Below are 60,948 nucleotides of genomic sequence, written 5' to 3' on the forward strand. Positions count from 1 at the left end.
AGGGGCTCCCGGTGTCCTGTGCTGCAGAAGCCGACCTCGCCAGGTCAGCTTCCAGGTCAGCTTCTTGTGTGCTCCACGGCGCGGGTCACGTGGTCCGGCCGACGTCATTGGGTCTGCGCAGTACAAAAGTGATGACGTCAGCCGGACCACGTGACCCGCGCACAAGAAGCCGCACAAGACGCTGACCCGGAAGCCGACCTGGCGAGGCGGCTTCTACAGCGGAGGACACCGGGAGCCCCTTGAGCCGCAGCGAGGGCACAGGACGGCAACCGGGGGCTGGCGGAAGCCCCAGGTAAGTGGATTTTATTTTTTTTTCTAGCTTGGATTTTCCCTTTGACTACATAAGTGTAACTCTTATTTTTCTGGCTGCATAACAAGTATAGCATAAAAGTAAACATAGTTGGATAGGATGATACAGAACGTCAAGTTCTGCCGCACCACTCCCTTCGCCTCCTCTGGCTGTCTGTCTGTCTGCTGCTCTGCACAGGGCAGCAGAGCAGCACAATTAGATCAGTCAGCGCCTGCGCACTTTTTTAAAAAGCCCTTCATGATCTACCCAGCCGTTCTTCGTGATCTACTGGTAGATTGCGATCAACGCAATGGGCACCCCGATGCAAAACAACCCTTCTCTTATATGTACAGATTACTTGGGCACAAGCTTCCCTTTTCCAAATGCAAGATCCATGTGTGGCAGCCCCCTCCAATTCCATGTGCAACCCCCACTTCCATCTGTTAAATCCATGTACAACAGACTCTTTCATTCATCATGTACAGCTCATCTATGTATTGCTCCCCATTTGCAGTCTCCCTATGCCATTTTCAGCATCCTTGTTCAATGGATCAACCCACTTTTCCATGTCCATTTGCTTCTCGGGCAGTAGTTACACTAACCCATGGTCTTTGTGGCCATTCCAGAAAATACGGTTTTACTGTTTCAATGATCACTGACTAGTTTAAGTGGAATGCCAGTACCTAACATAACAACAGAAAGGAAACTCAACAGAAAAGGATAGCTGAAAATCTTATCTTGGAGGATAGCTCTTACAATGTGACAAAGTTGAAAACAGAATAGCGGATCCGAGATGAAAACTATAACAAGTAACTTGTATATATATCTTATCTAAAGTTTAGATAGTTTACACAGCATATCTAGCTACAAACAGCTTCAACGGTATACAATTATTTCTTCCTGTGATAAGACAGCAGCCATGTTCTGTTTGTGATCATTACACTGGAAAGCTGCTCTGCATCTCCAGCCCTCAGCCTGTGAAAACTTCTCTCCCCTCTCCTCCTCCCTCCTCCCCTCTGCCTCTGCCTCTGAAATCTCTGGCTAGTAACACCTCCTCCTGCCCAGACTGAGCTCCCATAAGCCCTTGCTACTCAGAGTGCCAAGGCACTGGAGAAGCTGTGGGCGAGGCTTGTTTAGTTAATAGGGAATTAGAGTATTAAAACAAAAAAAAAAAGGATTGGACTTGAAGAATGCCCTATAAACTATACAAAAGGAACACAATTATGCAATTAGTAAAAGTTTATCTCGGATCCACTTTACCAATGCAAAGAGAGTGTAAGAGAGAGAGAGAGAGAGAGAGAGAGAGAGAGAGAGAGAGAGAGATGCAGTACATGGTTACAAGCAGAAGTGAGCCAAGGTCCTCCAGTACCAGAAGCTGAGACACCAAGGTATGTTTCCTCCCCAACCCCAAACCATTACAAATAGATGGGTTATGACTTAGAGGTGCCCTCTAGTGCAATCCACCCACTAGTCTCCATAATCACCAAGGTATTTCACTCTGCAGACTCCACAGCTGCTGTGTCACTACTATCAGACCCAAGGTGGTGCTCCTGATTTAAGCTCCCCACTCACCATTTATTTTCCTCTACAAAGAGTGCAGGCCATGGCGGTTTTCCAGCCCCTATGGTCAGGCTGGGGTAGCTCAATGACAGTAAAGGGACCCAGAAAACAGTGGTTCTGCAGTGTGAGCCCAGTGTTGCCCTAGTAGGCTTTATTGAATGATCACCTGAGGTGACGAAAGGTTTTGCCAAAATGTATGCAGCCAATCAATCAAATTTGGTCTGTCCACAATGAAGCAACAACCTTTTCCTCATGGGTGTGTCCCCAACACACTCATATAGGTCATTGCCCTGGAGCAGTAGTGGAAAAACTGTGCTTGTGCTTTTATGTGGCACACAATTTGATATCACTATAAGTGGGCACAGGTGTGGCTCAGTGCCGGTGTGCCCTGGCTGTGCACTATCAGACAGACACTGAGAATGCTGCAACAGTTCAAACACAATTTAGTTATATTAACACAGGCCCTGGAGCACTATTGTGCTTGTAGTGGGCACTGGGCACAATGGTGGGTGCCTGTGGGCTGTGGAGTGTCGCACACACAAAAAACAGCAGAAGGATGGAGTAGCCCTCAGAAGGGCTGTTTGGGTGATTAAACTGCTATCAGCCAGCAAGGATCAAAATAAACAAGTCTAGCTAACGCTTCCCCTGTATCCAGCAAGCTCTATCCCTTCCTCTCTCTATTCCAGCCAAAGACAGACTGGAACATGGCGGGTGCTGCAGCGTTTTTATAGGGGGCATGAGGGAGTATAGACTGATTGGCTGCCATGTGCCTGCTGACTGTGATGTAAGGGTAAAATAGCGCCATGTGCTCATTGCTTGCGGCAAGCACGAATACCTGATCTTCTCCGAATAGTGTCGAATGGCGAATCATTCGGGCCATCTCTAATCTCTAGCATCTTGCATGTCCACCAGGGAACATACTGCTAAGTTTATTGGGCGTGTACTACCACCTACTCCCCAGCTTGACCCCGGATTCTTGAATTCTAGTGGAGATTGAGGCTTTATGCATGAAGAGCAAAAAGGTTTTCCACTTTTGGTCTGTGAATTCCCTCTACAGGCCTCCCTGCCACTTTGCTTTTAAAGAGAACCTGAGGTGCGCTAGTAAATTAACTAAAGATTAATGCTACCTGATCCGGGGGGCTGGGCGGGTTAGGTAGCTGCCATCTCCGCCGCTCTTGGCCGCTCCATTCGCCTGCAGACAGCCTTTTCCTTTCACTTTTGTGACCCCTGGAAGACCCTGAAAGAGCTGCTTTCATAGAGCAGCACACAGGCAGATGGCAGAGCTGCAGGGGGCGGGGCCGGGGAGAGAGAGAGCTGCCCAATGGCAGTTTTGGAAAGCCTGCAGGATCGCCCCTAGTGGGCATTTTGAGCAGGGAATCCCTCTCCTCTTACTACCCTCCGGAATAGCAACAATCATTGTCACAAATTTTGGGGGGCTGTAGTGTGACGGGGCAGAGAGCAGCATGGGGGGGCACAGAGGCATGTCCTGTAGCTGGGAACATGCCTCTGTGTCCCCTCTGCAACCCCCCTGACTTTGCATTTTCTTCATAACTCGTTGATTCATCTTGTAATTTAATCAGAAATGCTTTCTGAGTATCTGACTGTGTTCAGGAGAGTCTGCAGTGTCAGAGAACTGTTTACTTAATTGTATCAAGTGAGGAATGTAAACACAAGATAACATTATCTCCAGTTCAGATGCGTCCCCTTTGAATGCTTCTCTAGTAAAAAAAAATGGTGGTAGTATATAATATGCTGTATATAATCTTTTAGAGTAAAAAAGAAATGCTGGGTTTCATTCCGCGTTAAAGTACTCCTGTACTGTGTAATTTTAGACCAAAACACAGCATAACTCACCTACTCCTGGTTCCCGTCACTGTCTTTTCTGACTTGTCAGCTCTCCCATTCCCCCACCACTTCCTCTCATATCTGCTGACATCTTCACTGCTATGGTGCTGACCCGGAAGTAACCGAAAGTACTTCCGTGTCAGTGCTATAGAGGTGAAGATGTCAGCAGATTCTAGTGGACACGAAGGAAGAGGTGACGGCAGAAAAGACAGCGAAGGGAGCCAAGAGTAGGTGAGCTATACAGTGTTTTTTTGGGTTTTTTTTGACAGGTCTAAATTATGGTGGTACAAGCATGGCAGCGCAAGAGGGCAGTCCTAGGGAGGATAACTGCCATATACTCCTCGCCCATATTCGATGTTCTAGTCTGTCAAAAATTTCGTCTGACTTTAACTGGGGACACAGGGAGCACTGGAAGGTGTGGATGGTGCTGAGACACATTAATCATGCCCCCTCTCAATTCAGGGGTACTCTAAGAAGCTGTCACCATAGGCATCTGCCCTGTTTGTCTATGCCTAAAACGGCCTTGGCCTAAAATATCGGGGGCGAGCAGCTGCATAATTTCTTGTGCCATTGTTTTGCAATTTATATGAGAGGAGCTTTCTTAAAGGGGAACTGAAGTAAGAGGTATGCGGAGGCTGCCATATTTATTTCCTTTTAATCTATACCAGTTGCCTGGCAGCCCTGCTGGTCTATTTCTCTGCAGTAGTATCTGAATAACACCAGAAACAAGCATGCAGCTAGTCTTGTCAGATCTGACTTTAAAGTCTGAAACACCTGATCTGCTGCATGCTTGTTCAGGGGCTATGGCTAATAGTATTAGAGGCAGAGGATCAGCAGGGCTGCCAGGCAACTGGTATTGCTTAAAAGGAAATAAACATGGCAGCCTCCATATACCTCTCTCTTCAGTTCCCCTTTAACTTCCTCAGAAGGTGCATCAGAGTAATAAAGGGCTGCTTATCCATTAACATCCAGCCTGGCAGTCCTATTGAGCTATTCGGCTGAAAAGGTTAGTGGGTGTGTTATACATATTGTTGTAGTGTTGACCTGGGCTCTAAGCAAATGCCCACATAATGAGTCTTTACAAATCAAAAGCACGTACAATAAACTGAAACTATAAACACTGTAAAAAGAACAACATAATTGTCTTTATTCCCAAACCACACATAACCACCAAACAAACGCATCACACCCTTACACGCATGACATGTTCAAGATTCAAAACCAGTTGATCTACGCGGAACAACAACACACCCATCCATTATTTGGGTGAAAAAAAGTATTAGTTTAAGAAAAGGTCAAGATATTCAAAATACTAACAATGACATTCAGGTATGCAGCAAAGTCCCAGTTATCCGATATCAGGCAACTGTAAGTCTCAACTGGCATGCCTGAGGGGATAACCGGGATTGCGTTTAGGGGGTTTTGCGGTGGTTAAAATACTCAACGAGTGTACAGCGCCGTCTTCTAGCCTTCCTGTCTCTCCTAGCAGTTTTCCAGTGTCTGTGCACAGCTCCTGGACAGAGGACCTCGGAAAGCCAATACAAGGCACAGAAAGGTTAGAAGACTGCGCTGGACACTTGGTATTTCATTTAGCATGGGGGGTGGGGGTAGGAGGTTTGTGCATTTTCGAGCCGGTTGCTCAAGCAACCGACAAGCACATGTATCCGACTCTAGGCGATCTCTGCCGGTGCCGGATACTGGGGACTTTTCTGTACATTGTTATTCATTATTTCTATACATAATACATTTCTTTACTTGCTGTACTAGCAATATCAACACAAATATAGCAGTTAAAAAATCCCTGGCAAAAACCTCTAGGTTTTTGCATAAAAATAATAAACCAAAATGCTATTGTTACAAAACTGTACATACCGTATTTTTTGGAACTATAAGATGCACTTTTTCTTGCCGAAAACTAGGGGGAAAAGTGGGTGCATCTTATAAACTGATTAGTGTAATTGAAGTTGAGTTTTCAGGGAACAATATATCTATAAGCATTCCCCCAGCAGCTTTCAGTTTTACTATTTATTAACAAAATTCTGATGGAAAATATTTTCATGTCACATGAATTCTTTTTTTCTCATTTTAATGCGGGGAATTATAGTAACAACAGTGGTAGGCAGCACCAATGCGTAGTGTTAATGTCATAGCTGTATGTTAATCATATATATATGTTTCATATATATGCACTTAATAGATATAAGGTGACACCAATGTTTAATAAGGCCAATGTAACACAGATGATTCAGATGAATAGAGTTACCCTTTAAAGTTAGTCTTAGATTCTTTCATTACAGACATGCTCTAGCCAAGACCTGGTACTGTGTAAGTTTTTTGTCTTCTCAGGAATTTCTAAACTGATATGGCGTGCCTGGTACTGCAACCTCCCATCGGGGGATGGTTCAAGACACACAAGTAAAGGCCTTGAAAATAACTATGGGAACAGGATGCCGGAGAGATTGTGTGCTGTAGTCCAGACCAGGTGCAAGGCTGTGAGAATTCTCCGCCCTCTTGGAGTGAAAGAAGAAGACCCTCGGAGACACACATTATTATTGGACAAGTAAATTACATCATGACCACTTAATTTGGAGTATAAGAACTGGTGCACAGCGGAAGTTGAATCAGAAACCTTAAACTGCCTTGACCCTTTTGCTAGGCTTATCTGGGTTTCCCTCATGTATACATGTGCCATTTTTGAATAAAACGAATAAGTTGTTTTTCTTTTCATCTCTTGACTTATTTTTGAAATCTTGGTGTATTGGTAAGTAAGTGACTTCCACATTTTGGTCCTTCGAAGCGGGATCGATTCTGTTTCGCCTGGGGTACATCTCTGAAATATGGGGGTGATGATCCCAGTCATCCCAACAAAATAAGTCCTCCAGGGTGAAAATTCCCTGTAAAAAAGGGCAAATTCTCGGAGTGGTATACCCAGACGGGACGGAGCTCGAATCCAAGAACCAGGATTTCAGGAGATGCTTTGAAGAGCGGCGGGCTTTACCTTTTTTTGGTGTGTTTGTGTGTGAATGTGTGGCCGGCCACGGATTGAGCAGATTAAATTGATTGTCAACGCTGAGAGCTATCAAGCTGCATCAAAAAAGTAAGTAGATATTTGATTTTATTCGAGTACTGTATGACAATTGAGTTAGCCGGGGTATACCTGTGATCTGTAAAAAAGCTGGCAATTTTACAAATTGTCAGTCGTGGTATCTGCGAGGTGGAATAGATCCTCATTGACCGGATGAGGCGAAACAGCGGATACCACGCAAAAGCCACAGGGCAAAAGTAATCCAGGGCGAAAGTGCAAGCCGGATTTAATTCAGGGCTACAACAGCCGGGTTGAATTCAGGGCTCAAGTGCAAGCCGGATTTAATCCAGGGCTACAACAGCCGGGTTGAATTCAGGGCTTAAGTGCAAGCCGGATAATAGCCGTGGTTATCATCACTGAATTGCTAGGCTGGGTAGTAATTCTCGCAAAGCGCGCCCGAGTTACAGCGGCATTCAGTGAAGCGTACTATTCAGCAAGTCGGCCCCAGCACAGTATCGGTCCACTGGGGGGCAGCGGCGGCTGAGCAGTCATATCATAGGAAACAGGTCACAGGTACCCCGAAGTAGAGTTGTCAGGCAGGATGAGGCAGCATGCAACTAAAGCTCAACTTCTCCGTGCAACGGATGATGAACTTCTCATGCACCGTAAAGACCCCCGCCTGACGGAGAAATGCGAGGTCTGGCATGAGATGTTCAAATTCCCGGGCCACTTACACCCGAAACAATGCAGGGCATTGACAAAGGCTATAGAGGAGAGAAGTAAAGGGAAATTGATTTTGCAGAATAAATATGGTTTGCAATTGGCGAGAGAATGGCGAGATGAAGCTGACAAGCGTAAGAGGGAACTGTGCTCCTTTTATTTTGGGAAGAAAGCGAGTGATTTGGAGGGTGAATATGGTCACAGTGCGACTGCGCAGGATGTTGAGAGCGAGAGTGAAAGTGAAAGTGGAGATGTGCCTGGAGCTGAGGCTGGAGAAGCACAAAGGCTGAGGCAGAGATCCCAATCCCCTCGACGGGGTCCAGACCATAAGTCAGGCCATCCAGCCCTCTCCTCAAGTACAGGAAACATCAGTGAGCCCACTAAGTCCAAACCTGTTAATAGACAAACTGAGGTGACAACGTCTGATAGACAGTTGCGGGGACGAGGAACCTCAGGAACCCGAGGCAGAGCATCCTCAGCCTCGGGCATCAAACAGGAGGTTGATCAGTTAGCCGTGACAACGGGAGATCTGAGAGTAAGTGCAAATAGTGAAGAACAGCCATCTCAGACCCCGCCGAAATATACCAACATTTACCCACCGCTTCCACACCCTCAACTTCCTTCCTATAATCCAGGTGCCATCTTTATGCACCCGATGGCAGCCATGTCACAGCTCCCGGGTTCCGCCATGTTACCATACCCATCTTCCACCACATTGCGACAGCCAGCGGTGGCCATTTCAATGCCTACTGAAAAGTGCAACCCTGAACCCGCAATGCAAATGCCTATGATAGAGCTCCCAAACGGACCTGGGCAAACCATACATGTTTACAGACCCTGGACAGAGGACGACATGTTGAATGCAATTAAGACTATACCAAGCCCGAGAGAGGATGTGGTTGAATGCGTTAAACAACTGACTGAGTTGAGACGGAGTTTTAAGCTGACTGCCACTGAATGTGAGAGAGTTGTGAGAAGAGTCTGTGGAACTGGATGGGTGAATGTCGAGGGTAATTGGAGTGCATGGGGGCCTGGACGACTTGTGACTGACCCGCCAGTGGAGTTGGATTGGGATAGCACAACCTTAACCACCAGGTGGGATGCATTGATCCAACGAATGATAACATTTTATAAGATCACCCCAGATTTTACCAAGCTTTCTATGATTTCCCAGAAAGCAAACGAAAGCGTGGATGATCTGGTAGCATGAGTCATGGATGCTTTTGAAAAATACAGTGGGTTGCAGAAACCTGCAGTGCTTGATGGCACTACACCATGGGAACAACAGCTCAAAGCACAGATTGATAGGGCTTTAAAGGAAGAATTACAGTGGACAATCCATAAACATTTGATTACATGGCGTACGTGCAGTGTGACGGAGTTTTTGAAGTATGCCAGGCATGCGGAGAAAATTCTGATAGAAAAAAAGAAGCGGGGACAGAAGAGACATCCTGCTGCGGCAGCCTCCTATTCCTTGTCCACCTGCAACCAGGGCGCGGGTGAGGAGGGTGCATACAGCGGAGATGTCTCACGTCCCCGTCCCCGTCCACGTAGATTTGTGCGTGACTATGCTGGAAAACGAGAAAGAGGGGAATGTTTTATTTGTGGAAAGCGGGATCACATTGCACGAGACTGCCCAGAGAAAACGGCCAATCAAACCAAGCAACAAACCCAGTCTGCATGACTAGGCAGGGAAGAGTTGAGCCGTGACACTATTGTGATTGAGATTGATTATGCTGACACAAAAAGCCTGAAATCCTTTTGTCTGTATCGAGTGTTAGAATCAAGTTTTTGGTTGACACTGGTGCATGTAGGTCTGTCCTTGGGACTGGTTTAAATATCCCGTGGGAAAAGCTGGGTACAGTTGTTACATGCAATGCCGGTGGTGGGTTTGAAGTGTCCCCAACCACTAAACCGTTGCAGGTTTTAGATGAAAAGTCAGGCAGAGCTGTGTTTTGCAGTTTCATAATCTCTGCAAGGTGCCCAATTAATCTGTGTGGCAGAGACTTGATTGGTGATTTGAAGTTGACTATTGCTCCCGGTCCAGAGTCACTGCAGATCCATCGTGCTCCTATGGCAGAAGCACCTGACGTGCATTGGTACGGTATTATTCTGCCAAATTCACTCCTGAACTGGATGGAGCAGGATGCCAGTCCAGCTGATACACTTCAGGAGGTAGTATGTGTGTCACGCGTCACCACACATTATATAGCAAATGGACGCAGGGATTTGGACTATGAGCAAAAGTACCCGATGAGGAGAAAAGTCTGTGTAGAGATTACCGGACTATGGGAAAATGCAGAAGGTTATGTTCTGTATGAGGTTTCAATCCCAGGCTGGGACAGTGTTGAGACAGACGGCATCCTGCAGGATGAGCTGTTTGCTGTCCCGAACTCCGCCCCTCATGCTTCACTGTACAAACCGCAGTGGGGACGTTGGGACACGGCCGGGATTCTATTGAACAAGTGGAAAGAAGGGAGTGGTGAGGGCATTTACTGCCCACGCCACCTTCAGACCACGGGAATGCTGGTACACCTGACTAAACGACCTGAAGAAGCTGACAATGTTGACTTTGCGGATGCGTCCTGACATGAGTTGTCCGGTGTCCCAGACAAGCTGTGGGCACAATCTGACACTGACGTGGGCCTGATACAAAATTCAGAAGAGGTGTCTGCAACTCACAGTGCAACTGCTCTGTTTCTTAGCAGAACAGGGCCACAAGGCCTCACGTAAGAAACTACAGTTCTGTCAGCCCACTGTTAAATATTTAGGACAACTCATTTCAGGTGCAGGACGTACTTTTGAGGATACGCGGGTACGAGCTATCCAAGATATACCAAAACCTGTGACAAAGAAAGACATGATGACGTTCCTTGGGACCCTTAACTACTGCAGGGCCTGGATTATCCATTGCTCAGCACTGGTTAAGCCTTTGTTCAATGCCATCCACACTGACCCAATGGCAATGACTGACAAAGTCACCTGGACAGATGACTTGACTATGGCATTTGAGAGGTGTAAGTCTGCGCTGCAAGATCCCCTGGTTTTAGCCTTCCCTGATTACACGAAGGTTTTTAAACTGTATGTTGATTGCAAAGATAAATGCATGACAGCTGTGATGACACAAACTTGGGGAGACAAACAGAGGCCGCTAGGTTTTTATTCTAAGCCTTTGGATCAGGTTGCATGTGCCTTGCCGTCTTGTGTACAAGCTGTTATTGCTGCTGCGATGGCTGTTGACATAACGGCCACCCTGGTCCTCTACCATCCACTAGAGGTTCTTGTTCCCCACGCAGTGCATGCTCTGTTGTTGCAGGATAAAATGACTTTACTAACTCCTGCCCGTCACTTGTATTGCACTGCCACTTTGGTGGGTCAGCCTCACCTTACAGTGAAACGCTGTACCACACTCAACCCAGCAACTTTACTCCCGACCCCCGCTGCAGAGGGTGTTGAGCCTCAGCATGATTGTGTCACAGAGTCACAAAAGGTCTTTCTGCCCAGAGAAGACCTGAAGTCCGAACCAATACCCGGAAGTACGCTCAGCTTTGTCGATGGCTCTGCCTCCAAAGATGCCTTAGGAGTGAATAGAGTGGGATATGCTGTTGTTACCCTGGATGCTGTTCTGGAGTCTGGTCCCTTACCAATCTCCTACTCCGCACAGGCTGCAGAGATTCATGCACTCACTCGAGCCTGTGCGTTGCACGAGGGTAAAGTTCTCACTGTTTACACTGACAGCCAGTATGCGTTCTCTGTTTGCCATACCTACGCTGTACAGTGGCAGAACCGTGGCATGTTAACTGCGGCTGGGAAACCAGTCCGCCATAAAGACTTATTGCAACAGCTCCTTGATAGTGTACTGCTGCCCTCGCAGGTAGCTGTGGTAAAATGCATGGCACACATGCGTGATGACTCTGACGTTACCCGTGGCAACAATCTTGCAGATGCTGAGGCGAAAGTGGCGGCGCTGCGCCCTCTCCCAACTTCTGAGCCATCCCATCCCTTCTGCCCACCACAGCTGCCGCCTCCCCTTCACTCCCTGCCACTGATCCCTCTCTGCCATCAGCCCCCTCCCCTCTCATCATTCCATCCTCTGCAGCGATCACCACTGATCTCTTAGTGAAATTCCAGAACAATGCACCAGCAGCTGAAAAGGCTCAGTGGGGAAGGGCACATGCAACAGTTAATGATAGCGGCCTCCTCTGTGTCAATGATGCCTTATGCCTTCCCAGACTTTTGTACAGATTATTGGCTCTTGTGTTACATGGGGTCACCCATGTCTCAACGGGTGGTATGATGGCTATAGCCACCAAATATTTTTACTGTCCGGGCATAAGCACCTTTTTTTAAAAAAGTTTGTCTCACAATGCACTGTATGTGCCCAGCACAACACAGGAAAGGGATTAAAGCCACCTATTGGTAAAACACCTACACCACATTACCCCTTTCATACCATTGCACTGGATTACATTGAACTCACTGCAAAAGGGCACCCATTCCCGGTTCAGGGACAGAATAGACAGCATCCTGTGACGGGAGGTGTTGGCTCCTGGGCCCTGGAGTGTGAGGAACATTTGCCTGAGCTCCAGTCAAGACAACGTCACAGCGGGTGGAGGGAATATTAGAGATTTTCCTCCATTCAAAGCGGGCACAAGCCCTGAACAGGATGATTGAGGAGCTAGATTAGGGAGAGTTGGGGCCCGCTTAATTCCCAGAGTTCTTTAAAAAAAAATATATATATATATAAAAGAGAGAGAAGAAATGGGAATCTTGGATACCGGATACTTTAAGACTCCAAGTGGAAAGGGAGTCATTATTTCTATGCTTTTCATTGAAACATTGTGGATAGTGTTAGAAGCCCTAGAGCATTTCCAAACACCTCCTTCAGCCTTTCCACAAACTGATAATGTAACTCACATCCGACCAAGGGTTAAACGGGATGCCATAAATATAGGACTGATGCGAAGAGGCCAGGTTGCTGTAACAAGAGAACACCAGAGCTTAGTGTTCTGGTATAATTCTTCACAAATACAAGTGGCGACTTACACCTTTGACTACTGCCAGGTTGTGCAACATTGTAATTGGCACTGCAGCCTTTATGAAAATGGACAATTTTTCATTTGTGTGACTGATGACCATTGGGGGTATGAATGTAGTTCTTGGAAAGCAGCTGCCTGGAACACAGGTACTGACTGGGGATACAGACCTGATCCTGCCATGACACGGATTGACAGAAATGGGGTGCCCCTACGCTCAAGGATGACCTTAACAACAGCTGGGGGAGCCTGTATGCCTGGAAAACTAATAGATAGTTCCCAGCGCCTGACCCTGAATATAGAAAACCCGAGCCCTGGAGATGCAGGAACGTATGTGATAGGCATGCATGTCCCAGGGTATACAGGGGGGCCTCTGGGGAAGTTTTCGCTCAGGGACATGTACAAAAACCCTGAGTTTAAAGTCATGGAGCATGAGGATCAGGAACCATGGGTACAGGCCCTGGCTAACCCTACATTTGAGGAGACCATTGCCATGGAGACAGGATATTCAGATACTTACATGTGGCCTGAATGGATGAGGTACACAGCCAAGCAACACAATATGTCGGATTGTTATGTATGTGCAGGAGCAAGGCCACACCTTGGCACTGTACCACTTCCCCTTCCAGAAGGGGGTGAGAAATGTTTTCTGTCACTCTATAGGAGTAAGGGTCAAACCCCAGCCACAACAGATCCACTCTGTAAAATGTGGATAGACCGATACCCATTGAAGGAAGGTACCCCTGATCAAATTGACCACTCAGCAACTGTGTACAAGGGTAACTATACCTGTCATAACAGTACGAATTCAGGTGGAGTAGATGTGGGTGAATTTCCCCCTGGTTACTGTGCTGTAATGAAGCAAGCAGACCCTTTCCTACTATTTCATCAGACACACTCCCTTGGTGATATCTACTGGTTGCAGAGCCGGATTAAGGCTAAATGGGGCCCTAAGCAAAGTAACTGATTTGGGCCCCCCCATCATGTCATAATAGAATCAGAAGATGCAGCTGCACAGCAACATGTCGCACACTGGGGCAGCCGAGCTACTGGTTGCTATGGGCAACAGCCCACTTTCCTCTGTGGGTGCACAATACAGGGAATAGTAGCGGCAAAATGCATAGTGAGAGATGAATGGCTGGGACATTTGCACTCAGGGGCTGGGGCACCCCTGTGAAGACGATTTTTTTGTGTGTTATTCCGGAAAATTCCGCGGAAATAATACAATTTCCGCGGAATTCCGTTTGAGAGGTTTAACGTTCCGACTATCGGAATTAATCTAATTCCGGCCGGAATCACGGAATTAACAATTCCGCGGAATTTACCGAGCATCCCTAGATCCAAGCAATAGAGGTCCCGTCATCCGGAGCCCATCTGTCTCCTCTAGAGTGCTGCCGCTCTGTTGTTACTACTTCCTTCTGATCTGAGAATCAGGAAGTTCAGAGCGAGCGGCTGCACTGTAGAAGAGACAGATGGGTTTCAGATGACGGGATCTCTATCGCTTGGATCATGGATAGGTGAGTGAGCGTTTGCCATCAGCTGCTATCATTCTTGCTGCAGCTGCGGTTCTCTTTGGGAAGGGAGGGAGGAGTGGGCAGCGGCAGAGCGCACAGTAGCAGGAGAGGGACCTAGGAGGAGAGCCTGGCTCTGAAGACAATCAGCAGCGCACGGCATCATTTGACAAGACAAATAACATTTATATCGAGCTTTTCTCCTGGCGGACTCAAAGCGCCAGAGCTGCAGCCACTAGGATGCGCCCTATAGGCAGAAGCAGTGTTAGAGAGACTTGCCTAAGGTCTCCTACTGAATAGGTGCTGGCTTACTGAACAGGCAGAGCGGAGATTCGACCCCTGTTTTCCTGTGTCAGAGGCAGATCCCTTAAAGGGACTCCAAGCAGTGCCTGTGGGTATGCCTTTAAGCATACCCACAACTAATTAATTACATCCTCACACCTACCAGCATGATGTTTGTAATTATATCCCCCTGAGTTCCTTATATTTCATTGCATTGTGCTGAATCGAGCTGCCGACTTTGGGGAAAAGTCGTCCTGTGTAATACAATGTAACTATGGAAAGATGCATATCATTTTGAAGCTCTCTTTCTCCTCTTTCCAATGATAGATAAACTGCCACCCTACGCCTTTTAGTTTTCACTATTTTCACAATCGAAATTGCCATGGCCGCGATTTCGATTGCGAAAATAGCGAAAACTAAAAGGCATAGGGCAGCCGTTTATATATCATTGGAAAGAGGAGAAAGAGAGCTTTAAAATGATATGCATCTTTCCATAGTTACTGCACTGCTCAGAGTCCCTTTAACCATTATACCATCAAGCCACCACTGACAGGATGGCGAGGGCTGGTTTATGTGCTGATGGGGCCCCTTTGACTCTGAATGGGGGCCCCAAGCGACTGCTTTTGTTGCCTGGTTGGTAATCCGGCCCTGACTGGTTGTGCGGTGATCTTAAATTACGCCCTAGATTGCCACCAGTGTGGAAAGGTCACTGTGCACTGGCCAAACTCATTATGCCCATACATATGTTTAGAGAGAGTGACCAGGATTTTGAAAAAGAAGCCCACAAGATCTTTAAGAGAGAACTTAAAGGTAACCTGGACCCACATGTCTTTTTGGATGCAATAGGTGTCCCCAGAGGGGTTCCAGATGAATTTAAGGCCAGAAACCCGGTGTGGGCAGGGTTTGAGTCTTTGATTCCACAGATCACCATTAACAAAAACGTGGAGTGGATAAACTACATATATTACAATCAGCAAAGATTTGTGAATTTAACGCGTGATGCTCTGCAGGGCATAGTTAATGAGTTAGGCCCAAACTCCAAAATGACATTTCAGAACAGAATGAGTCTGGACATGATGCTTGCCGAAAAAGGAGGAGTTTGCAAATTTCTGGGACTGGGCGGGGCCTGCTGTACCTACATTCCCAGTGAAACTGGCCCTGATGGACGGGTGACAGAAGCTTTGAGGAAACTGACTGACCTTTCAGACGAGTTAAAAAGAAACTCTGGTGTATCAGATTCCTTTACAAAATGGTTCAATGACTGGTTTGGAGACTGGAAGGGTTTCCTAAAAAATGTTGGTACCATGATACTTATTGTAATACTCATGTTCAGTTTTTTGGCTTGTTGTGTCATACCCCTGGCCAGGAAATACTTGGGCAGTTTCATAAAGCAGAAAACTGATGCAGCCATGTTTTCACTCCAACATGAGGAATACAATGACAGTGAGGAGGAGGACAGCCAGGGCCGGCCCGCTCATGAGGCGGGGTGAAACTTTTGCCTCAGGCGGCAAAGTTCTAGGGGCGGCATCCGCCCGTCCGTGGGTGCGGGGGTGCCGGCCGCCGAGCTGGAGGGGTAGCTGGCAGGACGGGGGTATTGGGTCTAGCGGTGGGGAGGGGGGTCGGACCCCCCCCTCCCTCGCCTGGGTCCCCCGATCTGCGCTCCCCTCCAGCTTTAAATGTAGCGTAAGCAGCCGACAGACAGTAAGAGGCACGGGCGGGGGATCACTCACCTTCCTCGTTCCAACGTGCGCTCCACTGACATCACTTCCTGCAACGCCGCCCACTGTATTGTACCCCCCTCCCCACCGCTAGGCCCAATACCCCCGTCCTGGCAGCTACCCCTCCAGCTAGGCGGCCCCCCACGGGGGGTGGGGGGGTGGCGGCCGGCGGCAATTTTTTCAAAACTTGCCTCAGGCGGCAAAAAGTCTAGGGCCGGCCCTGAGGACAGCTTTATGGGGAAGCACAAATTCCCAAAGATTGACTTCTCAGTTGTGTAGATTGTTTGATATCTGATAAGATAGTACACTAGAAGCAGTAGGCGTTAAATAAATATATATATATTTTGCAATGCTACAAGGCTACGATGAAAGCAACTGCTAGCTTCCATTATTTAAGAAGTGTTTCAAGTCTATGTAGTTGAACCCCTTGCCACCTTATACATATATATGTGCAACAGGGGGGTATGTTAATGTCATAGCTGTATGTTAATCCAAGTTTCATATATATGCACTTAATAGATATAAGGTGACACCAATGTTTAATAAGGCCAATGTAACACAGATGATTCAGATGAATAGAGTTACCCTTTAAAGTTAGTCTTAGATTCTTTCATTACAGACATGCTCTAGCCAAGACCTGGTACTGTGTGAGTTTTTTGTCTTCTCAGGAATTTCTAAACTGATATGGCGTGCCTGGTACTGCAACCTCCCATCGGGGGATGGTTCAAGACACACAAGTAAAAGCCTTGAAAATAACTATGGGAACAGGATGCCGGAGAGATTGTGTGCTGTAGTCCAGACCAGGTGCAAGGCTGTGAGAATTCTCCGCCCTCTTGGAGTGAAAGAAGAAGACCCTCAGAGACACACATTATTATTGGACAAGTAAATTACATCATGACCACGTAATTTGGAGTATAAGAACTGGTGCACAGCGGAAGTTGAATCAGAAACCTTAAACTGCTTTGACCCTTTTGCTAGGCTTATCTGGGTTTCCCTCATGTATACATGTGCCATTTTTGAATAAAGCCATAAGTTGTTTTTCTTTTCATCTCCTGACTTATTTTTGAAATCTTGGTGTATTGGTAAGTAAGTGACTTCCACAGTAGTAGCAGGGGCGTAACTAGAAATCCATGGCCTCCGTGCAAAATTTTGGATGGCTCAGCGCTGTACACAAAAGCCTGCTGCACACTGAAGAGGGACTGTCTACAAATCTTTGCCTACAAAATTTTGAATGATTCCTTATCAGTGGCTGAGCAGATGCAGTCATTAGATCAATTGTGCAGAGAACAGCAAGCTTTTTCTCTCTGTGCCCGGGCTCCTCAAGCATCACTACAGTACACAGCACTTGGTGAGGGGTAGAGAGCCTGTGGGTAGAGCAGCGCTGTACACAAGACCCTGCTGAACACTGAATAGGGACTGCAAAACTTTGTATGATTCCTTATCAGTGGCTGAGCAGATGCAGTCATTAGAACAAACAATTGTGCAGAGAGCAGAAAGTTTCTCCTCTTTGTGCCCCTAGTTGTCAGTCTCTCAAAACAGGCAAAAGAAACTTCTCTCACCACAGGGCCTCCTGTGGCTTCTACCCCCCCCCCCCCTCTGCAGCTGCATCCCTTGCAGGGTCTATTGTTACGCCCCTGCATAGTAGATAGTATGCGAAGACCCCAGTTCCACTGTCGTATGGAACAGTTCAAAGAATGCGTATGGATCGGCACCACTGAAAGTAAATATAGCTTTTTTATCTCATAAAAGAAATGGCGGTAGTTACAGAGCGCTGTTTCAAACTTACAAGGCCTTTATCAAACTGCTTCAGCCTTAATAACAACGTGAATAATGACACCTTTCAATACCCACACCCATTTCAGTAGGCGGAGCCAGTGGCGGACCTGACAGAGCACCGCACTGCTTATATATAAATGAGTCCATGGCCAGAACAAGTAAAAAATAGCTACTCACCCTGTGATGTAATATGCATGTGCATAGCAAAGCAGCCTCTTCAAAGCGTGTATGCAGATGCCAAACAGCCCCCTTCCCCCGCCATGCAGATGAATAATCCCCACGTGAGTGACGAATAATCCCCACGTGAGTGGGGAGTGTCATCAGGGCCAGGGCTGAACCAATGCGTACAATTGTGGGTGGAACCAACAGTCCCATGTGGTAGCGGTTGAAAAGGGCGCCTGAGCTGCCTGTATGAAAAGGGCGCCGCCATAGACATCAATGTTATTTCTGGAAATATGGGTTACAAGGTGTAGAAAAGGGCGCCCGAGTTTTGATATGGGCTACACCAGGCGCCTTTTTTTTGTAGCCGAAGTTTATATGGGCTACACCAGGCGCCTTTTTTGTAGCCGAAGTTTATATGGGCTACACCAGGCGCCTTTTTTTGTAGCCGAAGTTTTTATATGGGCTACAAGCGCTGGAAGCCGAATTATTTCATTCCCCCACTATCCATGGCGGCATGGAGGGGGAATAGTAATTAACACATCCCGGAGTTTTTTTGTAGCCGAAGTTTTTATATGGGCTACACCAGGCGCCTTTTTTGTAGCCGAAGCTTATATGGGCTACACCAGGCGCCTTTTTTGTAGAAGAAGTTTATATGGGCTACACCAGGCGCCTTTTTTGTAACCGAAGTTTATATGGGCTACACCAGGCGCCTTTTTTGTAGCCGAAGTTTATATGGGCTACACCAGGCGCCTTTTTTGTAGCCGAAATTGGTATATAAGGGCTCCACCAGGCGCCCTTTTTTACAGGAGCCCTTTTCATATAAACCCGTCCCATACAGAGGGAGTGGACAACACTTGCACTACAATGGCAATGTCCGTCAAGTGAAAAACAGGCATGACAATAATGCCACACTAGATAGGCAATCAGGCCAGCCAATGATCAATGTAAACCTCTCATGTGGGGGGAGGAACCAACTGACACACCATGGGACATTACCCTGGAAGCTGGTATAACCATAAGCCAGAAAGTAAACAGTCATTTGCAGCTGTAAGGATCTGCGCATGCAGATCGGTATCAACACAAGACAGAAACAGGAGATCACTTGCAAGGAAATACTGAGGTCTGCACAGGCTGGATTTGATGGTGAAAATGTGTTTATTTTACAAGAGTACAATTTACATTTGGACAAACTAACACCATCAATATGCATACGATTGCACAATCAGAAAAACACTGCACCAACTAATAACCCTGACTAACTAACTAACTAACTAACTAACTAACATTTAAAACAACAAATATGCAAGAACACGGATCACACAAGTTATACAATAGCAACACACAGGAACACGGCTCACACAATATATACACACTGGCAATTATGCAGCAGCAATGATCATACAAGAGAGAAACGTATCAACAAAATCAGCACACGGAAGACTTGTCAGACAGGCCAAGATCAATAATCAGAAAATCAAGAGTAAGGCCTCGTTCATATCATGACGCGCTTCCATGCACATTTGGAAGCATGTATGATGTGCGGCATGCAAGAATGGCAGAGGGGCATAGACAGCCCTTCTGCCATTCACATCATAGGCGCTGTGCAGCAGTACGATGCGCTATGATGTGCTTGTACTGCTGAATATGTTCTGTCCGTAAGCGCAGCAGTGACCCATTCACAGTAATGGATGCAGGGGCGTATCTGGTTAATATAGAGCCTATGGCAAATACTGAAATTGCGCCCCTTCCCCCCCATCAGAGCTCCCTTCCCCTCTAAAAACAGCATCTTTCTCTCATGCCTGTGTTTTTTGGCTTGGGATATTGCTGAAGTTACTTCTTTGGAACTATCTCTTCTTATTCCCTATCTGTCCTCTTTTCTAACACAAAGCCAAGTGCACCCTACATACATAAGTTAAGTAACCATGTCCCCAAGATAGCAGCATTAATCGGACATGAGGTCTGAGTGATGGGGAGGCATGGGGGCAGGCATAGCGGTGCAGCACAGGGGCAAGCATGGGGCCCTTGGTGCTGTGGCGCCCATGGCATGAGCCATGCTTGCACCCCTTTAGATACGCCTTTGCATGGATGGGACCAGCAGCGCAGCGCGTTGTGTTCCGACCGCATGGCCATCTGCGTGTCATAATGTAACGTAGCCTAATATAGGCAGTGAACAAGAGAGTAGTCAGACAAAGCAGGAAAAGGATACTAGGAGATCAATGCAAAGAACAGGCAAGGAAAGAGGTACAAAAGCAGGCGACCAGAACACAAGGCCTACTAGGACAAAATGGTCTAGCAATGTTCCTTTGCCAGAAGCAGCTTTAAATACTGCACAAGGATCAGGTCATAGTTCAGAAAAGTCTTCAGAGCTACATCTTCAGTTCATCTGCTGCACTGCAGAGTGTCAGTACAAGTGGAGACACCTGCTGGTGGACAGCAGATGTCCATATAAAGTCCACAATGCTGCCACCAGCTGGAATTCAAAGGCAGGAATCCTGACAGCACAGCAGCAGCACTGATCACAGCAGATAGCATGACCAGGACCAAAATATTGGCTCACCAGATCCTCTGCAGGTTCCAATTTCAAAGCAAATCTGAAATGTAGAGTGGGGTGTTTGGGGGTTCAATTTCAGTGTTTGTCATAGGTGCTATATTACTCAGATACACCCGAGTACATATACCAACCTGGAGTCTCCAAATATTCTTGCTGTCTTTGGCTATGTCGCCCACAGTCTCTGACATCAGTGCAATTAGCATGTTTAATAGAAGGACAAATGTTAGGATGACGTAAGTGATGAGCAATCCCAGCAACAGCAATGGGTATTTGGACTCTTATTGTATCTCCAGGGCTCCTAATACTATGATGAGTTTAAACAGTTCTACGATGGCCATTCTAAAGCTGATATACATTGAGCATTTATCATCCTCATGGCAGCGTGTAACTAATAAAGCAAGTGCTACGTAATGAAAAATATTTTAGTTAGCTGAAGCATCATAACCTTAGTTAAAGGACACATCCAAGCAGTTTAAAAATAAAAAAAAATCCACTTACCTGGGGCTTCCTCCAGCCCCTGCCAGCCGCCCTGTGACCTTGCCGCAGCTCCGCTCATTGTTGATGGCCCGGGGATCTCCTCCAGTGCAGGATGTCTACTGCGCCTCCGCGGGCAGCTCTGACGTCATCCGAACTGTACTGCGCAGGCACAGTAGTTCTGTGCTTGTGCTGTACAGTCCGGATGACGTCAGCACGACCAGTGAGCCGAATGCTGGAGCGCAGAGGAAGCCTACCTGGCAAGGTTGGTATCTCCACAGGACTGACTGGGAGCCACCAGAGCTGAGGCAAAGGCAAAGGACGGATGAAGGGGGCTGGAAGAAGCCCCTGGTAAGTGGATTTTTTATTGTTAAACTGCTTGGATGTGTCCTTTAAGGCACAGTAATATGTCATTTGAGAGAAACAATTATTTCTTTGAAGAAAACGCAGGTTTTTAACTACCTGAAGACAATGCCAATGGGCGTGACCGCGGCGGCAGCACCAGGACCGCCTAACACCAATTGGCGTCAAGTCCTGGGGCTGGCTTTTGCAGGGGATCGCGCATGCCGCTGTGCACGCATCCACGCTTGGTCTCCCAGCGGCTCTGAGACTGTTAGACGGCGAAACTGCCGTCTAATTAGCATATACAGCGCTGCGATCTACAGCAACGCTGTACTGGGGACAGGCGTGTGACATGGTTGTCCCCTCTGAAGCCTATGACAGCCGATCACACTGATTGGCTGGTGGGGGGAGGGAGGGGGGAATATACGAATATAGGAATATATATATAAAGCAGGAAAATTTCCAGGTAAATTAGAGAAGCCCTGTCAATCAATTATCAATTACCTCCCTATAGTACTTGTTACAGGGAGGGGAGTGACATTTATTTATTTTAGTATGTTGTATAGCGCCGACATATTACGCAGCGCTGTACATAGTATATTGTCTTGTCACTAACTGTCCCTCAGAGGGGCTCACAATCTAGTCCCTACCGTAGTCATATTTCTAGGTACTGTATGTATTGAGTAGTGTATGTATCATAGTCTAGGGCCAATTTTAGGGGGAAGTCAATTACCTCTGTATGTTTTTGGGATGTGGGAGGAAACCAGAGTGCCCAGAGAAAACCCATGCAGACACAGCGAGAACCAGGCTGAGATACGAACCAGGGACCCAGCGCTGCAAGACAAGAGCGCTAACCACTACGCCACTGTGCTGCTCACTATGCCACTGTACTGCCCTGTTCACCTGTTTAGAGGGAATCTGTGACTTTAATTTAAAAAAACAAATCATACACCAGGAGGGGAAACGTTTGGATCATAATGAGGCTTCCGCTGTCCTTCTCAGTCAGTCCAACTCGGTGATGGCACCCCTGAACCACCAATAACAATAACAGCGCACTAGTGGCTTTTCACTCGGGGCTCTGGTGGAAACGACTTGTGCAGTGGAAACAAGATGGATGACTTGTGCCTGCGCAGTAGAGCAGATCCGATCGGGGTCGGCTATTTCTGCCGGAGCCTGAGCGGAAGTCCGCTAGTGTACCTGTGCACAGCGCCAACTAGCAGAGCTGATTTTTTTTTTAAAAGCGCACCTGAGTTGACGTGATTTGATGACATAAAGGTGTATGTACAGTGCCAAACATACAAATAACTAGGCTGTGTTCATATACGCACTGAGGCACACTCTCATGAACTACCACCCCCCCCCACACACACACACACACTTTTGCCCCCCCCCAAAATGGGCCAAAAGTTAGGGCCTACCAATTGCTCCCCCCCCCCCTCGCCCCCCATAGAGATGGCCCGAACGGTTCGCCTGCAAACTTATTCACGCAAAATTCGGTGGTTCGCGTTCGCGGTGAACCGCAAACTTTATGCAAGTTCGACCCGCCCCCTATACTACATCATTAGGGTCAACTTTGACCCTCTACATCACAGTCAGCAGGCACAGGGTAGCCAATCAGGCTACACTCCCTCCTGGAGCCACTCTCCCCCTTATAAAATGCAGGCAGCGTCAGCCTTTTCACTCACTCCGTGGCTGCAGTAATTAGAGAAGGGAGAGAACCTTGCTGCTGACGTAGGGAAAGCTTAGTTAGGCTCTTGTGTTAGGCTTGTTAGGTTGCTCCTTCTTGCTGATCTTATTGCTGAAAAGCACTCCTCATCCTCAACAGCTCTTTTGAGAGCTAATGTGATCTATTTTTTTTTGTGTGTGTGTGTCGCATATACAGCCTTGGTAATTCCTACTGTGCCACTGCCGGGCCCAGCACATTCAGTGACTACCTGTGTGTGTGACAGCTGCACAAATGTAATACATTCACTGCATACCCACCTGTTGTTCAGTGCACCTACCTACCTACCTACGTGACTGCACGCAGTGTCACTGCACCTGTTCACGGTACCTGTGTGTGACAGGTGCACATTTGTAATACCAATCACTGAATACCCACCTGTTGTTCAGTGCACCTACCTACCTACCTACCTACCTACCTACGTGACTGCACGCAGTGTCACTGCACCTGTTCACGGTACCTGTGTGTGTGTGACAGCTGCACATTTGTAATACCAATCACTACATACCCACCTGTTGTTCAGTGCACCTACCTATCTACCTACGTGACTGCATGCAGTGTCACTGCACCTGTTCACGGTACCTGTGTGTGTGTGTGACAGCTGTACATTTGTAATGCCAGTCACTGCATACCTGTTCACTGCACCTGTGTGACCGCACGCTGTTTTATATACCAGTTCGTGCATACCTGTTAACTGCACCTGTGTAACCGCACATTGTTGTACCAGCAGTCACTGCACCCTGTTCACTGCACCTGTGTAACCGTACATTGTATTAGTCAAGTCAGTGCATACCTTTTACTTCATCCCCCCCAATATGAACAAAACAAGAGGCAGGCCATCTGGCAGGTCTGTTCGAGGTCACGCTGTCGTGATTTCGTGTGGCCCTTGACCAAAGTACAGTGTTCAGAAGAAGGCACATGCCATCAACCCCCAATATTGTCAGGACGTAGTTGACTATTTAACACAAAACACCTCATCTTCCTCAGCTTCCACATGGAAGCGTGACATATCTTCCTCCTCCTGCTCTGATTCTGGCACCCCACTTAACACTCCATCGGCAGCCATCACCAAAGTGCCATCATCACAGGGCTCAGCGGTGTGGACATTTTTTTGTGTGTCTGCCTCAGATAAGAGCAATGCCATCTGTACTCTCTGCCACCGAAAATTGAGCCGTGGAAAGACCAAGACCCGCGTAGGGACAACTACCTTATGAAGGCACATGATTACAAAGCACAAACTGCAATGGGATGACCACCTGAGGAAAAGCAGCACACAAAAGCATAGCCACACACCGCAGTGTAAGATACCAGGCCACAATTATTTCTCAAAAAAGGCGATACCTAAACTGTACCATGATGTTGAAAGTCAAGTGGTGACATCTCTGGCACACAGCGTTGGGTCAAGGGTCCATCTGACCATGGATTCCTGGTCTGCAAAGCATGTTCAGGCCTGCCCGAAGACTAAGTCAGTCCCCACACCCAGCATCTCTGCCTGCACGCCGTGTGACTGCCTGCCCCAAGACAAAGTCGGTCCCCACACAGCATCTCTGCCTGCAGGCCGCTTGACTGCCTTCTCTGCTACCACCAACAGGGTCCAGGACTCCAGGTGGATTTCTGAATTTTTAAGGCTATAATAATTTTTCGGGTGCATGTACATGCCTGCCTAATTTTTCTGGCTGCACTGCAGCTGCAACAACAAAACAAAAGGCATGTACATGTGTCAATTCCCCTTCGTGATCGTTACCTTGCCGCGGTGAAGGGGCTTGCGTATCACAATGAAACAATGAATGCCGGCTATATAAGTGTTTCGGGGGGGGGGGGGAACACCCAAGATAATAAGGTTGTTGCTTCATTGTGGACAGACCAAATTCGATCAGCTGGACAGTCACTGTTGTTCTGTCATTGAGCTACCTCAGCCCGACCATATGGGCTGGAAAGCCGCCATCACCTGCACTCTGGCCATGGTGCGCACCAGTCCAGCATGGCCATCACTACACAAACAGCTGCTTGCAGTCACTGCATACCTTTCACTGCATCTGTGACTGCACACTGTATTTTACCTGGCAGTCAGTGCATACCTTTCACTTGAATGAATGGCGGACTTGCCCTCCATAAGATTCTCGTTGTAGGAACTGCAAAGACAGGAAAAAAGTAAGAAAGTAATATGGAAGGTTTATCAGTCACACAGTTGAATGAATGGCAGACTTGCCCCCCTTAACATTCTCGTTGAAGGTACTGTAGAGCCAGCAGAAAAACACATTTAAAAAAATTGAGGTAAGCTTTAACAATGGTAGAGAAAGAACCATCGAAAATTGATAAGGCAGTCAGACATTACCTGACATCAATGAGGAAGAACAATCTCGTCATGGTGCGCACCAGTCCAGCACGGCCATCACTACACAAACAGCTGTTTGCAGTCACTGCATACCTTTCACTGCATCTGTGACTGCACATTGTATTATACCTGGCAGTCAGTGCATACCTTTCACTTGAATGGATTGCAGACTTGCCCTCCATAACAGATTGTCGTTAAAGGATTTAAAGTTGATTCGTCTCATATAAAGCAGGGCCTCCAAAGTCCTCCTGTATTGTTATTTTTCTTCACTACCTCCCTGAGTCTGGACTTGCATGCCATGCCTGCTTCCTTCCTTAGATGTGTGGTGGTAGCCATTCCTGCTCCTTTGCCCACAGCATGCCTGCTGCCTTCCTTGGATGTGTGGTGGTGGTAGCCGTTTCTCAGGTTCCCACTCCGGACTGGAATCGAACCCTGATTCCCCGGCCATTACCCGTGGTCACATGGTACTGAGAAAGTAATATGGAAACTTGTTTATCAGTCACACAGTTGAATGAATGGCAGACTTGCCCTCCATAACAGATTCTCGTTAAAGGCAAGTGGTGTCATCTCTGGCACACAGCGCTGGGTCCATCTGACCACAGATGCCTGGTCTGCAAAGCACGGTCAGGGCAGTTACATTACTTATACAGCACAATGGGTCCTTCCTTGGATGTGTGGTGGTAGCGGTTTCTCAGGCTCCCACTCCAGACCGGAATTGAACCCTGATTCCCCGGCCATTACCCGTGGTCACCATGGTACTGAGAAAGTCATATCGAAAGTTTATCAGTCACACAGTTGAATGAATGGCAGTCTTGCCCTCCATAACAGATTCTCGTTAAAGGTACTGAACAACAAGCAGAACAAGTATTTAAAAAATACCTGCAATTACTGTGTTGTTCATAGACCTACACGTTCTGTTGTATCCTTTTCTAACGGAAACACTTTTTCTATGAAGCAATACATTAATTGCGATACTAAATCCGTGGTTTACCTTATCTCATGTTCCTCATGCCAATTACAGTATGTCGGGTGCACTACCCGACATCTTAGGCAGCAAATAGGGGAACATTATAGGGGTGTGGGGTGGGTGACCATGGAGGTATCAAATGTAGCCAAACACTTTAGATCGGTCCATCTGGGCAATAAGTCCTCATTTTCATTCCAGGGTATTGAGCGTGTCCATAAGCCTGTGAGAGGAGGGGACGTGTACAAACGACTCCTCACCCGAGAGGCATATTGGATCTTTAAACTAGGGACACGCTCACCGAGAGGCCTTAATGCCAGATGGGACCTGAATTCGGTTATTTAATGTCGATTTACTGTCCCTGACTGTAATCTGTGCAATATGATAATAACAATAACTGTCTGTTTATGCTATTTTCTGTGATGATGATTTGCCTGTTGCTGCGTAATACTGTGCCATGTATAATCATATGTATTTACATTTTTACTTTGTACTATGTTTTTATCTATTTGATTATATAATTCAGGTTGTTCCTCAGTTTTTTATGTACACACCTTTTTGTGGGTGGGGTCTGTGAGCATGTGTCTTTGGGTGTGGCGGCTTTCTATTTAAGGGTCATCCCTGTTCACTTGCACCTATGCTATGATTAAGGGCGTGTAACGTCCGAAACATGTCAGCATGTGGTGATGGATTTTTAGCTTGTCATGTACGTGATTGAATAAAGCAAGTTTGTTCCTACCGACATTGTGCGGAATCTACTCTCTACTGTATGTAAAAAATAGATGTAAGCTTTAACAATGGTAGAGAAAGAACCATTGAAAGTTGATAAGGCAGTCAGACATTACCTGATATCACGAGGAAGAGCAATCTCGCCATGGTGCGCACCAGTCCAGCACGGCCATCACTACACAAACAGCTGTTTGCGGTGCGTTACACAGTGAGTTTGGTCTGTCAGTGTGAAGCAGTACTCTAATTACACTCCCTGATTGATGTATACACATGCAAGATGTTTTAAAACACTTTAGGCCTCCAATTTAGCATGCAATGTGATTTCTGCCCTTAAAACGCTGCTTTGCGTCAAATCCAGATTTTTCCCCGGGACTTTTGGCGTGTATCTCACTCCGCCATGCAAAAACTCAGATGTTAGACCCCTTGAAACATCTTTGCCATCACTTTTCTGGCCAGCATAAATGTTTCTAGTTTTCAAAGTTTGCATCCCCATTGAAGTCTATTGCGGTTCGCGAAAGTTCGCGCGAACCAAACTTTTTGTAGAGGTTCGCGTTCGAGGTTAGCGAACCGAAAATCGGAGGTTCGAGCCATCTCTACCCCCCATTGCAGAGTGGGCATTGGAGTGTGCCAGCGGGTGCAGAGTGTGCATGATTAGAGCATGCTTCTGGTCCAAGGGTCCCGGTGCGGCCAAGACCTCTGCAACTCCTATTTCTACGCCACTGGAAGAGACGTAGCAATAGGTGATGCAGAGGTTGCGAACATAATGGGGCCCTTGGACCAGAGGGGCATATTAGGGCCCCTCCCTTAACTGCAGACAGAATTACTATAGCTCTTTAATTGGTCAGTAATTAGCCAATCCTAATTGAAAGTGTGTACCAAACTGTAAACTGGGTACACAAGTCAGATAAAAATCTTTGCAAACCGAGGAGTCAATCTGCCGCAAAGGTTTGTCAGGTCGGTTTGAATGATGGATTGTTTTAAAGATGCTGTACACATGCAAGAAATCAGGTCACTAGTTCACTTTAGGGGAATCCAGCAGGAAACCTCATAGGGAAATTCAGCTAGCGTGATTGGGTGGACGGCACCCTCTTCAGCTGCCAGGTTTCCAGCAGGTTGTAGTAAACTACGCCCACACTATTCAGCCAATCACAACACATTGTGCTGTAAGAGGAAGCTGGGTTTGGAGAACTGTACCCTATGAGGTTTCCTGCTTGTTCCCCTAAAGTAGACTAGCGCCAAAGTTCATACAACAAAAATAACCAAAGTACGTTCCGTAAACACCTCACCACTCAACATATAATGTCAATATACCATCTTTATTAAAAAGGATCCGAGATAAACTTTTACTCATTGCATAATTGTGTTCCTTTCTTATAGTTTATAGGGCATTCCTCAAGCCAAATACTTTTGTTTATTTTGTTTTAATACTCTAATTCCCTATAAATGAAACGAGCCTTGCCCACAGCTTTTCACAGTGCCTTGGCATTTTCAGACAGTAGCAAGAGCTTATAGGAGCTCAATCTAGGGGGGGGGGGGGGGGGGGGGGAGGGTAGGTGTTACTAGCCATTGATTTTAGAGGCAGAGGGCATGAGGGAGGAGGAGAGGGGACTGAATTTACACACAGGCAAGCTGATAGCATCTCCAGTCCTCAGCCTGTGACAATGTGATAAACAGAACACGGCTGCCCTCATTGTATCACAGGAATAAATATTCATAAACTGTTGAAGCTGTTTGCAGATAGATATGCTGTGTAAACTATCTAAACTTTAGATAACATGTATATACAAATTACTTGTTATAGTTAGTTTTTCGGATCAGCTTTAACTACAAAAAGCACAATAAAAACACTTTAAACTGACATTGAGAAGGAGTAAGCACAATAAATATGTTGTGCAAAAATATCAAAATACCAGACAGTCAATAAGAGACCAGTAAATAATGAGTATTGTCATATATGGATAGCCCTACATGTCAATAATACAGGAAAGTATTAACAGTGATTGCCCATGAAGGGATAAGTAAGATCCCTATATTAATACATAATAATAGGTAGGCACTAGGCAGTATTGGTGAAAAACGTGCAAACACTATATATAGGTAGAAGGCATAGAAAGTGAGGTACAGTGATAGTAATGAGAGCCCCATGGGCCAGTGAAACGGACCCCACTGAGACAAGGAAGGGGGAAACTGATGAGAAAGTGAAAAAGGTGGAATAAGCAGACAAGTGAAAACCTGTGAAGAGAGGGCTTACCTATAAGCATTAATCAAGGAGACATGTCAGGCAAGGCGCACTCCTATAAAGTCGTTGCGATTCGCCACATCAATCAAGTGGCTTCTTCTGGGCATAGAAAATGATCCGTCGGTGCCCATTATTTAAACTAAAATGGAACTAGAAGGGCGGCGGAAGAAGGCGTGAGCACTTACGTCAGTGTGCGCGGCTGCGCACCAGGGAGAAAGAACACAGTGCTGTATAGCGCTACGCCATTCCCCCCCCCCCCATTCCCCCATCCAGGACAGTAAAAGGATTATGGGAAATGTAGTCCCTCTGTCGGGCGCTAGCAAAGAAAGCATCATAGTTAAAAGAAGGAAAGGGGCAAGAAAGCCCGAAATGACAGATTAGATTTAGATCAACACATCATCAAATATTAAATAATATTGCATCAAGCACTAATTATACACAAAAAAGTAGTAAACATAATTGGTGTATTGGGCATATACATAGAGAAGGGCATATATCGCCATCATGTGGCAGAATTTTGTATTGCATGTCAATATAAATCCAATATACTATTGAGACAATAAAAATCAATATTAATGTTATTAAATCTTGAGATCATGTTGGAGTTATTGAGTATGAGTTCTTGTTTGTTGAGTCTTCACACATAGGGAATCAACTGATTTCCGTCACATAATATGTAACCACGGTCCCAACTTAAAATAATGACAATTGCAAGAAATAAGTAAAAAAATCATATCAGAAAAGGAATCCTATGGATGGAATAAGTATCTCTCCAATTCTGAGAGCAACAAAGAGGGAGGGGTGAGTGATATGTGAGGGGGTGTACCCTCTTAGTCTAAACAGACTCAACACATATGAAGTGTGTTAGGTGACAGTGAACAGACGGCAAAGTATAAAAAAGAGGACTACTGTACTTACCGAATCCTCATAAATGAGCAGCAATTGGGTTAACTCCCCAAACCCATTCACTTACAAAATAATAAAAGGAATAAGCAAAAAGGAAGAGAAAGAAGAAAGAAAAAGGCAAAGGGATGCCAGAATAAAGTGTGTTTACTAAGGACAAGGTAGGTGGGGCCCACTCACCACGGGCCGAAACATATCACACTCAGTGCAAGAAACCAATAAATGAAAAGTCTTCATTTAGACCTACCGGGGATAGGGATCCCAAATCATAAATCCATTTGGCCTCATGCCTGAGAAGTTGCAGAGTTACATCGCCCACCCCTCCTGAATACAAAAAGATACGTTTAAGACCACAGACTGACCAGCCATTAGTCGTACCACCATGCATTTTCAGAGCATGGTCGGCCACTGGTGTAAGTTGTTTACCATCCACAAAATCTCTCTCCGCCAAACGAATGGTAGAGAGATGTTTTTGAATCCTTTTCTTAAGTTGTTTTTTTAGTCTGGACGACACAATACAAATTGTATGGGCAGCGTAACAAATATATGACTGCTTCTGTCTGGCAATTAATTAAGTCCTCAATGTGGTGGGTCTTTCCAGTTTTAGGGCTGACCACACTTCTAGTAGGTGTCATAAGCACACAAACATTACAATGTCCACACGGGTAACTCCCCTTTTACAATGGGTTTGGGGTTTCTTATTTTCTGAAAGTGGCTCCTACACAAACGATCTTGGGTGCCTTTTTAGCTGTCATAGATGTTTTGTTTTTTTAGATGCAATTGCTTACCACAGGGTCAATATGTAAAATAGACCAATGCTTTGACAGAATCCCCCTTAAGTCATCCCAACGAGTGTTTTAGGGAGTGCAGAATCTTACCAGTTTATCTGTTACTCTCCTCTTGGTGTAGAGTAGTTCCTCACGTTTAGAGTGCTTGGCTCGCTGAAAGGCAAGCTGTATAGTACGTTTGGGGTAACCCTTCTGTAAGAATCTTTGTCCTAGATCATCTGCCTGTTTTTGAAATTCAGAATTCTCCGAACAGTTACGACGGAATCTTAAGAATTGTCCAATCAGTATATTGTCTCTCAATTGTTTTGCATGAAAGGACTTATAATGAAGGAGACTATTGACAGCCATAGTCTTACGAAAAAGGGTGCGGCCAATCTGGCCAGAATCTGTAAAAAAGAGGTGCAGATCTAAATATTGGATGTAAGGACGATATTAAGGTCATTCTGTCCAAGTCCTTGTATAAATTCTCTTGCCAGTGTTTCATGGCCATCCCACAAAAGAAGTATGTCGTCAATAAAACTGTACAACCTCAAAATATTAGGGTGGTACCGTTCCATGGTGGAGCCCCAGACTACCTCTTTCTCCCATCATCCCAAAAATAGATTGGCGATAGCCGGAGCGCACTTAGCGCCCATCGACACTCCATGTGTCTGCATAAAGTATCGCCCATCAAATGTGAAGTAATTGTATGACAATATAAACTCCATCAATTCAAACAGAAAAACATTACATTCCAATCTACCTGTGGTGGTTGTAGACAGGAAGTAACGTACAGCACTGGGAGCATCTCCATGACTAATGTTCGTGTAGAGGGACTCTACATCCAAGGAAATAATGAGAGTGCCTGGAGGGACATAAATGTGGTTAAAGGAGTTATCAGGCATTATTATGCAAAATAAGTGCTACTTACCTGGGGCTTCGTCCAGCCCCAAGCTCCCAGCATGTCCCTCGCCGCAGCTCCGCCGTCAGCCGTTCGCCGCCGCTGCCTCCCAGTCCCCGGCGATGACATCAGGCCGACCTCCAACTGCACCTGCAAGAGCGGCGCTGTCAATCACCACCACGTGGACCGGAGCGTACTGCGCAGGCGTCATCGCGAGGGACATGCTGGGAGCTTGGGGCTGGACAAAGCCCCGTGTAAGTAGCACTTATTTCGCATAATAATGCCTTGATAACTTCTTTAAGTTCTGTAATGAGGTCTAGTGAGTCTCCTACATAGGATTCCAGAGTTAGCACATGTTCCTGTAAGAAAAAAAAAATCGGGAAAACTGCATCCCTTCTCAATCAAACTGCCAATTCCTGACACAATAGGACCACCAGGAGGTTGGTTCAGATTCTTGTGTACGTTAGGTAATAGGTAAAAGGTAGGAATACTGTAACTAGCTTGTTAACTGTAAGGAACATCTTCTCTTTCTGGAAGATGACCCCTTTCTCCTTAGCTCGATCCAAAAGATGGTCCAATGCATTCTTAAACATTTCTGTAGGGTTTTTGTGGAGTAATCTATAGTATTTCTTGTTATTCAATTGCCTTTTTTGCTTCATCTATGTAATCCTTGGTAGGCCAAAGTACCACATTACCCCTTTTGTCCGCTTCACGGATGATAAAATCATCCTTATCAGATAGTTCTTTAATTGCTATACTTTCCTCTCTATTCAGATTAAATGCATATGGTTTATGTACATTCAGTTTTTGAACGTCCCTCTCCACCATTTCAAAGAAATATTTTTCTAGGAGGAAAATTGGACAAGTTGGGTAAAAAGTGTACCGAGGTTTAAACCTACCTTTGGATGAGTTAGTGTCACCATCTGGGTTTTTAGTGTTCTCATTTTCATTGAGTAAATCCATGAGGTCCTCAAATACCTGTCTGTCATTTTCATCTGTTAGAGGCATGACCTGTTGTATTCTAGCTTCTAGATCTCCATCAAGGTGAAACATATGTTTTAGTGCTAGTCTGCGGCAAAAAAGTCTTAAGTGACTATCACCGTGCCTCACTTTCTATGCTTTCTACTTATATATACTGTTTGCACATTTTGCACCAATACTGCCTACCTCTATTATGTATTATTAAGACTTCTCACATGCCTCACCCCTCTTCTGGAATGCCCTTGCACAGCATATCCGCCAATTTCCCACCTTTAAAATCTTTAAATGCACCCTCAAAACCCACCTTTTCCAACAAGCATATGCTCTATCTTAGGCCATACACCCTTTAACCTCGCGTCTAGATTGACTTCTTATTAATTAACCTAATCACATACTGCCTGTATATATACTGTATACTTCCCCACCTCTTGTTTCTACCCCATTCCTTTAGATTGTAAGCTTGCAAGGGCAGGGCTCTCCCACCCTTTTGTGTCTTGGAATGTTATTCATTTAATAGCATGCACTCTGTTATACATTTATACATTTTAGTCATTATGTTAAATTTGCTATTGTAATCACCAGTTCTGTATTTTGTACCAGTGTCCATATTTGATGTATATCATTGTCTGTGTCATTATGTATCCCTTGTTTGTTTTCTTACATTGTACAGCGCCACGGAATATGTTGGCGCTTTATAAATAAATAATATTAATAATAATAATACAGGGATCTTATCCTTATAGCTTATAGGTAAGCCGTCTCGTCACAGGTTTTCACTTTTCTGCTTATTTCACCTTTTTCACTTTTTTAATCAGTTTTCCCTTCCTTTTTTCAGTGGGGTCCATTTCAGTGGCACTTGGGCCTCTTATTACTACCTCTGTACCTCACTTTCTATGCTTTCTACTTACACTCACCTAAAGCATTATTAGGAACACTTGTTCAATTTCTCATTAATGCAATTATCTAATCAACCAATCACATGGCAGTTGCTTCAATGCATTTAGGGGTGTGGTCCTGGTCAAGACAATCTCCTGAACTCTAAACTGAATGTCAGCATGGGAAAGAAAGGTGATTTAAGCAATTCTGAGCGCGGCACGGTTGTTGGTGCCAGATGGGCCGGTCTGAGTATTTCACAATCTGCTCAGTTACTGGGATTTTCATGCACTACTATTTCTAGGGTTTACAAAGAATGGTGTGAAAAGGGAAAAACATTCAGTATGTGGCAGTCCTGTGGGCGAAAATGCCTTGTTGGTGCTAGAGGTCAGAGGAGAATGGGCCGACTGAGTCAAGCTGATAGCATAGCAACGTTGACTGAAATAACCACTCGTTACAACCGAGGTATTCAGCAAAGCATGTGTAAAGCCACAACATGCACAACCTTGAGGTGGATGGGCTACAACAGCAGAAGACCCCACCGGGTACCACTCATCTGCACTACAAATAGGAAAAAAAGGCTACAATTTGCACAAGCTCACCAAAATTGGACAGTACAAGAAAAAAAAATGTTGCCTGGTCTGATGACTGTTGACAGAGTCAGAATTTAGCGTGAACAGAATGAGAACATGGATCCATCATGCCTTGTTACCACTGTGCAGGCTTGTGGTGGTGGTGTAATGGTGTGGGGATATTTTCTTGGCACACTTTAGGCCCCTTAGTGCCAATTGGGCATCGTTTAAATGCCACAGGCTACCTGAGCATTGTTTCTGACCATGTCCATCCCTTCATGACCACCATGTACCCATCCTCTGATGGCTACTTCCTGCAGGATAATGCACCATGCCACAAAGCTCAAATCATTTCAAATTGGTTTCTTGAACATGACAATGAGTTCACTGTACTAAAATGGCCCCCACAGTCACCAGATCTCACCCCAATAGAGCATCTTTGGGATGTGATGGAACGGGAGCTTCATGCCCTGGATGTGCATCCCACAAATCTCCATCAACTGCAAGATGCTATCCTATCAATATGGGCCAACATTTCTAAATAATGCTTTAAGCACCTTGTTGAATCAATGCCACGTAGAATTAATAAGAAGGAACAGAGGCGCCAACAGGATAAAAACAATAATTAAAATATTTAAAAGATTGCTTGGGAGGCAGTGGTGGGCTTACCTCCTATAAGCAGACACAACAAGCTGTGTATTCTAGACAAAAATTATTTATTGGTACACTCCAAGGGTTAATTGCAACGCGCTTCGCAGGTTCACACCCGCTTCATCAGGCAAAATATGACAGGAGTACACAACTGGGGATGAGAAAGGCACAGATTGGTGTATATCCTACTCAAAACATGAATATCTACTTTTGTGATTTTTTCACAAGGAAAAATGTAAACTGTGTAAATACGTGCTGCATAAAAATAAATTTTATGCTAGGTTGGAAGAAGAAAAAGCTTGAAGGGGGGGCGGGGGGTTGTTATTATGGACGCGCTCTATAGGCAGTAGCAATGTTAGGGAGACTTGCCTAAGGTCTCCTGCTGAATAGGTGCAGGCTTACTGAACAGGAAGAGCCGGGATTCGAACCCTGGTCTCCTGTGTCAGAGGCAGAGCCCTTAACCATTACACTAATATAGTGTATTTATACTTACCTGGGGCTTACTCCAACCCCCTGAAGACCGTGGCCTCCCTCGTCTTCTTGTTCTGCCTCTTTTCCAAAGACTTATCGTATAGGTGTGTACGCAGCTTTAAGGCTCGTACACACATCTGATCAAAGGCAACGACGGGTCCGTTGTTGCCTTTGATCAGACGTGTGTACGGGCCTTAACTCTCATTGTGAAATATCTTGTCCACCATCTAATAATCTGTGCTCAGTGCTGGGTGAGGGGCCTGAGTCAGCAGAAGTTCTTCCCCAGCATTGAGTGTGCTTTACTTGCAGAGCATGCTCAGTGTGTGTGTCAGTGTGTGCGAATGTCACTCTTGATTTTCCTGCTGCAACAAGTAATCTTCTGACTTTTCTCACTCCAAGTACATTCCTTGCAGCTCTGCACACTCTATAAGGACTTACAAACTGTACTTTTGCACTCGGTAGTGTTATGTTAATCCACAAGACCTGAAAAACAAAGACTGTGCACCACTTGGAAACACTCAGCAGTTGTTCGGTGAGATCAGTGAAGTTACTTGTGTGGATGTTTTTCTACTCAGGAAGTGAATATGTATTTTCACTGTTTGCTTTGCTATTTGCGTTTCCAGGATCACAACGCAGAAAAATCATTTGGATCCACTTTGAGTGTCCAGCTGTGAACTTCAGTCAAAGAGAGAAAAGATTGTCTGCCAACGAGAGCTGCACGGTCGTCTTGTCAGGACTGTAAATACACATTGCGTCCTCAGCTGACTCGTACAGCGCAGAGATCTCACTGCAGATGGGTCCTGTGTGAAGAAAGTGTTTAGACTGGATTAGGTCAGTAAATGTTTTCTTTTTGTAATTTTTTTTTGTCTGCACATTCCTGGTTAGTTGTAAGGAGTTAATTTTTGGCTGGAAGTACAAAGGGCAAAAAGTCCACAAATAAAAGTAAACTAGGGAAAAAATTGGTCTAGATTCAGCTTCTTAAATAAAATGCAACAGGCTGGTGCAGGTATGTAAACTTAGGATAGCTGCTCTGTGAGGAAGCTAATGCAGCTACTTCAGTGGGTGAGTCTTGATTGCTTAATGCCACAATTAAAATCTCTTGTAGTTGATTAAGGCCTCTTTTCTATGAACTGTTGAGCTGTGTGCTCAGAAAGCAGTTACCAGGCAGCAGCGAGCAGTTACCAGGCAGCAGCGAGCAGTTACCAGGCAGCAGCGAGCAGTTACCAGGCAGCAGCGAGCAGTTACCAGGCAGCAGCGAGCAGTTGTGAGAGCTCAAGAGGCATTTCACTGCCTACTAACAGTCAATGGAAAAGAGGCCTAATCATTGCATGTAATAAATGAAGGCAGCAAGATTTTTTTTTATTATTATTAGTACTTATAACATATTGCTGATTTCTTCTGCAGCACTTTTACATATGGGTGGTACAGCAGTGAAGGGGATTCCAGTTTTTCTTTGTAGTACTCGATTCCCAGTTCAAATCTGTCAGGACACTATCTGCATAAAGTGTGTGTGCGTGCGTGCGTGCGTGTTTCCTCTGGCCACTCTGGTTTCCTCCCACATTAGTCAGTGACATGACTATGTACTCTGTAAAGTGCAACAGAATATGTCATTGCAAAATAAATACATAATAATAATAAAGTAGGACATTAGACTATGACTATGGTAGGATTAGATTGTGAGCTCTTCTGAGGACAGTGAGTGACATGACCGTGTACTCTGTAAAGTGCTGCGGAAGATGTCATTGCTATACAATACAGGTACTTATCCGTTAGCCGGGCGCATCCGGCAGGTGGCGCTAATTACTATTCCCCCTCCAGGCCGACATGGATAGTAGGGAAAGATGTAACTCTGGTGGAGTTTTGTCGCCACCCTGAGGATGCGCCCGGCTAACGGATAAGTACCATAATACATAATATTATGATAGAACATCTGACTATGACCACAGTAGTGGGTAGATTGTGAGCTTCTCTGAACAGAAGCCTAAAACAGTTTTTAGGGAGGACAAAGGGAAAAACACATTAACTTATAGGCCTAGTGCACACCGAGCAGTGTTGGTTGCGTTTTTAGAACCGCTTGCAGATGTGAAAACGCTTGGGTAATGTATTTCAATGGGCTGGTGCACACCAGAGCGGGAGGCGTTTTGCAGAAACGCATACTCCTGGGCTGCAGCATTTTTTGGATTTTGGAGGCGTGTCTGCCTCAATGTTAAGTATAGGAAAAACGCAAAACGCTTGATAAAACGCCAGATCAGAGCGGTTTTCCAGGCGTTTTTGTTACAGAAGCTGTTCAGTAACAGCTTTACTGTAACAATATCTGTAATCTGCTACACAAAAAAATTCTACCCTAAACCGCAAAACGCTTCATAAAAAGAAGAAAAAACGCTTCAAAAACCGTTTTACGGATCTGCTAGCGGTTTTTGGTGTGCACTGCCCATACAGCTGGGGTCAGTCCTTAGTCAGCAAAGTACATTGTCATTCATCAGATGGATGGGACACTTCTGCAGTTGGTGGTGCGTCAGAAACATGTACTCTTTGCAGTTGATATACATGTCAGATCAAAGTCTATCTTTGAAAAATATCCTCAAGGTTCTGTCACATACACGATGTACATCCTTCAATACTACCTCACCCGTGTTCAGTTAGGAAGTGAGCCATTGCTTTCAGGATCTGGCCATTATTGACCAGTTTATGAATGGTTGGGCTCTTATAGACATTTGGCTGCTGCTCTTGTTTACGTGCAGGTTGCTTGGAGCCCTTGTGGCAATCCCTGCATGTGCATCTGAGCGTGCATCAGCCAGTTTCGGGTGCAACGCGTAGCAGGTTTTTTTTTTACCGGGCATTAACTGCACCACTTGTCAACTGCTGACACACTGGTGGTTACAAACGATCCCATTAGGTTGTAGGGCAGACCCTGCACTCGCAATTGTAGCGGGCACCTTTTTAAACCGGACGCCACCTGCGCCATTTTCAATTGCTCCACCCTACAGTGCTTTAAACCCATTAGCAGCTTCAAAGGAATGATCTCGTTTGAGGTAAGTGCACTTCTTTTAACTTCAGCCGCCAGAACTCGTGCTGTAAATGCTTGGAATGCTTTGATGCCTCTCTGCTAGCAGAAAATATAGAAACTGAAAGCAGAGGTCCTCTGTTATGGTCTCACACTGCCCCCTAGTGACAAGTGGCCATAAATATACATTACAGCAGGGCTAATTAGTAGCAAGGAAATGTAACAAATAAGAAATTTAAAAAATGTGCTAAAATTGACCGGAACACTTGTAAACCTCTAAATAAATTGGCTGCTAAAGGGTTAAAAAAGTTATGTTATTATCAGGCATAAACCTTTATTTTATATACTGTTTTTGCAGTGTCCTTATACAGCCTGTATGGAATGAGTCCTGGAGTAGCCTCAGGACATGTTGTGAGCAGTTCCCATGTGTCATGTGTTTTTTGTTTATACAGCCTGCTGTTTACTGACGTGTCTCCATTCTGTGTCTTCCAGCTGTAGCCGGGCGTGCTTCTGCCATGGCTCTGAGCAGTGGGGTCTCTGCCATACGCAGAGTCGCCATATTTGGGGGCACCCATGGAAATGAACTCTCAGGAGTTTTTCTTGTTAAGCACTGGCTGAAACATCCCGGGGAGATTGCCAGGCCCGGCGTGGAGGTGAGACCCTTTATTACCAATCCAAAAGCTGTGGAGAAATGTGTTAGATATATTGACACTGACCTGAACAGAGTGTTTGACAGTCAGAGTCTCAGGTAAGAAAGTCCTGTGCTCTCTTCTGCCTTCTTCTGAAACACAAACTCTTTGCTTGAATGCCATGGTGATATATACCGATGTATATGTATACTCTGCTAGAGTTTGTCGAGCAAATGATCTTAAAGGACACATCCGAGAACATTAAAAATAAAAAATCCACTTACCTGGGGCTTCTTCCAGCCCCTGCCAGCCATCCATCCTGTGCCCTCGCCGCAGCTCTACTCTCTGCTGGTGGTCCGGGGTCCCCTCTGGCGCAAGATGTCCACTGCGCCTGCGCTAATGGCTCTCAAAGTCTCGCTGATGTCATCCGGACAGTTCTGCGTAGGCGTAAGAGTTCTGCGCCTGCGCAGTACAGCCCGGATCATGTCAGTGCGACTCAGTGAGCCACACAGTGGAGCGCAGGAAGATACCGACCTGGCGAGGTCAGCATCTGCACCGCAGGGGACCGGGAGCCAACGGAGCTGTGTCGAGGGCACAGGTCGGCTGCCATGGGCTGGAGGAAGCCCAAGATAAGTGGATTTCTTTTTTTTAGTTCCTCGGACCTTCCCTTAAAAATGTACCTGAGACAAAAGGAGTCTCACTTTTATACTTACCTGGGGCTTCCTTCAGCCCCCTTGAGGCCACTCATGCTGATTTTAACTTTGCTTAAATAAAGCGTACATTTTATAAGTGGTCAGTAGCGTAGGAACCACCATAGCATCCATAGCGGCTGTTATGGACCCATGGCTACAAGGAGGCCCACTGATACTGCCTGTTTGTGCTTTTTGTATGTGTGCTGTATTCATGGGCCCGGCCATGATGGCCAGTACCTCCCCACACTGTTCCCCTGCACCCCTCAGAAAAGCTATGCAGGTAAAGTGGGACTATTTTTCTCTGCGCATTGATATGGCCTAATGCCTTGTTTTTAGTTCTGGCCAGAACTGGAACAGAGAAGAGGAGAGCGTTGCTGGTTTCGTTTGGATGTTCCAAACTACTTTTATCTGACTTGTGTGCAAGGCTTAGTAATGCTTTCTCCTAAGAGGAAAGGTGCGTACACACGTCAGATAAAAATGAAAGATCACAGACCAATTTTACCCCCTTTCATGTAGTATGAGAGCCATACTCTACACAGTCTATTCTATGGAGCTGAACTCCCCATCAGATAGAAACCTTTGCAAGATGCTGCACACACAGATGCTGTACACATTCAACAGATCAGTTCCTGCAAAAGATCTGTTCCTGCAAAATGCATTCATAGTCTATGATATCTGCAGATCTCGTACACACCTTAACGGACAATTATCTGTAGCTCAGATCCACCAGGTTGGATCTTCAGATCGGCAGATAATTGTCTGATCTGCAGATGAATGTCCATTAAACAAGGTGTGTATGATGATCTGCAGATATCATAGACTATGAATGCATTTTGCAGGAATGGATCTTTTGCAGGAACAGATCTTTTGCAGATACTGATCTGTTGCATGTGTACAGCATCTGTGTGTGCAGCATCTTGCAAAGATTTCTATCTGATGGGGAGTTCAGCTCCATAGAATAGACTGTGTAGAGTATGGCTCTCATACTACATGAAAGGGGGTAAAATTGGTCTGTGATCTTTCATTTTTATCTGACGTGTGTACGCACCTGAAGGAACAGATGTGGCTGTCCTAATACCGCAGGGAGGGCACCAGACTTTTGCTATTGGGCCCAGTGATTTCTAGCTATGCCCCTGTAAAATGGTACCGGATTTTGTTTGGTGGAGTGGTGACATTTCTGTATGACTGCTGCTACTAAGAGAAAGTGCTGAGTCATGTTGGCTTCCTGACAATTCCTCTCAGGCCTTTGATGAATGGAATCCCTTTGCCTCATTATCAGAAGTGTTTCTGCTGAGGGATTTCCCAAGCCGGCCCCACAGGGCAGTGGAAGCACTATTGTCAGGACTGTGTGAATAAAAGTAGAAGCATGGGCATGTCCCCCCCCCCCCCCCCCCCTCCCCAACTTTATTTTTAAATAGGACCTTAGGCCACTTCCCTTTGTCCTAGGACCACTCCTACTAGGTATCCTAAAACACACTGCCTCTATATATTTGTTGTATGCTACCCCTCCTCTTCTCCCCCCCCCCCCCCCCCCATTCCCTTTAGATTGTAAGCTCGCAAGGGCAGGGCTCTCTCCCCCTTTTGTGTCTTGGAAATCATTATACATTTTATTCATCATGTTACTTTTATCACTGTCATTACCAATTCTATATTTTGTATTTTGTATCATTCTTTGTATTTTGTCACTAATTTTGTATCTTGTATATTGGTGTACACCATTGTCTGTATTATTATGTACCCCATGTTTGTTTCTTACTTTGTACAGCGCCACGGAATATGTTGGCGCTTTATAAATCAATAATGATAATAATAATAGGACATATATCTGGTTTATATTCTGTTTATGCGTGTTTTAGAGTTTTGTACCATGTTAGCCATGGGTTAAGGCAGGAAAAGTTGAATTTATGAATGAGAATGATACCATTTGTTGAGTATCTTGATTTTTTTTTGCTGATCTCTGTATGTTTGTATTTACTTATTTTGTAGCAGACAAAACTCTGCAAAAGTCCCCTATGAGATAGCACAGGCTCAAGAAATCAACTCCATATTTGGTCCCAGAGGGAGTAACGATGCTTATGACGTGATTTTGGACCTGCACAACACCACCTCTAATATGGGGGCCACGCTGATCCTGGAGAACTCCAAAGATGATTTCACAATTCAGATGTTCCATTTCATTCAGGTAAAAAGGCTGAGCACAAGCTGTTCCGTGCCAAGAAGCTGCTAGTTTCACATTTCGCTGAATTCTGCAACTTTTTATGAAGTATTCTGTTTACAAAGCAAATAAGTTCTGGATGTGCTATTCAGATATGATGTGTTCACCTTACTAAGGAAGGCATAAGATAGAGTAGAAGGTGAAGGAATGGTGACGTTGTGCAAGGCAGCCAATATAAACACAGCTGCAAGTGTGGATATAAAAAGTGGTTAAAGCAACCCTTTACACAAAGTTTATTTATTAAAAGCTGTTTCGGTGTTCACCCAGTCAAGGATGATTGTAAGTGATCGCCGCCTCTGAGCAAAAATAAACAGTAAGGAAGGAATTTTTTCCCTAATTGGTCCAAGCTTTGTAAGAGTTTTTCACCTTCCTCTGGATCATCTGGGAAGTGTGAGGGTGCAGGCCAGCCTTGTACCTTATTTTCTGGTTGAACTTGATGGACGTATGACTTTTTTTCAACTGAACTAACTAGAGCAAAGTTCCTAGTATCCGGCACACGTGGGTATTGCCTGATGCCAGGTACAGGTGCTTACCAGTTGCTTGAACCGGCAATAGAGTAGCTCTGAGCCTCTGACCTCTCTCGCCCCTCGAGCATCAGAAACAACTTACCGATCGTCCGGGTGTCATCTGCTACACATCCTGCAGCTCCCAGCTGCTTTCCAGCGTCTTCCGTGTGCCGCTACCAAAGTGGCACCTGACCTGCATTGAGTCAGGTAACACGCCGGGAGCTGGGCAGGGACACTGGAAAGTGATGGTAGTTGCAGGATGTGTTGAAGACGGCACTAGGAGGATCAGTAAGCAGTTTTAACGTTGAAAACCCCCAAAAGTTCAGTCCCGTTATCCCCTCAGGCATGCCAGTTAGTTGAGACTTCCAGTTGCCTGAGTTCCAGATAACGGGGACTTTGCTGTATGTAACTGCACATTGACTGATTCTATTAGAGTCCATAGCGAAATAGTCCTACTGAGATGCACTGAACATTGCAGTATTCTTTCATTTATTTCCAGAAATCCCTGGCTCCAGTGCCTTGCTCTGTGCTGCTAATTGAACACCCTAAATTGAAATATGCAACAACACGCTCTATAGCGAAACATGCTGTGGGTAAGTGATGTCATGTGTTGTATTGCAGTATTTGTACCTTGCTGTAGTGTGTTTTTTTTATATAGCTTACAAGTGACCATGCAAGTAGTGCTGCTGTGACACTCAAAATAGCTATAGTCTTGTTTGCTTTCAAAACAGTAGAATGATTGCTTAAAGTGGGATAAAACTTTGACAGAACATTCAATAAAAATGTTTTTTCCTACTTTTTATTACACATACCGTTATCATATTTACTTTTGTGCATATGTAATATTGTCTGTTTACAAATAACAAATTCCCAGTTTACAGTACTCAACTGTAGGTCTGTCACTTTGCTAGAGCGCCTCAGAGGTACTCTAGCAGAGTGATAGACCTACAGTTGAGTTCTCCTTGTTCAATTGCCTGATGAAGCAGGATGTTTGGCCCGTGAAACACGTTGCAGCACTATAATTTGGAGAATTGTTTTAAATAAATGTTCTGATCATAAACAGCTCATACTGCCTGGTCAGTTGTGTACTTGAGGGAGGTGAATCCACCCATTTCCTTCCTTTTAGACGGTTTTTAATATATTTTACCCTACATTGGCGCCTCTGTTATTTTTGTACTATCACTAATCTAGTCCACCCTTGGTGGAGGGGTGTATCCCTATTCCTTTTCCTGTCTACAGAGAGCGACTTTTTAGACCTAAGTGGGGTCAGGTAATAATTCTCCCCACCTGCTTTTCCAGTGGTTGCCTGTTAGGTGACCCAGACTTGTGAGTATAATTACGTTTCCTTTGAATATATCCATACCTGCAGTAATTACTACACCAGATTGGGCTCTCTGTTTCTTGTTTTATTTTTCAAATAAATACAAAAGCGAACAAAATGGCTGGATAAACTAACACAAAAGTGCAGAAAAACATGTATATTGTCAACAACAGTAAAGACAAAAAAACTAAGAAAATGGTTCCAGGATCAAACAAACAGCTTAGCATTCTAAAGATCTGTACACATGTTCAAGAAAGTCGCCACAAACAAACACCAAACTTCGCAGAAAAACTTTAATGTTGATAAAGACAAACAATGAGTCTTTCCAATGATGTTGTCCACACATCGATATTGCAAATGACCAACTCATTTAAATAATGTGCGTGCAAGTGGACGTGACATTATGCATGACATGCGTGCAATTCTGTAAAGTTGATCCGTCAGATGGATGGGGAAAAATTATAGGGGGTGGTTAGGCACCACCGGGGGGCTAGGGTTAGGCTCCACCAGGGAGAGTGGTTAGGGTTAAGCAACACTAGGTAGGGCGTTAAGGTTAGGCACCACCAGGGGGGGAGGTGGGGTCGTGGTTAGGGTTAGGCACCACCAGGGGGGTTTTAGGGTTAGGCACCACCGGGGGGGAGGTTTTAGGGTTAGGCACCACCAGGGGGGGTTTTCAGGCTTAGGCCCCACCGGGGGGGGGGGGGGGTTAGGATTAGGCACAACCTGGGAAGGTCTAGGATTTAGGGATAGGTATAGGGAGAGATTTGTATGAGAGTACGGTTAGGTATAGTTACAGTAAAATATCTGTAATACCTACAATTTCATTACTATGCTTAATACAAGTGTAAATATATAGTTTTTTTGTTATAGACGGCATTTAACATTTTCATTACTGTTAATTTAACATATTTAGCACTTGATCTTAGATTATAATATAGAAACAAAAATATTGTTTTACATAAAAACTTATAATTTCATCTATATCTCGTGCCCTTTTTTCCAGGTGCCCTTTTTGCATGTATGCCTTGGTGGTAGGGGTAAAATGGCCTGTGGGCTGAAATTGTTCATAAAATGTTTATTTATGTTTAACAGGCATTGAAGTGGGACCACAACCTCAAGGTGTGATTCGAGCAGATATTTTGGAGAAAATGAGAAGAATATTGATCCATGCGCTGGACTTCATGCATCATTTCAATGAAGGTACACATTTACTATAAGTAATTCAAACGACTGCAGAGTACATACACACATCCTCACTTGATTGGCCAGTTTTAGCAACTCCATGTAGGTATGAGGGCCAACAGATTTTAAACACTATATGGCCTCAATTCACTAAGATCATGCTGGAGATAATTAGGCAAGAGGAAACTTACCTCCACACAGTGAGAGAGTTATTTTATCTCTTCATTCCTTAAGTTACCTTCTCTGTAGATAATTTACCTCCTCTGTAGTTATTTTCAAACGCAGTTAATAAACAGCCTGTCTTTATCTCTGGAGTTATTTTAAGGATTGAAGAGTTAACTTAAAGACAGAAGAGTTAGCTTTAGGTTTGCCTGAGGTAAAATGTTTCCTGAATAAGACATGCCTTATCACCATGGTGACCACTCTAGAAACGTTATTAAAGACAGGAGATAAGCTTAGTGATTTGAGGCCAATGACCAAATTGTGTAGGTAAGCTCTCATACTACATGGAGGTGGTAAAATTAGCCAGTGATTGGCCAATAAAACATTGGATGTGTGTACAGGCTTTAGATTGTAAGCTCACTAGGCAGAATTGTTCTATGATGAGTTTCATTAGTTTGTTACATTGGCTTATCTGGTTTATCTGGTGTTTCCTCATTTCACAAATTTCTGCAGAATATATAAAGTTTTTTTTGTATCCAATGCGTCATCTGTACCCATTTTTCCTGATTTATTCTAAATGTAAAAGTCATGCCAATCGGGTTTTCATTGAGGATGTCCACAAAGTCCTGATGTCCAAGTATGACAGGTGCTCCTCAAAGACAATTGAGTCCTCCCCGTCGAAGCCCTGTGCAATAAAGTAATAATACTGCAATATACAGTAATATTTAAGCGTGCTGCGACAATGACTGCTGACGGAAATGCTTATCTACCAGTGGTAAATGTGCTGTAAAAGGTATTGTCAAAGGTAATTACATCATGGTCAGAGTGCACCCTCTGTGTAGTGCAATAATAAATACCACGAGCAAACACTGGCTTTGATAATTATGCAGTAATCAAATTCTTCCCAATGACTGACATAAGAGTGTGCTGGTATATACCACAAAAACAGCTTCCAAACCCAACATGTTTGGCCCTTGCACAGAGCTTCGTCCTGGAGTACTAAACTGTCTTTCAGGAGGACCTTTCACACTATTTTGAGGTAATTTTACGGATGACGTGCTGATCCTGTGGGACAGCCCTTGTAAAGTTTTTCAGGACTCAATGAGAACCAGATTGGCATGAATTTTACATTTGGAGTAGATAAGGAAACTATCAACTTTGTTGATCTGAAAATCACCAAGGGAAAAAGATGGCTCATAGGATGCAAATGGCACGTCAAATACAGAGATTTGCCTTGTAAATATTAGTGTAAATTGCTAAGAGTTTAACTTTGTACAGTATACCCAATAAAGGTTTAATTTTAATTGGTACTCATATGGCGTATCCAATTTAAACGGTTCAAGTTTAGGAGCACCCAAGTTTTACTGGTGAACTTTAGGGTTATACTGGTTTGGTGCCACAGAAGAACTACAGTAGCACAAATTGCTGACCATAAGTGGATTGTGTCAGAACACACAGTGCATCCCAGCCTGCAGTGTATGTGGGTTGTTTAGCCAGAGACCAGTCTGACTGCCCCGGTGATTCCTGTCACAAATGCCTTCATTGGAAGAAAGTGTCTCGGTCTGAGGAACCTAGTTTTCTCTAGCCTCCAAATTCTCGATCTCTCAATTCTGCTGAGCATGTGGATTTGTTGGCTGAGCATGAGCTTTTGGAATGTGCTGGAAAAACACATCCTCTGCATGAAGGGCCCCGCCTTGCAAAAGATCTCCTGCTTATGCCTTGGAGCCTGCTACCTAAGGTCACCTTCACACACAGGTCTCATGGAGTCCATGCCTCAATGAGTTAGAGCTGTCTTGGCAGCACAAGGGGGACCAACACAATTTGTAGCATGTTGTTTTAAAGTATTTTCTCGACAGTGTAAATACTCATGGTGTGCGCCTAATAAATAAACGTTCGTTTTCAGTGGTTATTTATTTATTTTTAATCTGTGAATTCTTGTTGTCTTACAGGAAAAGAATTTCCACCTTGCAGTATTGAAGTGTTCAAAATTCTGGAGCAGACGAGCTACCCCAGGAACAAAGATGGAGAACCCTCTGCTGTCATTCATCCAAATCTTCAGGTGTGTTTTTGAGTGGTTATTGCGAGATATCTTTCCCTTCCCCCCTCTCCACACATACAGCCTTCCACTTTCATTAAAGTTAGGCTCCTTTCACATTGCCGGCAGTTCATATCAGTTTATTCGGAACAGATCTGTTCCGGCAAGTGAAACACAACTTTGAGTTTTGTACAACTTTTCCGGATCAGCCGGATGAAGCAGATGGTGACGGAGGCCGAAGGAATCAGGATGGATGGTGTCGGTTTTCCCTAGGCTGCTCGGCACGTACATTTCGCAAAAGAATCACCTCCCGCCACCCATTTGGGTCTCTGCATGCTAAAAAAAAACACCAGTTTACAGATCCCAGAGCCCCAGCAGAAGCATCAGGCTACAACTGATTTGCAGTAGACCAGTTGGAATCATCCCTCCCTCAGGAGGATTCACATTGGTTCGCTGAATAGTGGCCCAATGAAAATCCTCCCTGGTGCTCAGGAAGGATTCTAAATGGTCGTTTCCAAACGAATACTTCCAAGCCTGATGCTTCTGATTGGACTCTGGGATAGGTGTACCGATGTTTCTAGCATTCAGCATTTTCTAGCATGGAATTAACTGTAGAGAGCTTTGAGGGCCACCAGAAATGTCTTGGCCTCCGAGACAGACTTTAGACATTCCTGGTATAATTCATATGTACATTTTGTTGGCGACGGTGGAGAATAACATTTGCGCTGGGGCTTGTGGCCTTGTAGCAACATCACTGCCCTGAGTTCACCTGAGAACCAGAGCTGTAGACCTTGTATTTTCCACATTCAGAACTCTAGAAGAAACTGCAGTCAGATTCCCCTCCGTGTTCTTGTGAAATATTCTGCAGTGATTTTCTAAGGAACAAAGTCTGTCAAGGATCCTAGAGTCACGGCCTCTTCCCTCACAGCATGTGGACACGCTCCAGCCAATAGCTGACGGTTCTTTACAAGGCTCTGCAGGGGTCGCTGCCAAGAAAGAATTGCTAAACTCAAGGAGATTGGTGCTGTTTCACAACACAAGGTAAATAAGGTTTAGAGAAATGAGGAGAAAGGTTACAGTCCTGACCGCAGAATAGCACAACACAAACCGTGCGCAGGAAATGCCTGTGGCCAGCTCGCTGTTTGTGTAGAGAACCTCCCCAGCCTGAGGGTCTTTCATGTCATTCACGATGTTATGTGTTACTTTGTGGAATAGTTTTGCACTCATTGGGCTGTTATTATTATTTAGTATTTATATAGCACCGATCTCTACCGCAGCACTGTACAAAGTATATTGTCTTGTCACTTAACAGTCCCTCTGTGGGGCTCACAATTTAATCCCTACCATAGTCCTATGTCAACATATGTATCGAGTAGTGTATGTATGGTAGTCTATGGCCAATTTCGGGGTAAGCCAATTAACTTATCTGTATGCTTTTGGCATGTTGGAGGAAAACAGAGTGCCCGGAGGAAACCCACACAGACATGGGGAGAACCTACAAACTCTGTGCAGATAGTGCCCTGGCTGGGATTTGAAGCGGGGACCCAGGGCTGCAAGGCGAGAGTGCTAACCACTACCCCACCGGCTGTACAAACAATAGCGAGGTGCTCAGAAATCCGGAATACCAAGAAAGATACCTTATAACAGGGGTAGGGAACCTTGGCTCTCCAGCTGTTAAGAAACTACAACTCCCACAATGCATTACAGGAGTCTGACAGCCACAGTCTTGATTAATAAAGGCAAATGCATGCTGGGATTTGTAGTTTTATCACAGCTGGAGAGCCAAGGTTCCCTACCCCTGCCTTATAACATGTAGTATGCAAATAGCGGGCACTTTTTTTCAATTAAATATGCGCATTTATTCAAACATTTCGGGACAAAGGAGTATCCCTTTATCAAGGAAGTACGTTAACTCCAGAATGTCCTGCAGAATGCGTGCGCAGTGGTGTAACTACAATTCATGCAGCCCCTATCAAAATTGTCAGTTCTGTCAGATTTCCACTACCTACTGTAAGTGACAGCAACATAGGAGAAAAGTAATTTATGGCTCATTTTACTCTGGAAGAAATGTACTTCTTATTTGTGTGTGTTTACATGTGTTTTAAATTTTACAATATTCACAATAGTGCATAGTAAAAAAAACCCTCTGGAAGTGCCAATTGGAGCTTCCATAATGAATGTAAAATCCATTGTAGGGCTCTCAAACAATAAGCTGGTGTTCCATGATAGTCTGTATGTATGTATGTTATGGTGCATCATCCAAGCTCTCATAAGCGAAGCAGCTAATTATAGCGCTAAAAGATTTGGGCGCGGGGATCTTTTCAATGTTAAATATTGATTTTGTCATTTTTAGTTCAACATTGCACAAGTTTGGGCGCCGTAACGAAATATCTAAATTTTATCAAAAACGATAACTTATGTACGATGAATAGAGGTTTGTGAAACTATATAGACTTTCATTGTCTGATATTGTGTATGTTTATTACGATATTTCACTAATATATCGATATATGTAGATTATATCGATATATGTGACATTACAATAAAAAAAATGTGTAGTGATGTAATTTCAATAATAGGTCATTATATGTAATGTCACGAATATATCGATATATGTGGATTATATCGATATATGTGACATTACAATAAAAAAGTATGTGTAATGATTCAATCACAATAATGGGTCATTATATGTAATGATTTTTTTACGATAATATGTGTTATTACGATATTATCCTTTCTATGTGTAAAAGGGTGTTTATGCAGGGGAAGTGGATATAGTTAGGCACCACCAGGGAAGTTTTAGGGCTAGGCACCACCAGGGCGGTGGTTAGGGTTAGGCACCACCAGGGGAGTCTAGGGGTTAGGGATAGGTACAGGGAGGGTTCTGTGTCAGAGTAGGGTTAGGTATACTTAGGGTTAGGTACCACCATGGGGGGTTAGGGTTAGGCACCACCATGGGGGGTTAGAGTTAGGCACCACCAAGGGAGGGTTCTGTGTGAGAGTAGGGTTGGGTTAAGCTGTGTTGTTGAATTACATTACAATATTTAACATTATTATATTTTCTTTTTCAACTCACATCTGTGTTAAAACGGTAATAATAATCAGAATTAACGGTTTTTTTATCATTTATCGATAATCTTAATAATAACTTTTTTAAATGTACGCCTCACAAGTGCTACATTACCATTAGCAGAAAATAATATATCTGTACTGTATTAACGTTGTAGGCTCAGGATGAGAAAAACAACCAAATTTGGTAGTTTTCCCGTTGATTTGATTGATATCGGCCACTGTGTAATTTGCCTTTCCTCTGCCTCATCTTGCAGGACCGGGACTGGACCGCTCTAAACCCAGGAGATCCCATGTTTATTACCATGGGTGGTGAGGTCATACCGTACCAGGGGGAAAACACAGTGTATCCAACTTTTGTGAATGAAGCTGCGTACTACGAGAAAGATTTAGCCTTCGTCACAACACAGAAGACGACAATATCTGCAGAAAGCCTCCACTGTAAATCTGCTTAATGCTATAACAGCCATATATGTTATCAGGCTTCCTACTTGTTCGTACAATTTACTAAGGCCTAAGCTAGATGATCTAACATGCCTGATTGCAGAAACACAATTAGTAGAACTAATCATAAAACTACTCAGGGCAACTGTTTATGGTTTAATGGCGTGCTAAGATGGTGTTTGCTGCCCAGGATAACCACACACAGACAGATCTATGATTGGGAATTGACTCTTCAGCCTGTAAATAGATGAAGAAGACATTAGAAGTAAAAGGTTTTCTCCATAGGAAAGTATACTCCTTCCGGTTTCAAAGCAGGAAGCATCTGAGTCAAGTGAAGCTCAATGTGTCACGCAAAGCAGTGATCTCCTCCTTTCCCTGTCCACTTGTTTGGCATTGAACAGTGGCAGGTGGGAGTATTTGAGTGATTGAACTTGCTATGCTGAATTCAGACAGCAACACTACTGCTTTGTACTCTTGGCTACACCTGGCCAATCAGCCAACACGCCGATGAAATTTCATTTTACACTAAGTCCAGTAGTATTACAGTAGAATCCCTTTACAGTAATCTCCAAGGGACCGGGCAAAATAGTTTGCTATATCAGAAATGGTCATACTCAAGCACATAAAGTATACTATAGTCAGAGCCGGATTTGAACATTTTACCACCCAAGGCCCATTGTCACCAACCTGTTGCTCTCTCCATCCTTTGTGCTCTCCCCATTCTGTACTCCCCTGTTCGGTGCTGTGTCCCCCCCCCCCCCATCCTTTGCTTTGCTCCCCCTGTCCTTTGCTTTGCTCCACTGCTCCCCCATCCTGTGCTCCTCCCTTTTCTGTGCTACTCCCATCCATCCTTGCACCACCCACTTCTTGCCCTATTACCCGACGCTTGATTTCACACAACGTGAGGAGATGGAGATGCCAGGCACTTAAGCGAGAAGTGAGCATTGCTGGGATGTTCGGAGGAGGTGAGAGAAGCATGGCTACCTCTGTGCCTGATACTCTTCATACTGGGCTAGGGGAGCACAAGGCAGAGAGTGCTTGCCAGGACACGGTGGGGAGTCAGGTCAGGCTGGGTCTCTGACCGCTGCAGTTAACATGTTTGGCAGCTGACTGAGTGAGCCAGCCTGCTGCCCGCCCCTTGTTTCCTTGGTGCCCAAGGCCATGGCCTTTGTCAAATCCAGCATTGCTTTAGTACTGCATTTTAATTTAGTCAATAATTAGGAGTCATGTTTTCTCTTTTCAATGCTTTAGCAAGTGCATAGTGTTCAAAATGCACAGTGCTCAGTATGCAGGGATTTGCATGCAATAATCCCGTAAGAGCTTGCACAGGAAGCATAGTACTGTACTGACCAGGATCAGGAAGAATTGAATTATTACTGGAGAATGGAGGGAGACGCCGGGGCATGTGAGGTGCGGTGAGGATCCGCACAGCTTCTCATACACACATTAGTCTTCCTTTTTTGAATTTAATTTAGCGCCAAGGTTTCCTTTAACTTCTTTATCAATCATGATAAAAATGTCCACTCATTGGCCACTTTATTGGGCACACCTTGCTATTTCAGTTTGGACCCCATTTTGCCTCCAGAACTGCTCATTCTCTTTCGACTTCTGAGATCAACAAGGAATTTTGTTTCACAATCAACTGCTGGTCACTGGATATCCCCCCCCTCCCCCACACTCTTTTTTTGTACCATTTTATGTAAACCCTAGACTAAAGAGCATCTCATAAGAGGCTACTTTGCAGACAGTGCATTAGACTTATCTTATGAACGTAACTTCCTATGGTATATAGCCAGGCTGACTTTAGATAATGTGGCTCTTTTTTTATTTTTCCCTGCATCAGGATCTTAAATCATACCTGAATTGCGAAGAAATTCAAACGATAATTATATGTCTAGTTCTAATGATATGTAGAACTCTCCTGGAGTCCCAGGTTCTTATTTTCAATAGGGTTAGTGTGCACAGCAGCCATGTCACTGTGACCTAAAATCTGCTTCATTCAGCTACCAGCAAAAATAAATTTGGTTTTGACCCTTTTCAGCACTCTGCTGTACTCTATCGGGATTGTTTTTCAGCCAGATAAAGTGTTTTGGCTTCTATTTTCTTTTTAAAGTGGAACTAAACTTAGAACATCCTCTCTGCTCTAAAAAGATAAACAGCTTAATAACCTTTAAAGAAAAACATTTCTTTTTTACAGCTAATAGATATCCTGCAATAACTCTGCAGTGTGTCTACTTCCTGCTTTCATGGAAGCAGACATAGGTTTAACAACCTGCATTTACAAATTAGCTGCTCTGCGAGGCTGCAGAGATTCCTGTGCTGACACAACTGAGAGATCAAATTACACTTGTGATTAGTCACAGATGAGGGGGAAATATACAGGCTAAATGCTCTAAATACATACAGGGTGCATTTCTCTCTGTTTTCCTTCAGGTCCACCTTAAGGTGAGCTGGCTGCTGTATCCCACTGCAAGTCGACTGTCTTACTTGATTACATAAAGCCCTGTTTTATTAACCCTTACAATAAAAAGTGACCACAAGCAAGTTCTAAAAAGGCTTAGTAAAATATGTACTCATGTTTATCTCATCATGTAAAATGTCGGTTTAGGTACACTTTAAACAAATCCTTAAAGTGGTCTGAAAGTCAGCATTTCTACTTTGCTCTAAAAGATTCAGCTTTAAAGGGGAACTGAAGAGAGAGGTATATGGAGGCTGTCATGTTTATTTCCTTTTAGACAATACCAGTTGCCTGGCAGCCCTGCTGATCCTCTGCCTCTAATACTATTAGCCATAGCCCCTGAACAAGCATGCAGCAGATCAGGTGTTTCAGTGGTTCAGACTTATAAGTCTGATCTGACAAGACTAGCTGCATGCTTGTTTCTGGTTTTAATCAGATACTACTGCAGAGAAATAGACCAGCAGGGCTGCCAGGCAACTGGTATTGATTAAAAGGAAATAAACATGACAGCCTCCATATACCTCTCTCTTCAGTTCCCCTTTAAAGCTACTATCAAAGACATTTTTTTAGCAGAACATCACTGAAATGGTAAAACAAAGCACTTTGTCCTGCTATTTAGCTTTAAATCCACATCCAAACTGGAGATAACAGTATCTTTGTTTACATTCCAATGTTGATACATGTGTGTGTAACAAGTAAAAAACACTTTCTAAGAAGCTGTCTCTGCTTCAGGCACACACAGAGCTCAGAACAACTCATTAAAAGATTTTAATATATAATAAAAAGCAGTTAGAAATGCAATGACAGTATTCAGGGCAAGATAAACTACACTTTGGAAACTTGTAATTTGTAGACAGACAATATTACGTGTGCACAAAAGCAAATATGATAACTGTATGAATAATAAAAAGTAGAAAACACATTTTTATTGAATGTTATGTTAGAGTTTCAGACCACTTTAATGAATGAAATAGAAGAAGAAAAATGAGATATGAATTGACTATGGAGAGTACTAGATTTCTATGTCTTTGTATAATTAGCTGGTAAGCTGTATATGACCATTTAGAATAATGAACAGAGATCAGGGGTGCTGGTGGAGCTGTGGAGATGTTTGTCAGAGGATGTTGCATCATCCCAGTCTATTCAGCAGTAGGGCTGATGTGTTCAGAATATTCAAATTCAGAACCTTTATCACTTTCTGCTTGAGGCATGAGGCAGAGATCAAAGATGCCTTGGTGGAGGTGTTTCATCGGAGGAAAATGACTGCTTGGTTGTGTTAAAGTGTTTGGAATACTGAAACTTGGAACCTCTTTCCAAGTTCTTCCAATCAGAATCAGAATCTTCCTACATGCTATCCACACGATAGGGGTGGACGCCTCTGTGCGCTATCCTATAAAGAGGAAGTATATGAGAGCTGGAATGTGACGTAGCACACAGCAGCCAGAGGCGGACTCTGTCCTGCCAGAGTTCCATTCATCCCAATACAAAGGGTTAGATGAAGATTTTATGCTTAAAGGGACACTTAAGTCAAACAAAAAAAAAAAATGAGTTTTACTCACCTGGGGCTTCCAATAGCCCCCTGCAGCTGTCCGGTGCCCTCGCCGTCTCCCTCCAATCCTCCTGGCCCCGCCGGCAGCCACTTCCTGTTTTGGTGACAGGAGCTGACAGGCTGGGGATGCGAGTGATTCTTCGCGTTCCCAGCCACAATAGCGCCATCTATGCTGCTATAGCATATATCATATACCACATAGCAGCATAGAGGGTGCAAATTTGTCTGGGAACGCGAAGAATCACTCGCATCCCCAGCCTGTCAGCTCCTGTTACCGAAACAGGAAGTGGCTGCCGGTGGGGCCAGGAGGATCGGAGGGAGACGGCGAGGATACCGGACAGCTGCAGAGGGCTATTGGAAGCCCCAGGTGAGTAAAACTCATTTTTTTTGTTTGACTTAAGTGTCCCTTTAACAACAACAACAATCGCAAAAAATACATATATATACATATAAATTGTAGATTTTTCCAAGAGTAAAATGCTCTATGAATTTACTATAAATTACTTTTCCCTATGTTGCTGTCACTTACAGTAGGTATTGAAAACCTGAGAGATCTTTCAGCTTTTAGAATATTCCAATCTCCTTATGGGGGTTTCTCAATTGTTTCTTTATTTGCAAAACCACTTACTGAATGGCAGTTTCTCAGTCCAACTGCCAAACGAGTAGGAAGGCTGGACGGCATCTCTGCATACCGCCTCTTCAGGGAGTGCTTTTCTTAAGAATAAAGGAAATACTGAAAATACCCCATGAGAAGTTGAACTAGTCCAAAGTCTGTCAGATATGTCAACATTTTATTACCTACTGTAAGTGACAGCAATATAGGAAAAATGAGATTTATAGTGCAATTTACTCTGGGAGGAATGTACATTTCATATGTATGTATTTTAAAGTTTACAATTTTTCATGATAGTGCTCCTTGAAGTGTCTTGCCATGGTACAAGGAAGAATATTTGAAAGTTATATTTGCCAGTTATTAATCATCATGGATGGCTATGCAATGAAATGGAAGCATAACTGTATTAACGCTAACTTTTTAAAAAAGTTTTGTAATTTTATATTTATGCTGTATACATTTATAATGAAAATCTATGGTTAATAATATGTTTAGCTATGCAATTTCTAATTTTCAAGAAACCGCATCTTTTGGTGTACGTTTCATAGGAAACAATGGAATATGTTTATTATGAGGAATAAACGTTAAAGCACCCCTGAACCGGGCAGTAAATAATATACTTTTTACACTATTTGATGTCTGGTGCTGTGATATACTTCACAACATCGTCCACTTCTCCAGTGCCCCCCCCCTCCCTGTCCCTCATTCTGCGCATCCTAAATATTTGACTAGAGCAGAGCGTTGATGATGTTTTTCTTCTGCTGTGACATATCACAGCATAATCCTCCCTTCTTTCTTCCAGCTCCCACTCTATCCCCCGCTCTACAGAGTTGTAGATGATGGGCGGGGAGGAAGTGTCAGTACTTCCTTCCCTCTGCCCGTCCTCAGCTCCGCCCCTACACCTCGTAGCTTACAGTTCCGATCTCAGACTGCACACAGCACGCAGGGGAACTGCGCTGGGTGCAGGCTTGTGATAATTGAGATCAGAGAGATAGTGTATATTATCACAAGCCTGCACACAGCGCAGTTCCCCTGCGTGCTGTGTGCAGTCTGAGATCGGAACTGTAAGCTACGAGGTGTAGGGGGCGGAGCTAAGGACGGCAGAGGGGAGGAAGTACTGACACTTAAAGAGACTCCGTAACAAAAATTGCATCCTGTTTTTTATCATCCTACAAGTTCCAAAAGCTATTCTAATGTGTTCTGGCTTACTGCAGCACGTTCTACTATCACCATCTCTGTAATAAATCAACTTATCTCTCTCTTGTCAGACTTGTCAGCCTGTGTCTGGAAGGCTGCCAAGTTCTTCAGTGTTGTGGTTCTGTGATGCATCTCCCCCCTCCAGGCCCCTCTCTGCACACTGCCTGTGTATTATTTAGATTAGGGCAGCTTCTCTCTTCTCTTTTATCTTTTATCTTTTACAAGCTGGATAAATCCTCCTCTGAGCTGGCTGGGCTTTCACATACTGAGGAATTACATACAGGCAGAGCTGTCTGCACTCTGCAGGAAGAAACAGCCTGACACTTCAGTGGAAGATAGCTGCAGGGGGAAAGAAACACACAAATGATCTCTTGAGATTCAAAAGGAAGGGTGTATACAGCCTGCTTGTGTATGGTTGTAGTTTCTATGTGTGGACATACTGTACATCAACCTACTTCCTGTTTTGGTGGCCATTTTGTTTGTTTATAAACAAACTTTTTAAAACTGTTTTTAACCACTTTTAATGCGGCGAGGAGCGGCGAAATTGTGACAGAGGGTAATAGGAGATGCCCCCTAACGCACTGGTATGTTTACTTTTGTGCGATTTTAACAATACAGATTCTCTTTAAATCCTGCCCATCATCCACGACTCTGTAGAGCGGGGGATAGAGTGGGAGCTGGAGAAGGAGGAGAATTGTGCTGTGATATGTCATAGCAGCGGAAAAACATATATAAAATGTATTTAAAACCCCATTCAGGTAAACTTTAATGCTCACACATTTCTGTGTAATTGAAGGTGAACTTTATGAATATATATTGGACTGGACATTGGATAAGAACAGTGGTTCTACTGTATTTTACACCCTGCTGTATTTTACACTAACATGTTACACAGTAACAGTGCCGATATGTATAAACCAATAGACATATGGCGCCTTATGTCTACTGACTTATACATATCAGCAGTGTTACTGACCTGAGGAAGCAGGCTCGTACCCATGAAAAGCTTTGCCTGTGCTTTAATAAATTTCTTTGTTCCAAGAGACTTGTTTTTGAGGTAAACCAACTCACTCCTTCTTTTAAATTTTACTGCTGTGTTTAACCTAGTTTTATGTACACCTGGGTACCTCTTTGCCCCTATTGTGCTGAGTTACACCCCCTCACATGCAGTGGAGAGAGTGGGTCTGGTCTGGCCTCACATGGTGGACGCTATTGTGAGAGCAAGCTATTTTCCTCCAAAGAGAGTGACCACCCCCAGTCCTTGTTGGACACCCCGAGTGGAGTCTGGTGCACTGTCTCCACCTGCTTCCAGTGGTTGGTTGTCCCTCTGCAACCTGCCTTTGTGAGTAGCCCTTTTATATATTTGCATTCATCCCACATTTATTGAACATACTATGCTATCAGGGCTTCTGTGTTTGTTTTTCTGTGTTCTTTTCCTTAGGGTGTCAAGACACCCCACCCCACCTTATCCTTACAGGTCTAGTTCTGAGAACCAAGACTAAAGCCTCATACACACCATGCAACTGGATGAGTGTATGCACCCTTAAAGAGGAACTCCGGTGAGAACAATGTAATTTAAAAAAGGGCTTCATTTATAAAATAATTATAGTCAGTGTTTGCCATTGTAAAATCTTTCATCTCCCTCCCCTCCTATTCTGACATTTATCTCATGGTGACATTTTTACTGCTGGAAGGTGATGTCACTGGAAGTAGCTGCTGCATGCTGTTTTGGCAGTTGGAAACAGCTGTAATCAGCTATTTCTCACAATGCAACAAGGTTCACAGACAGGAAACTACCAGGACCATGGTCCTCACAGTTTCCTGTGGGAGGGGTTTCAACACTATATCAGCCATACAGAGCCCCCTGATGATCCGTTTGAGAAACGGAATAGATTTCTCATGGGGAAGGGGGTATCAGCTACTGATTGGGATTAAGTTCAATTCTTGGTTAAGGTTTCTCTTTGAAGCCCAGTACACATTTTCAATTATGGTTGGCCAATCACTGACCAATTTTCTGACCTCCATGTAGTATGATGGTAACCTACACAATCTTCTCATCATATTTAATATATTTTGCCCCTCATAAAGATAGAAAGTACTTTTATCGATATTTTCCAGCCTGTCCGATCTGCTTCTGATCAAGAAGGATATTGATTTTGAGCTTGGGATTGGGTTCCTGGCAATCAGTAGGCTGTATATTTTTTTATCCAATCATTTGCTTACTCAGAAGTAGGATCTAAATAAATGATCAGCAGAACAGCCAGGCAACTGGTATTGTTTAAAAGGAAATAAATGTCAGCCTCCATACCCCTCTCACATCCGGTGATCTGTAATGTCAGATTGATGGTCAAATCGATCATTTCCAACAGGTCCGATCTGTTTTTCTATCGTTTTTCTAATCGATTTTCCGATCACACCTATACAAAATCGATCAGAAAAATTATTGGAAATTAGATCGAACCTGTTGGAAATGATCGATTTCACTGTGAATACGATGGCAAATTGCATCGTGTGTACCAGGCATTACAGTCCTTTGTGCTTGGAGGATCAAAGGTCCCTCTTCCAAGTCCAGGAAAATTACTCTGGCTTTATAGGGCAGCACAGTGTTGTAGAGTTAGCGCTCTCAGCTGGCAGATAGTCCCAGCCAGGGCACTATCTGCACAAAGTTTGTATCTTCTCTCCGTATCTGTGTGGGTTTCCTCCAGTCATTCCAGTTTCCTTCCACATTCCAAAACCATACAGATAAGTTAATTGGCTTCTCCCTAAATTGACCCTAGACTATGATACATGCACTACACCAGTGTTTCTCAACATTTTATTGGTATGTACCCCTTTTAAAACCCTGTACTCACCAAGTACCCCCTGGCATAGTAAACATTATCACAAGTACCCCTTGACAAATATATATATTTAATTGTAATACATGATAATTGGTTCTAAGCAATTTCCAAGCATTTACTATTGCTTTTATTAGCTAAAATACTAATTTGGTGTTGTTTAAAAAAGATGTATCGTTTGCTAAAACTCTAAGTTTGTTATTCTTGATTAAGTATATCAAGCCTGAGTACCCCCTGGAACCATCAGAAGTACCCCCTGGGGTACGCGTACCACACGTTGAGAACCTATGCACTACACGATACATACATCGACATATGACTATGGTAGGGATTAGATTGTGAGCCCCTCAGAGGGACAGTTAGGTGACAAGACAGCTGTACAGCACTGCAGGAGATGTCGGCGCTATATAAATAATGTATTTTTTTGGACTATAAGACTCACTTTTTTTCTCCCAAAAGTGGGGGACAAAAGTCACTGCGTCTTATAGCCCAAATACAGGTTGTTCCTGACTTGTGAACACATGAGGACAAACAAAGGACATGGGGACACAAAGGGGCATAGAGGAGGACACAAGGGGGACAGAGGGACACAGGGAGACACGAGAGGTACAAGGGGTCATGAGGTACAAAGGGGGCATAATCCAGAATATGCCCCTTCACCATGTAAGCACCAGGTTTGGTTTATATTTTTTCCCCCTGTTTGTTGCCCTCTAAACCTTGGTGCCTCTTATGGTCAGGAGCGTCTTTTAGTCCGGAAAATACGGTACATAATAATACTTATAAGCTATTAGCTAAGTCACACAGTGGATTCTTACTACTATGTTTCCAATGCAAGGCCGAGTAAAGACAATTAACACTTTTACAATAAATATTTTTATTGTGGTGTTTTATGTAACAACAATAATAAAAATAATAATACAACATCAGTCTCAGTCTCAAAATAAATATATTTAACAGAAACACAAGATTAAAATTTTTGAAGACCATCACATTTAAAAGGCATCAACATTATACAAAATTTTGAGGTAGAATATATAAATATAATACATGTCAAAACATAGCACTGAAAATGTACCTAAACGATCCATGAATAAATATAGGAATACTTAAAAACGTTCAAAGTCATTTTGGGTGGATGTAACTTAAACTATAAAAAGTAACGCCATTGGAAAAAGCGCAGTAAGACACAGCAGCCGTATCAAATTTCAGTTTACTGTAAAGGACCACTCTAGTGAAAAAAGTAAGCAGTTAAAATCTGACAGAACCAACATGTTTTGGACTAGTCAATCTCCTCATGGCGGATTCTCAGTTTTGTTTTTTTAAAGCATTTCCAGAATGGCAACTTAACTGCCACAATAGTAAGATACCAGCCAGCCTACCTACTCACTTACTCATTATTTTGGCAGTTAGACTTAGGGCTCGTTTCCACTAGTGCGGCGTGCGTCTTGCAGACGCACGCCGGCACTGAGTGGGTGGGCGGGATCGCAGGCGAATCCCATGAGCCGTGCCATGCACGGCTATGAGATTCGCAGCCTCCGCCGCGAATTCTGCGCGGGGTTCCGACCGAATCGCTCCCGCAAGCGATTTGGCCGCGGCACCGTTATCCCCTATGGCAGAGTTTCCCCGTGCGAT

The 60,948-nt window shown here is 44.4% G+C and overlaps 1 protein-coding gene across 3 annotated transcripts; it reads left to right on the top strand.

Annotated features, from left to right (window-relative positions):
* Positions 1-35,727: 35,727 nt before the first annotated feature.
* On the top strand, positions 35,728-50,708 carry ASPA (aspartoacylase). Of its 3 annotated transcripts, XM_068270713.1 has the most exons (8): positions 35,728-35,932; positions 36,024-36,231; positions 38,897-39,152; positions 41,712-41,907; positions 42,946-43,039; positions 44,860-44,967; positions 47,061-47,170; positions 50,476-50,708. In XM_068270713.1, the coding sequence occupies exons 3-8, from the start codon at positions 38,920-38,922 to the stop codon at positions 50,671-50,673; spliced, it is 939 nt and encodes a 312-aa protein (XP_068126814.1). In that variant the 5' UTR covers positions 35,728-35,932; positions 36,024-36,231; positions 38,897-38,919; the 3' UTR covers positions 50,674-50,708. The 3 variants fall into 3 exon arrangements, with proteins under 3 accessions (XP_068126814.1, XP_068126815.1, XP_068126813.1); XM_068270714.1 differs by lacking the exons at positions 35,728-35,932; positions 36,024-36,231 and adding an exon at positions 38,254-38,432 and having other exon boundaries at positions 41,715-41,907; XM_068270712.1 differs by lacking the exons at positions 35,728-35,932; positions 36,024-36,231 and adding an exon at positions 38,256-38,432.
* The last annotated feature ends 10,240 nt before the right edge of the window (positions 50,709-60,948 follow it).

Source organism: Hyperolius riggenbachi, chromosome 2 (genome assembly GCF_040937935.1).
Source record: "Hyperolius riggenbachi isolate aHypRig1 chromosome 2, aHypRig1.pri, whole genome shotgun sequence".
Lineage (NCBI taxonomy): Eukaryota > Metazoa > Chordata > Amphibia > Anura > Hyperoliidae > Hyperolius > Hyperolius riggenbachi.

Bases quoted from the DNA above. Each gene is read 5' to 3' on its own strand.
- ASPA (XM_068270713.1), top strand. From the start codon at position 38,920: ATGGCTCTGAGCAGTGGGGTCTCTGCCATACGCAGAGTCGCCATATTT. The intron at 43,040-44,859 runs GTAAGTGATGTC...TATGTTTAACAG, and splicing joins TATAGCGAAACATGCTGTGG to GCATTGAAGTGGGACCACAA. The intron at 44,968-47,060 runs GTACACATTTAC...GTTGTCTTACAG, and splicing joins CATGCATCATTTCAATGAAG to GAAAAGAATTTCCACCTTGC.